General features: G+C 36.4%; 4 protein-coding genes and 1 long non-coding RNA gene across 9 annotated transcripts; 4 read left to right on the forward strand and 1 right to left on the reverse strand.

Moving 5' to 3' along the window:
* Nucleotides 1–18043: 18043 nt before the first annotated feature.
* Nucleotides 18044–19103, forward strand: LOC111455894 (ribosome-inactivating protein luffaculin 1-like). The gene has a single exon (XM_023097538.1). The coding sequence runs from the start codon at nucleotides 18051–18053 to the stop codon at nucleotides 18906–18908; it is 858 nt and encodes a 285-aa protein (XP_022953306.1). The 5' UTR covers nucleotides 18044–18050; the 3' UTR covers nucleotides 18909–19103.
* A 15178-nt stretch (nucleotides 19104–34281) lies between these two features.
* On the reverse strand, nucleotides 34282–36036 carry LOC111456341. Its single transcript, XM_023098165.1, has one exon. It carries the CDS (start codon nucleotides 36034–36036, stop codon nucleotides 34282–34284), a length of 1755 nt encoding a protein of 584 aa, XP_022953933.1.
* A 6895-nt stretch (nucleotides 36037–42931) lies between these two features.
* LOC111456458 lies at nucleotides 42932–46383 on the forward strand. Of its 4 annotated transcripts, none has more exons than XM_023098320.1 (5): nucleotides 42932–43021; nucleotides 43471–44435; nucleotides 44540–44803; nucleotides 44931–45022; nucleotides 45306–46383. In XM_023098320.1, exons 2-5 carry the CDS (start codon nucleotides 43506–43508, stop codon nucleotides 46183–46185), a joined length of 2166 nt encoding a protein of 721 aa, XP_022954088.1. In that variant the 5' UTR covers nucleotides 42932–43021; nucleotides 43471–43505; the 3' UTR covers nucleotides 46186–46383. The 4 variants fall into 4 exon arrangements, with proteins under 4 accessions (XP_022954088.1, XP_022954087.1, XP_022954089.1 ...); XM_023098319.1 differs by lacking the exon at nucleotides 42932–43021 and adding an exon at nucleotides 43035–43275; XM_023098321.1 differs by lacking the exon at nucleotides 42932–43021 and adding an exon at nucleotides 43035–43244.
* A 1069-nt stretch (nucleotides 46384–47452) lies between these two features.
* LOC111456063 (flowering time control protein FPA-like) lies at nucleotides 47453–60166 on the forward strand. 2 transcript variants are annotated; one of them, XM_023097789.1, is made up of 6 exons: nucleotides 47453–47991; nucleotides 52266–52511; nucleotides 52717–52809; nucleotides 53422–54437; nucleotides 55298–56703; nucleotides 59853–60166. In XM_023097789.1, the coding sequence occupies exons 1-5, from the start codon at nucleotides 47461–47463 to the stop codon at nucleotides 56682–56684; spliced, it is 3273 nt and encodes a 1090-aa protein (XP_022953557.1). In that variant the 5' UTR covers nucleotides 47453–47460; the 3' UTR covers nucleotides 56685–56703; nucleotides 59853–60166. The 2 variants fall into 2 exon arrangements, with proteins under 2 accessions (XP_022953557.1, XP_022953558.1); XM_023097790.1 differs by lacking the exon at nucleotides 59853–60166 and having other exon boundaries at nucleotides 47455–47667; nucleotides 47745–47991; nucleotides 55298–58605.
* LOC111456064 lies at nucleotides 47998–51651 on the forward strand. Its single transcript, XR_002712691.1, has 2 exons — nucleotides 47998–49532; nucleotides 49660–51651. It is a non-coding gene; the product is annotated as an uncharacterized LOC111456064 (long non-coding RNA).
* Nucleotides 60167–61175: the final 1009 nt, after the last annotated feature.

Here is a 61175-nt window from a genome sequence, read left to right on the forward strand (position 1 = left end):
GTACTTCAAGGCCACGACGGCTTGTACCGACGACAAGAAGGTGACCGTAGCCGCGATGTATCTCATAGACGACGCCAAACTGTGGTGGCGTACGAAGGTGCAAGACATCGAGGATGGATTGTGCACCATCGACTCATGGGAGGACCTCAAGAGAGAGTTGAGGGAACAATTCCTCCCCGAAAACGCAGGACATATAGTCATGGAGAAAATAGTAGCCCTGAAACACACTGGAAACATACGGGACTATGTCAGACAGTTCTCAACCCTGATGCTAGATATCAGGGGCACAACAGAGAAGGACAAGGTGTTCTTCTTTATAAATGGGCTACAGCCATGGGCCAAAATAAGATACATGAGAACAGGGTTCAACCCCTAGCTGCTGCAATGGCCTGCGCCGAGAGACTCGTAGACTGTGGGAACGAAGCAGGATCCCAAAGAAGAATGACACCGGCCCCAAATAATGGGGGCAAAACATACAGGCCACCAGGTCATCGAAATGAAAGCCCCAACAGACCGAGCGGATGGACGGATAGACCTTCTCAGAACAACCAAGCGGGGACATCTCGAGGGCCTTACCATCAAAAGAACCACCCGACGACGCCTTTGCAATGCATACTATGTAAAGTCTCCCACAAGGTATCCTACTGTCCTCATCGGGCCTCTCTGACTGCGCTCCAAGTGTCCATTCAAGAGAGCAATGAGGCAAGGGTCGAGACTATGCTAGACAAGAAAGAAGATCACGACAACCCCCGAATGGGCGCACTCAAATTCTTGTCAGCCCTTCAACGGAAAGTCGAACCGAAGGAGATAATAGAGAAAGGGCTCATGTTCGTAGAAGCAACCATAAATTCTCGACCGAGCAAGAGCACTCTGATAGACTCTGGAGCAACCCACAACTTCATTGCCGATCAAGAAGCCCGAAGATTGGGACTCACTATAGAAAAGGACCCGGAGAAGATGAAAGCTGTCAACTCCGAGGCCTTGCCTATTGTGGGAGTTTCCAAAGGAGTCCCCTTCAAAATAGGGGATTGGACTGGAGAGCTAGACCTTGTCGTGGTTCGCATGGACGACTTCGATGTGGTACTTGGGATGGAGTTCCTCTTAGAACACAAGGTCATCCCAATGTCATTGGCAAAATGCTTGGTGATCACCGATCGCAACCCCACAGTAATACCTGCAAGCATCAAACAACCAGGTAATCTTCGAATGATCTCGGCCATACAGCTGAAAAGGGGACTCGCACGAGAGGAACCTACATTCATGGCCATACCACTGATAGAAGAAGCAACCACCGAAGAGACTGTCCCCGAGGAAATCAAGGAAGTACTAGACAGCTATACCGATATAATGCCAGAGAGTCTACCCCAAACACTACCACCTCGTCGAGGCATTGACCATGAAATCGAACTCCTCCCCGGGGTTAAACCGCCAGCGAAGAACGCATACCGGATGGCTCCGCCCGAGCTAGCCGAATTGAGAAAACAATTGGACGAGTTGCTGAAGGCGGGATTCATTCGCCCGGCAAAGGCACCTTATGGAGCCCCCGTACTATTCCAGAAGAAGAAGGACGGGACGTTGCGTCTGTGCATAGACTATAGAGCCTTAAACAAGGTGACGGTACGCAACAAATATCCTCTGCCAATAATATCCGACTTGTTTGACCAACTTCACGGGGCCAAGTACTTCACGAAGTTGGACTTACGATCAGGATATTATCAAGTACGTATTGCCGAAGGGGACGAACCCAAGACGACGTGTGTAACAAGATATGGGGCCTTTGAATTTCTAGTAATGCCCTTTGGCTTGACAAACGCCCCAGCTACGTTCTGTACGTTGATGAACCAGGTTTTCTACGAATACCTGGATCAATTCGTCATAGTGTACCTCGACGACATCGTTGTTTACAGCACAACCCTCGAGGAACACAAAGTGCACTTGAAGCTAGTGTTTGACAAGCTCCGGTAGAACCAGCTGTATGTGAAGAAGGAGAAATGTGCATTCGCACAAATATGCATCAATTTCCTTGGACATGTCGTCAGATGTGGACAAATTAGTATGGATAGCGACAAGATAAAAGCTATCCAAGAATGGAAAGTTCCTACTTCCGTATCTGAATTGCGGTCCTTCTTAGGACTAGCCAACTATTATAGGCGGTTCGTCGAAGAGTTTTCACGACGAGCCGCCCCATTGACAGAGCTGTTGAAGAAAGATCACCCTTGGTCGTGGTCGAATGATTGTCAAATGGCCTTTGAAAATCTGAAAACAACCATGACGAGGGGTCCTATCCTCAGGTTGGTAGATGTCACAAAGCCATTTGAAGTAGAAACCGATGCTTCTGACTTTGCTCTAGGTGGGGTCCTTATTCAAGAAGGTCACCCCATCGCTTACGAAAGTCGAAAACTCAACGATGCCGAACGAAGATACACTGTCTCCGAGAAAGTAATGCTGGCTGTAGTCCACTGCCTTCGAGTCTGGAGACAGTATCTCTTAGGATCACAGTTCGTAGTGAAGACGGATAACAGCGCCACTTGCCACTTCTTTGATCAACCAAAATTAACAGCAAAACAAGCCCGGTGGCAGGAGTCGTTGGCCGAATTCAACTTCAAGTTCGAACACAAAGCAGGAAAGAGTAATCAAGCAGCCGACGCGCTGAGTCGGAAGGGCGAACATGCGGCCCTGTGCATGCTAGCCCATATTCACTCAAGTAAGATCGATGGATCGATGCGCGACATCATCAAGGAGCATTTACACAAAGACCCATCAGCCAAAGCTGTCGTCGAACTAGCTAAGGCTGGAAAAACACGACAGTTTTGGGTTGAGGGGGACCTCCTGATAACCAAAGGAAACAGATTGTACGTCCCAAGAACGGGGGAACTGAGGAAAAAGCTCATTCAGGAATGTCATGATACCTTATGGGCCGGACACCCTGGGTGGCAAAGAACATACGTCCTAATAAAGAAGGGGTACTTCTGGCCAAACATGCGAGACGACATCATGCAATACACCAAGACGTGCCTCATCTGCCAACAGGACAAGGTCGAGAAAGCCAAGGTCTCTAGACTCTTGGAAACTCTACCTGTCCCAACAAGACCCTGGGAAAATGTATCTCTGGACTTCATAACACACCTCCCAAAGGTCGGGGAATATGACGCCATCTTGGTTATCGTAGACCGGTTCTCAAAATATGCGACATTCATCCCCACTCCCAAATTATGCTCGGCAGAACTCACAGCCCAACTGTTTTTCAAACACGTTGTAAAGCTATGGGGCATTCCGTCGAGCATCATCAGTGATAGGGATGGCAGATTCATTGGGACATTCTGGACTGAGTTATTCGCGTTCTTGGGAACAACCTTAAACATCTCCTCGAGTTATCACCCTCAAACCGATGGACAGACAGAACGGTTCAATTGCTTGCTCGAAGAATACTTACGTCACTTCGTCGACGCTCGCCAAAAGAACTAGATACAATTGTTAGATGTCGCCCAATTTTGCTTCAATTGTCAAACAAGCTCGTTTACAGGGAAGAGTCCCTTCGAAATTGTAAGTGGACGACAACCGGCCTTACCCCATATTATTGATCATCCTTATGCAGGAAAAAACCCTCAAGCTCACAACTTTACAAGAGAATGGAAGCAGACGACAGATATAGCCCGGGCATATTTAGAGAAGGCTTCCAAGCATATGAAGAAATGGGCGGACAAGAAGCGTCGCCCCCTTCAATTCCGAGCAGGAGATCAGGTCTTTATCAAGCTGAGACCAGAACAGATCAGATTTCGTAGCCGAAAGGACCAGAGACTAGTTCGTAAATATGAAGACCCGGTTGAAGTCCTTAAAAAGATCGGGGCTACCTCCAACCGAGTTGCACTACCCGCATGGATGAAAATCCACCCCGTCATTCACGTGAGCAACTTGAAGCCCTATCACCCTGATCCAGACGACGACCAACGAAATGCAACCACAAGACCGAACATCGATCTGAAGCAAAAAGAAACAAAGGAAGTGGAAGAGATCCTAGCCGACAGGGTTAGGAAGATAGGAAGACCTGTACGGACGATTCGTGAATTCCTTGTCAAATGGAAGAATCTTCCTACAGAGGAAACAAGTTGGGAACGCGTCGAAGATCTGAACTCCGCCGCCACCCACATCGCAAGGTATGAAAATAGTCGGTTGACAGGGACGTCAACCAATTAGGTGGGGGAGGATGTCACGGTCATGCTCGTCCAGGGCCTGTTGCCCATGGCCGCATGCCCATGACAAGCCAAACCCATGTCATGTCTTTTCATTCTAGTGTTTTCCTTTTGTAATTCTAGGGCGTATGACGCCTCAAAAATATCATGTCTAGGCCTGCCAGAACTAAAATAGCCCAAAATGTACTATAGGGGGATATGACTAGTTGTCAACTTCTCCCTACCCAAGGTTATATATGCTAAGTCGTTGTTATCTTTATCTTGCTTGCTTATATAACGTCTTTTTCCAAAATCTCTCTTTCTAAAATCTCTCTCTCTCCTCGTTTTCTAAAACCTTCTTTTAAAACCGAGGCTAGAGGCTCGACCGTACGTCGCTTGGCCGTAGGCGACGCAAGAACAAATTGGCTTAAGCTCACTTGTCGTTGGAAAGTGAGTGCCGCACAATCGCTAGTCCGCTGCCTTCGAAAGCGCGATTGTGTCATGTAGCTCATATGATAGAGAGCTTGCTTCACATGCGAGAGGGGTAGTTGTATTTAATTTCGTAAAACTTTAGGCTAGTATACGGCATTGTTGTTTTATTTCTACTTATGTCTATTTTACTTTTTCCATTGTAGTGTTTTAAGACCTTTTTTTCTTAAATATGAAAGTCCATGACATTGTTTTATGAAAACGTTTTAAATTAATATTTCCACACAATATGCTACGTTAGGCATGGGATAGCAATTTTAGATTAGTAGAAAACTAGGGTCAATACAGTTGGTATCAGAGCTAGACACCAAATGGTGTGCCAACAAGGACGCTGAGCCCCGGAGGAGGTGGACACTAGGTGGTGTGGAAATCTCAAGAAGGACAATAGAGCCTACTCTAGTATTCAGGTCTAGTTGGAATTTGTTCGGATTTATGCACTTGAACCTCGTAATTAATAATTTTTTTCTACATCTGTTAAGACTTTTTTTTCTTCGATTTTGATAGTAATCCTATTTTTACTCGAATAGGACCTACTAGAGAAGTTTGAGAAATTTTGGAGCTTCTAACACATGGTAAAACAAATTCAGGATGACACACATCATTCAAGTAAGTAACTACATGGATTCTAGAAAGTAATACTTGTAGGGATCGCTTGGACATATATAAATCCTAATAAAACCAAACTCTAGATGGATAGATTTGGTATGACCTGAGGCTATAATGGTTGGATAAGCAAGACAATAGTCACACTTGTTAATGACATGACTGGTCTATTCCTCCTATGATGTGGTAGACTATTTTTCAAATACTTGCACATAATCGTGCTAAAACAGAGGATGAAATATCTACCCTTCGGGTGCTTGTCGGATAATATCACCTCGTCGAGCATGTGTGACTATATGCATGATTGACTGTGCATTAGCTCCAGGTGATTGAATGTGTGATTCTCCCTATCAAGAATAGGTAGTAGAAACAATTTAAAACTAGGATGAGAGTGTCAGTTTGGCTACACTGTGACATGACTCTAGTAGTTCGAGTGCAATAGAATCGTGAGAGACGATAAGAGGATGAGGCAGCTAGTGCTCTTAACTAATCCAGACAATGGGAGTCAAAACATAGAAACATGTGGGTACTTATCTCGTAATTAATTATTTAATTTTTAATAAAAAATATTATTTTGTTTATAATTTAATATTTATCAATTATATGAAAAAACGAAGGTTATTAATGTAATCTTCAACGGTTGACATAAGGATCATTTTCATATATAACCTAAAGGGTTTATAGTATATGGATAAAGTTGGATGTGGCTCAACAAATCTTGGCTCAACCGAATATGTGTTCAAGTTCGATTCGAGAACAATTTCTTGATGTAACAAAAAAACAACCAACCGTATTATTGTCAACTAGAGAAGCAAAGTATGGAACAGCTCAAGAAAGTACATGATTCAAACAAGCTATTTACCGCGGCTCATGTTCAAATTTTGCTTTGGTTTTTGAACCTTACACTTGGATATGAGCTAACTTCTTTTTGTGTTATTTTAATTTGATTGATTATTGGCCTCTTTTTATGATGGATTTGTGACGCAACTTTTGTAGAACACAAAAACCATTCATTATTTATTTTTCTAACCCAAATCGAAACAAACAAAATAAAATTGATAGCTTTTTAAAATCCAAAATAGGACTTATCGGACATGCCTGATTTTTATGGCGATTCTTGGTTCACCAATGAATTTATGTGATGTCAGAAAAGCTGTTTTGCAATTGGACTAATTGGGGAAGAGAGGAGATATCTTAAGAAGGTGGGAGTATTCTGACCGTTTCTAAACCTAAACCTGTGTTATTATTATTGTCGTTTTCTTAGGTTGTTATATTTACCAATCATGTGACTTTGTAGAACTTCCAAGCGGAGTTGAGTGTGTAGACTAGAAGTTAACAACTCAAAAGTATCTGCTCTCCTTAAACTATCCACATGTCCAAACATGAGGAATCACACAAGTGCATTAGTCAACACTACGCATCAAAAGTGTTGAAAAATAATTATTTGGGTACCTCAAGTTAAATTATTAATTGTCTATACATAGTAACAAAAACTAATATAGAAGGAATAAAATACGTTTTCAATAATTGTATGCGAGAACGGCATAAATTTATACACTGTTTAGATTATTTATTTATGTGTTTAGTAGAATACTAGGTAAGAATAGAATTCAAGATAAGCATGTATAAAGCAACTCAGAAAGTTAGATCATGGCAATTTCCAAGATTCAAACAAAATAGTATCTCTAAACTTAGGAAATGGAAGCCCAAAACTCATAAATTTGACAAGTCTGTTAAATCTGCATGGAAAATAGGAAAAAATGCATGGTAGAAGTGCAAATAAGATGAGAAATAAAAAACCAAGTGTCAAACTCCTCAAACTAGGTTGAGACCAAAACATAATGCTATGCAACATGATTGTGCGTTTGGAGAACTACAATAAAATTTGGTACGATATAAAATTATTAGTGAAAAATTGAATACATGTACATTAAGAAGAGATTTGTTATGACCTAATTTTCAAGACTTCAAAATTACGATTGTGACTAAAAAGAAGAAAGCAAAAGCAATTAAAAAGAAATTAAAAGAGACTTAAAATAAAAGATCAAAATATCGTCTAATTAAGAGAAAAGTATTAGAAGTTTAATTTTTAAATATTCCAAAAGGGTTTCAATTATAAAAAGAATTACAAAAAGACTCCAAAACAACTGAAAATGGACTGACGCTTCGAAACGACCCCTTCTGACTGCACAGCTCTCGAACGCTCCTCCACCTCGACCGAAATCTGTGAATACCTGAAAAAGATAGGAAAACAGGGATGAGTATAAAAATTATACTTAATAAATCATCTGCTTGTAGTCTCTCATCGCATCCGAGGCTTAACAGATTCTCACGGACTTCTCATTAGCTCTAGGACGTATGATCAGGAACCCCTTGTTCCCCCACGAAGCTATGGCATCGTTCATACACTTGCAGCCTAAGGTACTCCTAAGGTGGTTCGTATATGTGATGGTCTGTTAGGCTTCTAAGGGAAAGGTTAGGTCTGTACTTAGTGACTTGCACTTTATCCACAAATCCATAGACTTATCATAAATGTGGGTCACGAAAATTAACTAAGTGTGCACGGAACTATCATCTAGCATCATCATATTCATGCAAAGTAAACATATATGCTCAGCGAGGCAATAACATCTATTAAGCTCCCGGAGTGTAGAGTTCACAAATTATCATCCTCCTTTCGACATGAATTAAACATCTACATAGATAGCGAAAGCTTAAAACATAATTGAAACACTAAGATAATTCTCATAATACTTCACATATTACATTCATACTCAAAACAATCAAATTACCTACATTCAATCATGAAAAGCTACCATCTAAGGTAAATACACTAGCATGCATGCATTTCAAGCGATCCCTACAAGTATTGCTTCCTAAAAATACGTATGGTGACTTACTTGATTGACGTGTGCCCTTCCGTTAAGCGTTAATACACAGGGTGTCCAAAAATATTGATTTTCCTCGATGAGGTCCTAAATCACATAAAAATATTATTAGAATTGAAATCAGGATGAAAATCGGGCAAACAGAACTTGAACGGGTCAAAAAATGCCATACACGTGCCTGCCACACACTGTTCCACACGTGAGTGCCACAGAGCAGATTTATGCAGTCGCGGGTCACAGACCGGGTGTCAGGCGGCGTTTCGGGTTGGAGTCTGCTGCCTTGCTTGGTTGCGGGTCGGTACACGGGTTTGTGGGTCAGGTCAGTCATGTGTAATGAAAAGGACAAAGCTGCATTGCTTCACGTGGCGTACGAATCCACCCAAACTCGACGTGTGTCCCTCTCTGGTCGAAACGTAATTCTCCTATCGCCGGCGGACACGTGGCTCATCGAAAAAACTCTCTTCTCTCCTGGCAGAATGCGAAATTCGATTTTCAATTAGATTTCTTTCCATTTTCTCTTTTTCATATCTTTTGATCCAGAATCCAAATCGATATAGTTTTTTCGGCAAAATTATAGATCGTGGTTCAAACTACATCTAGATATTTGATGAATTATACTTCAATACAAATCGAAATATGAGCATTCAAAATAGGTCGTTCACCTCGTTACAGTTCTTGGAAATAGCCCTCAGAATACCGATATTAGTCATGTTTTTCAACCAAGTTTCTTCACCGATCTTGTAGAGTAATCCCCCTAGATGAACATATTAAAATATTAGATCACGAGTCACAAAAGATGGTCTCGAATTTGAAGAATACCCAAGAAATGGAAGAAATGGGACTCCAATCTCTTGAACCTCACTATTCCTCGAAGAAAGGGGTCAACGCAACTAGATCGAGGCTGAGGGCGGTGAGTACTCCGGCGACTCTTTCTTTCTTCTCTCTTCTACTTCTCTCAATTTTCTCTCTCACTTTTCTTTCTTTTACATGATTCTGTCAAGACCACTCAAGAACCCCATGATGGGGAGAGGGGCAAAATGACTCGGTCATCACTACTCACTCGATCATGCCATCAAGAACCGACGCTCGTGTCGCTCATCCTATCGAGATATCTCAAACATTCATCCATCCGAATTCTATCAAGGCATTGGCCCTCTAGTGCCCATGTCATGTTATTTACAGATATCGTACCAGTTAGCGGGTGCATATATCAACCTCTGTCATGGGGTTGAGGTTCAATACTGGAATACCCGTGCCACCCAGTGTGGTCCTTGAAAAACCTATTTCAAAGAAAATTGCCCAAGACACTCATCTCGACATGCTCACCCTCACACATAGACGTGAGCCATGGCTCCCCCTATAGTATATTTTGAGCCATTTTCAATACTTCACACATAGACATGATTTTGGCGAATGGTCATACGATATCATGGAGCGTCCGTCCGAGGTTCAATTGACACCAAATTTGGCAAGCATTCATAATGGACGGACTTAACTCCACAACTGCATGCCCAAATTCCTTCTAGATCTCTAACTTTCGAGGTTAAGGCCCGAGACCCTACCCGACCCTTCAACAAGCTTATCTTTTCCACTCTTGTCTATTCGATATCTCTATATTGCTTATGCCTCGACTGGTTTCAATGTCCATTGCACCATCCTCCTTGGTAGCATCATAATACTCATCTAAACCCTCGTGTGGCTAGATGGACGCCACTTGAGAATGGTCGCTTCTCTTGTCGCAACCTGAATACCACAACCAACTATTTTCATAATTAGGCCGTGACACTAGTCAACCACGTAAAAGTGACTTTAGCCTTCGGAAAGTAAGGTCGACCTTTGCCTTGGGCAACCCTGCACATTTGTCATTGACCCAAGTTACATCTTCACTTAGGCCGAAATGAGCCCAAGGTATAATGAAACTTGGCCCAAATCGTTGGTCACATCAACTTGGGTTTATTAATAGTAGGCACAAGTTTCATTATTTTAGATATATATGGAAAGGAATTATTACTTTAGGAGCATTGTATTGTATACTATATTATATTTTTAGGACTTTCCAAATATTTTAGAGTTTAATTTGGAAATTTATAAGGCTTTCCAAATTTTCGTTATGGAACAATAAATAAAAAGAAGCCCGAAGTGCATCTCTCCCACCACGTGCTAACATTTGGGAGTGTTCTTTTTGTAGCTATAGAGACCCCAATTCAAATGGAGATGCAAAGGGATGAGGCTTTTGAGTTATTAAAGCGACTTTCGGGAGAAAATGAAATTGAAACTCAAAGTGGCTCTGCCTCTAAAGCATTGGATGTATCAAACAAGAGAAACTTTGAAGCGTTGCTTAAGCGTCATAGGCTTCAGTTAGACCTATTTACGCTATCTGATTTGAATGCAATAAAAAAGGAACTGGATTGAATTGTTTCGTCTTCAAAATCAATAATCCTTAATCAAAGCTAACTTGAAGGCACAACTTGCTCAACTAAAGCATGACATAATTTGCGAAAATCATACCGAGTGATAAATGTTTTAGTGATGTTCTTATTCCTCATTATGTTTCCAAACATTTATGTATTTCATCATGCTTCCATGTTTCTTATTTCTTTCTTTATATTTTTAGGGGTCTTTATTTAATATATTTTCACTTTCGTCTATCCATTAGGGTAAAGAAATCGAACTAATTGGGTTCTTGATTATTTTACTTTTTATATTATAACTGGTTCAAAATCGAACATTAAGTATAACACTGAATCATAAGATGTGGTGTTCATGCATCGTTGAGTGGTGAGAAGATCGAAAAAAATCTCACTAGCAATTTTCTATCTTCGATAAAAAAAAAAAAAAAAAATTATCCAAATAAACGTATTCCAAACCTCAAATTGTTCGAGGAAAAATGTTCAGAGAAAAAATTGAAGAGAATGGAAGAGAACCTCTAGGTGCTTTTCCATCATTGTTTTCTCTTGTTTTTATGTGCATTCTCTAATTGATGGTTTGTTAAAATATCTTAACGAATGTTATCACTCTAGTGCTCAAGTTTTTTACTCTTTGGACTCAAAATTGTTGGTTTTTTCCTTATAATTCACGTTCTCGTGTAATTACAAAGGCTCATAGTCTATCTATTAAGTGAATATGGCTGGTCATATAGTTGTGGAGTATAGATATGTGGAACATATTATACAATGCAAGAAGGGATGTAGGTAGAGCCAATTAATATGTCATCGATTCAATTCAATCTAAAATTTCAAGAGCCCCAATGAAACATGTATATAACTTACCTCTATGCCCAAACCTCATCCTTCATCCGTTACCTTCCGGAATACTTTCTCGCCTACTTCAAATTTTAGGTTTCGGCGCATTACATTGACATAACTTCTTTAAGGATCATACTCATACTCATTCTTGGTTTGGATTTAGGGCATATGAAGTGGAATCTAACATGGGTTTTTTTGGTTATTCTCTTTCGTTTATTCTCTAATTGATAGCAGTTGTAACACCATCGCTTGAGGATTCATGCCGCTATGGATGACATCGACATGAATGGTGAGCATAACCGAGGCTTGAATGAGAAGGTGATCATTGGAGGAAACAGTGTCCGGACACATGTAAGTTGTAACGCCCCAAAATAGGTTGAGGATTAGAAAAGGAGAAAAATTGTAATTTTTAATCATATTATATTTTTTTATTAATTATGGGAAATGAATTTTAAGGTATCCAAGAAAGAAAAAGTGTCCAAATTAAGGGGAAGAATTTTTGCAAAAAAAAAAAATAATATTAGAATATTTGAGGTAAACTATTGGAAAAATATTGGAAAAATAACCAGTAAGTCTGATGGGCGCTACACCTCAATTCACCCCGACTTCCATTGAGATCCTTGGAGTGTAATGAAGTTTTTTGAAATAGACCTCGAAGGAGACAAGTTTCAGGTGGTTGAGGTAAACTTCGGTCGCGTCTTCTTCTATCCTTAGGAAGAAGACGATGACATGACTCACTTGACCAAACTTCAGCTTTTTCTCAAAATCAACCTCCCTACTGATTAATTCTTATAGAAATATCCATGGTTCTTGAACGCAAACACAAGAGACCTACCCAAAATAACTAGTGGGCAAAATTGACCTTGTCTTGGAAACGCGCTTGAATATGTAAGTAGCCATCTCAAACTTTTCTCAAATGATACTAATATGGATCACTTGATATTGACATAAAAAAAATAATATTACTCACACATGAAAAGATGAGGTCATGAACAACATTTTAAGGACCTAAAATTGGGAATAATAGCCATAAAACCGAGTAATCTATAAAATTGACCTACTTAATGACATTCATTGTACATGAAATTCTAAATTATAACCTAATATCATAGAATAAGGATACATGTTGAATTTAAAGGTCACACGAGGATATTTAGGGCATAAACCAATGTAAAAGATAAAATGACCATCTGTTACTATATTCTATATCAAAGTTTAATGGTTTAAAGGGACCACAAATAGGTTAAAACTTTACATTTGGCCTATTTATAAGGTTATAAATGATTTATGCATGGTTTCAAGGTTATTAAGGCATGTTTAAGGTATAAACCAAGGATAAGGAAATGAGAAGAGGGGGAAGTTAAGCCCCCATTTCATGGACCCATTTAAGATCTTGGAGCGTATAGGACCCATGGCGTATAGGCTAGCTCTACCATTGGCACTCGTGGCGGTTCATAATATGTTCCATGTGTCCATGCTCAGAAGGTACACCATTGATCCATCACAAGTGATTGACTTTGAGCTACTACCTCTGCAAGAAGACTTGAGCAACGAGGAGTGCCCCACAAGAATCCTAGCAAGATGTGTGAAGACTCTACGAGATAGAGAAATCAGTCTGGTGAAAGTGCAGTGGGGTAACCATCGACCCGAACGAGCGACTTGGGAGAGAGAGGGCGAAGTGAGGGCCCGATACCTAAAATTGTTCCGGGAACTAAGAACTTTCGCTGTTCTTAAAGGGGGGAATGATTTGTAATACCTGTTAGACGAACAGGACTCTCCACAATGGTATGATATTGTCCACTTTGAGCATAAGTTCTCATGGCTTTGCTTTGGGCTTCCCCAAAAGGCCTCATACCAATGGAGTTAGTATTCCTCACTTATAAACCCATGATCATTTCCTAAATTAGCCGATGTGGGACTTCCATCATCCAACGCCTCCCCTCGAACAAAGTGCGCCTCCCTTTAATTGAGGCTCGACTCCTTTGGAGTCTTAGTCATTTTTTACTGCCTTCGAGGAGGGGCTTGGCTCCTTTTCTTTAAGAGTTCTTTGTTCGATATTTGAGGATTTGAGGATTTACCAATCTATTGGCACGACTAAGTTTAGGGCATGGCTCTGATACCATGTTAGACGAACACGACTCTCCACAATGGTATGATATTGTCCACTTTGAGCATAAGTTCTCATGACTTTGCTTTGGGCTTCTCCAAAAGGCCTCATACCAATGGAGTTAGTATTCCTCACTTATAAACCCATACCAAAACCTGAGGATAACGGGTGGGAGAAATGGAGGTTTGGGCTCTAGAAGGATTTGGTGTTGCTCATATTTTACAAGAGATGCTTACTTATAAATCTGATCATATTAGAGCTCGGCAAGAAGTACTTGGTACTACGATCATTGGAGGAACAATACCTAAACCTGAGGATACTCCAGAATCTTTTCAATTGCTCGTTCGAGAATTACGATCTTTGGCTTTGGAACTGAATCATTTCCTTGTATCTGAGAAAAACTTCCAGATTAATAGGAAAAGGAAGCTTAATCAAAATGAATCAGAAAATTTTTTCTATGATCGATCGGTATAAACATCAACAACTCCGAATTGGATTAGTTTCTCCTCGACAAATAAGTGCTTGGGCCAATAAAACCCTACCTAATGGCGAGATAGTTGGAGAGGTAACAAAACCCTATACTTTTCATTACAAAACCAATAAACCTGAAAAAGATGGATTATTTTGTGAAAGAATTTTCGGGCCTATAAAAAGCGGGATTTGTGCTTGTGGAAATTATCGAGTAATCGGAAATAAAAAAGAAGATTCGAAATTTTGTGAACAATGCGGAGTCGAATTGAGTGGTTAAAAGCAATAAAGGAAAACAAATATAAATATATATAAATATATATATATATATATATATACACATAGATATATAGATATATAGATATATCGATACATAGATACATAGATATATAGATATATAGATATATAGATATATCGATACATAGATACATAGATATATAGATATATAGATATAGATACATAGATACATAGATATATAGATATAGATAGATAGATATAAAGTGTGGCAGGTGCCACCGTACACTATCGCCAATGATGAGTCATAAGCCATAGGTGACGAAAGACAGCTCAAGTCCAGCCATTTGAGAGTGGAAGAAGGAGATTTAAGGAGACGTGAGTCCCAGCTTAAAGTGTACTTTGTTAGAGGGGAGGATTGTTGAGGATTATTGGGAGTGAGTCCCACATGGGTTAATTTAGTGGATCTACCTGCTTGAAGAATCTGACTCAAACCCACATTTCGTTAGAGGTTTCACACCTAAGATTTGCAAGCGTCCACAGTTGATTTGGGGGAAAAGTGTTAGCACTCCTAATGTTTGACTTGAAGCTTAAGGTCAGGGGAGATGAAGGTTGGAAGAGGTGAATATAGATAACATAAGGTACGTGACCATACTAATTATAACGGAAAAGTATCATGATGCACACGACATACGTAAATGCATGAACTCCCCATATCATTGCATAAGCTTATGATGTAAGTCATACTCAATTCATTCATGACATAACGAACCTATGAGAAATGCAAACATAATTCTTGTCATATCTTTCATCATTAACATACATGACTTCCTCATGTCTCATAGGAATGAAGTGAACATGTTAACATAGTTTACATGACATGATATAGGGAGGTTTGTACATCGTATATCATTGATATTATAGCATAGTTCCATGACAGGGAATTTATAACATGTCATAGCATAATATAACATAACATCACATAGCACATACTAACGGGCTTAATACATCGTACAAGTCGTCCAACTAAGTCAACAATGAAGTCACTATACTTATTTGAGGTCGCTAAACTTGTTTATATAGACCAGAGTCACTATACTTTTCTTAAAGCTAGCCTAAGGGATTCGAGGACAGACAGTCAGGACATATTAATGACTTAATTCAGCAAATGACCATCAATTGATTATCAAACTTAGTTCCAAAAATTTTAACAGCTTAAACAATTATCATATTGACCTCAATACTTCCAATAATCTCAAACGACCTTGGCTAGTCTTGGCTTAACACAGAGATGGGATGGACACGCTGGCCGAATGTGGAGTGGACTGGACACGTGGGTTGCTTGGCTTTACTCGCACATGGACCCGCGGTTCAGACAAGCTGTTTGCCGCGGCTCATGTTCAAATTTTGCTTTGGTTTTTGAACCAAAGACTTAGAAATGAGCCTAACTTCTTTTTGTCTTATTTTGATTGATTATTGGCCTCTTTTTATGATGGATTTGCGACGTAAATTTTGTAGAACACAAAAACCATTTATTATTTATTTTTCTAACCCAAATCGAAACAAACAAAATAAAATTGATGGCTTTTTAAAATCCAAAATAGGACTTATCGAACCTGTCTTATTCTTATGGCAATTCTTCGTTCACGGATGGATTTACGTGATGTCAGAAACGGTGGGAGCATTCTAACGGTTTCTAAACCTGTGTTATTATTATTGTAGTTTTCTTGGTTTTTACATTTACCAATTATGTGACTTTGTAGATTTTCCAAGCGGAGTTGAGTGTGTAGACGAGAAGTTAACAACTCGATAGGATCTTCTCTCCTTAAACATGTCCAAAGATGAGAAATCACACCGTGCATTAGTCAAGACTAGGCATCAAACCGACCATGCTTTATGACCACCAAGGTTCTTAGATCAAAATCCATGTTATGTCTTTTGCTCAAGTTTTAGAGTTCGGTAATCTTTTATGAGTTATGGACACAATCAAGAGCCTACAAGTAGACTACTCACTTAATTTTGTACTCACTCTACTTTTTATATATTTTTCCAGGTAATAACTAGATGTTGGTCAAGTATGGGAGCGAATCTAAGGTAGGTACCATAGAGAACCAACCCCAATAACCTTTACCAGTTATGGTAATTTTGTCTCAGTCTAGTTTTTGTATTACGTTCTCTTTATATGTTTACGCTCAGACTTGTATATCTATGTTTACGATGTTTTGGTTAGTGTTTTGCAAGTAGCTATAGTTAAAGGGAGATTTTTTTTTTTTTGTTTGTTTGTTTGTTAATGTTAAGTACGTATGCACACATGTGATTCTATTCTATGGTTTATATGATTGTGATGTATCATAAAGCATGTTTTAACTTTGGTTACAGGTATTCGTATAGTGGTGGACCTTGTATTGCTTGATTATGTACGGAGAATCAACGCATGATTTTAGACCCTTATAGATGGTCCATAATTTTTGAAAACTACTCATCAACAATATGAGGTGGGTGGTGAGTATCTCCATGTGCCAGTCAGAATCGAGCTAGACAATTTTGATACAGGGTAGGTCATGAACAAATGACCATATTTTAAAAGTAAAATCAGCCCCGTGATTTTGGTCTCAATGACCATTTGGAAAGATATAAATAGAGAGTTTTTGGGATCAAAATAGCAAGAAAAATGAACCTTGAAAGTGTATATACCAAAATGATCCAAGCTAAGAAAGTGTATAGCTCAATGATATTATTTCAAACTTAAATTTAAGTATTCCAGAGAATTAGTTCAAAATTAAAGAGTTAGTGTATAGCCAAAATATCAAAGTACTGGGAAAGCTATATCATTGTTGTGTTATGTTCTTGGAGTTGTTGGAGGTAGCAAAACAAATTTGCCATCCGTGACTCCAATTTGTCTTCAAATGGTAATATTCTTTTTCTTTTTCTTTTTCTACGAACAGTACTAAATAATTAACATGGTTAACTCTCGATTATCATCCACTCAAAATTTGTAAATATGCAAGAATAAATGAAGCTAATGGAAGTAGTTTGAATAATGAAGCTTGATTCTTCTTTAATGTAGTCTTAATTAACAATTCACTCCAACCGATATGGGATCTAACAATTCATCTCCCTCCGGTGCGTAGCATTCTCGCTCGCACTTGTTTTCTTTTCTAATCGATGTGGGACCCACCAATCCACTCATTCGGAGTCTAGCGTTCTTGCTGGCACACCGCCTCGTGTCCACCCCCTTTGGGGGCTTTAGCCTCGATGTGGGACCTCCCAATCCACTCTTTTCAAGGCCTAGCGTCCTTGTTGACACCTCGCCTCATGTCCACCCCTGTTAGCAACTTAGCCTCCTCGCTAGTACATCACCCGGTGTCTGGCTATGATATCATTTGTAACAGCCCAAACCCACCGCTAATGGGAAACTAGCTGCATGTAACAAACTAAGCCCACCGTTAGTAGAATTGTTCGTTTTGGCCTATTACGAATCGTCGCCAACCTCACGATTTTAGAACATGTTTGCTAGGGAGAGGTTTTCATATCCTTATAAGAAATATTTTGTTCCCCTCTCCAATCGATGTGGGATCTCACAATTCACTTCCCTTGAGAGTCGCGTCCTTGTTGACCGCCTGCTGTCTCTGGCTTTGATACCAATTGTAACCGCTCAAACTCACTACTAGTAGATATTATTCTCTTAGATCTGTTATGTATCATCATCAGCCTCACGATTTTAAAACGGGTTTGCTAATTACACGTTTCCACATCCTTATAAGGAATGTTTCGTTCCTCTCTCCAACCGACGTGGGATCTCACGCTGCATTCCAAACTCTCTATAAATAAAATACCGAATATTGAGATGTCCATCCAAAACAATCGAATCGAAAGGATGAATAGCGTGTCGGTGTTTTGTTTGGTAATTCTGGCCATCTTCCATGGAAGTTCAAGTTGTGTTGCGGGTGACGTGAGCTTCAACCTGTTGGGTTCGAATTCCAAATCCTATAGCAACTTCATCGAAGCCCTGAGGAGTGCTCTTCCATCCAAGGACAAAGTATACAATATATCACTATTGCTTGGCTCGGCAACAGGCGCAAGTCGCTACACACAAGTGAAACTCTCCAATTATGACGGGAAAGCCATCACGGTGGCAATAGATGTAACAAACGTTTACATCATGGGGTATCTGGTGAACTCAACTTCCTACTTCTTCAACGAATCTGATGCCCAATTGGCTTCCAAATATGTATTCAAAGACAGCACCCGTATTACACTTCCATACTCCGGCAATTATGAAAAGCTTCAAAATGCGGCAGGCAAAAAAAGGGAAAAAATTCCCCTTGGATTCCCAGCTTTGGACAATGCAATTACCACCTTGTTTCATTACGACTCCACGGCTGCTGCTGCGGCATTTATCGTGGTGATTCAGTGCACGGCTGAGGCTTCAAGATACAGATACATCGAGGCCCAAATGATTAAGAGAATTTCCAAAGACGATGTCCCAAGTCTGGCGATTATCAGTTTAGAAAACAGCTGGTCTGCTCTCTCCAAACAAATTCAATTGGCTCAAACAAATAAAGGAGTTTTTAAAGCTCCGGTTTTGATTACAGACGATCAAGGCCAACGAGTTGAAATAACCAATGTCAGTTCCAAGGTTGTAGCCAAAAACATCCAGTTGCTACTAAACTCAAAAAATATTGCAGATTTGAGCTACAATTAGAAGAAGGCAGCGTTGAACATTATGATAATTAAGGTTAGGACTCCACCTTCAAGAGTGTCTTGTTGTTTGTATTTTCTGAGTTTAATCCTGTTGTGGAAATAAAAGCATGTTCATGTCCTTTAACTGCGTGAATGCTACGTGTTTGTGTTTTATTTCTTTCTATAATAAAGTATTTTGGAGTCTTTAAATCTTAAACATCAACGAAAGAAGAACTAAATTCTCCTCGATGTTGTAAGAGTTTACAATAATGTGCTATCTTCACCTAGCATGTTGACCTTAACAACTTTTTTTAACTTTATATTTCATAATACTCGGGCTCAAATGGGAGATCACTCAACTTATATTTCATAAAATCAAATTCCTGTCTTCCAAATATGATAATATCTGGCGATTGCATTTTAGTCCAAACATAACATGATTTGAAAATTCTAGCTTCTAACTTTCTTCGAACTATGTGACAATCTATTTCAATGTGCTCATACATTCATGAAAAATTAGATTGGCTGCTGTATGCAATATTGTTTGATTCTCACAATACAACAATGCTGGTTTGGACAGAGGAACTTTCAAGTTTTGAAGAAGGTTTGTCAACCAAATTAATTTTAAACAAGTATTTGTCATAGCTCGATACTCGACTTCTGCTGATGATCTAGACACATTGGTTTGCTCTTTAGACTTACAAGAAATTATTGAATTTTTCATGAAAATGTTGTACCGAGAAATAGATTATCTGGTACTTCGACAACCACCCCAAAAACACAATATGCTATTAAGCTTAAGTTGTTTTCAAATGGTAATAGGAATTCTTGAACAAGAGTACCTTTGATGAATCTAAGAACTCGAATAGCTGCCTCCCAAATGTGGTTTTCTTGGTTCATGCATAAATTGACTAAGCATACGAACTGAACACACTATGTCACGCCTAGTAACAATTAAACATATTAATCTGTCAATTAACTATTTGTATTTGTTTGGATCATTCAACTTCTCTCCTCCTATTAAAGAAAGATTCAGATTTTGAAATTTTTTTTGGACATGTTCCTATAAGACTTGTGTCTCGAAGAATGTCTGAATCATATTTCCTTTCAAACATAAAAATTCCTTTTCTAGATCGAGAGAATCCAATGCTGAAGAAATATTTCAAATTCCTTACATCTTTCATAAAAAATTTCTCGAGTAAACGAGTCTTGAGATATTAAATTTGTTTGAGATCATTGCCTTCCAACAAAAATATCATCGATATAGATAGATAATAATTGAAAGTTGGATTTTAAAAAATATCTCATGGGGGCTTTTCCCATTTCTATGTGCATTTCATTTTCTTTTCTCATTCCTCTTTCTTCACACATTTTACTTTCCCAGTTCTCTTTACATTCTTTTTTATTAGGTAGGGCAACCGTAGAAATTTCATTCAAATTGTTTCCTTTGTTCTCATTCAGATTGATTTAATCTTATGTTTATTGGTTTTAAATTTTTTTTTTTTCTAAACTTTTGTGAATTCAAGTGGTAGGTCAATTCAAATATGATTCTTTTCCATTGAATCGTGAAATTGATGAAGTAAAATTTTCATTCGAGGGTCATTTCCTTCTTCTTTGTTGAATTGTTTTTGTTTAGAAGAAATGGGAGATTTTGTGCTTTCAATTTAGTAAAATTTTGAGTCTAAGGGGTTGAAGAAAAATGGGCAGAAGATCGTGCGCCAACCACCGAAGTCAGTCAACATAGTGAGACAAGAAAAGTTGGGTGCCTAGTTTATACAAGGTAGCTCTATATCCTATTTATTTAAATCCAAGAGTTAACTACTTAAATCCAAAAGTCAATTATATGTGTTTATGTTATGTATGAATCAAGTGGAGAATGTAAAACTTGATTAAAGGTAATTGAATGAGGTAAATAAGACTAGTGTATCTCCAAAAGTAATAAAATAAGGGCTAAGTTCTGGTCAAATTCGTAATTTAACCACTTTGGTCCCTTTGTAGACCTTTGATAAGATATAGGTAACTACTTCAGATTTTCATTTAACATTTTGTTCTTTCTAAATTTCTTTAGCAATTTAGTGTTATAGATATCCTATTTCATTATGAATCACGTTCAGCGGCAGTAACTTATCTATTTTATTCTTCACCCTAGAGTATGGGTGGACCTCTCAACTTGTCTTACATTAAGAAAATTATATAACAACACTAAAATTTTCCCTTACAAAAATTCTTGGTTACGATCTTTGTGGGAAGGTAGATTGAAATAATATAGCAAAATTGAGGATCCCCATGGCTGACCTTTAGTGACATTAATACATGTTATACATGTTATCCACTTTTGTGTAGGAAGACTACTTTGAAAAATTTGGTCGAAACACAAATGGTTAAATGAAGAGATGTTGTCGAGGTTCTAAATACTTTAGTTTTTCATGACACTCCACCTGGTATGTAATGGTGATTTGGCCTATTTTAGAAGATCTTTGATTAAAACTGTTAGCTAGCTCTATAGTGAGTACCTTACTTGTGCCTTTAATTAATTAATTAATTGATGTTTTGATGAGTATTTTGTCCAAAGTGTAAGGTTGGGAATAACGATTTCAATGTCTTTTTTAGTTCACTCAAACTAGAGATAAATTTTTACCTCTCAATCGGACTCCCATTCATTAGATAGAGAAGATCGCCAAGATTTCGTGATCCGCTACCGAACTTATTCCTTCCAATTCAACGGGCATTCTCAACATTATGCCTTAGAGAAGATCGCCAAGATTTCGTGATCCGCTGCCGAACTTATTCCTTCCAATTCAACGGGCATTCTCAACATTATGCCTTGAAGAGGACTCGAACCTCCATGCTCTTTAGCACGAGATTTTGAGTCTCGCGTGTCTACCATTTCACCACCAAGGCATCTTGAAAGTGAATCATATTCCATGAATATGATATCTATCTAGTGTGATGTATGGAATATATGACAACGGTGGAGTGTTAGAGTATTTCTATTGCTCGGTCATGTCATATAGGTCTGAGTCGGACATCCAATTGCTTCGATTTGAATTATCCGGAGGATACCTTACTATTATATCAAAAAGAGCGGCAAAATTGACATCATAGACCCATCGAAGTATGACATTTATTTTGGTAGAGTAATAAAAGGTAGAGTTTTTAATTATATTTATAAACAAATTTCTATTAATTTTAAATTAAATTAAAAGAGAAGTATTTAAATTATAAAATTGTTTCAATTACATTTATAAAAGTTTTCCTTGGAAAGAAATTATAATGATTTCATTTATATTTTATATTTACGAAGGAAAAGAAAATAATTATAATGATTTCATTTATATTTTATATTTACGAAGGAAAATTATTTGAATTATAAAATTATTTCAATTACATTTATAAGAATTTCAATTAGATTTATAAAACTTTTTCATTTGCTTGTAAATGGTTGCTCTTGTGAACATTTTTTATTATATTATTACATTTAAATATTATATATATATAATAAAAATGAATTTAAAAGAGTTTTTAATATTTATTTAAAATAATATATATATATATATATATATATATATATATATATATATATATAAATGAAACATGTGGTCTATAATTTTTTACGATAAATTTAAAAATAAATAAATATTATGTGGTCCATGTTTCAGTTCACGTTCTAGTGGTCCGTATCAATTTCTATTTTTACAACTTCAACATTATTTAAACTCATCAACTCTTCATATTTTGTATAACACAACACAACACACAGAACATAGAACACAATATACAATACACAATACACAACTTCTATAGTTTACTCGATAACTTTAAAAAAAAAAAAGTCATAGTTGCTCTCTCCAAAGAGCAACCCAATTTTAATTTTATTTCTTGTTTATCTTATTCTTGAGAGAGATGTCTATTGTATATTACTCCAAAGAGTTGTAGTGTGTTTCTATAAGATTTCAAACAACTGTACCAGTTTGATCCTGAGCCGTGGAAAGGATTGAGTTTGCTCTTGAACTCGTAAAAGGAGCGGTGTAACGGTTGGGCTTTGATCCGAGGAAAGAGTTAGAAAGATTTATTCAAATTTTCAAGAGGAAGTTGGGGAGTGGAGTAGGTCAAGTTTGACTGAACTGCTGTAAAACTAGTGTGTTATATTCTCTAACCCTTTTTCTATTTAAATGAGGTTGAGTTTTATTATTGCATGGAATTAAGTTATTGTTATTAGAAAAAATTTGGTTGAGTTTTATTATTGCATGGAATTAAGTTATTGTTATTAGAAAAAATTAATCATTATATTGTTCAAATCCTATTCACCCCTCTAGGGTTGCCATATCGATCCAACTATTAGTATCAGAGCAGGTTGCTCTTATTGATTTTTTTTTATATAAACTTTATTTTTAGAGCTTATGGCAAATCTACGTTAAAAACGTTTTTGTAAATGACCATCAACTTCATCAACTTCTAGACCTCCTTATTTTGATGGAACAAATTATATGTAGTTAAAAACGTTTTTGTGAATGACCATCAACTTCATCAACTTCTAGACCTCCTTATTTTGATGGAACAAATTATATGTATTGGATAGCTAGAATGAAAATTTATTTGCAATCAATTGATTATGAATTATGGTTGAATGTCAGTAAAGTTTCTTAAATTTCAATAAAAATTGTTAATAATATCTGAACATGATATAAAAAAAATGTTCTTTTAATATAGTACTATAAATTATTTTTATTGTGCCCTCTCTAATGATGAATTTAATAGAGTATCTATGTTTTGTTTCCAAATTTTGAGAGGGAACAAATCAAATTAAAGAAATAAAAATTAGCAAGTTAGCACATACTAAAATGTATGCAAATGAATTCTAAGGGATGAAAAAGCAAATTTTTGCTTTATGGCTTAGGGTAACAAAGAGGATGAAGAAGACAAGGTAATTTTTGATGAAGTCATGACTAAGGGGCATCTTCATCATGACTTAGGGTAGCAAAGAGGATGAAGAAGATAAGGTAATTCTTGAATCTCATTCTTATGATGAATTATTTAAAGTTTTTGAAGCGATGCAACTTGATTTAAAAAAATTTGGTTCGAAGTATGTTATGCTTCAAAAATCGTCTTCTTCATCCTCTTTGCTATCTTGAGCCATGACTTCATCCTCTTTGTCATTATGAGCCATAATGTATGTTACTTTTTCATCACTTAGAGATTCATTTACATACATTTTATTATGAGCTAACATGCTGTGTTTCTTTAACTTTTCTTGTGAGTTACTTCCCTAGTTTTCCAAATAAAGATAATTTATAGCACTAGCAAAGAACATTTTTTTTTATATCATGTTCATCCAATTCATTAGAGCAAAGAACATTTTTTTTTTATATCATGTTCATCAAATTTATTTTCTGATTTAAGCTCCTCAATGTTATTAACAATTTTTATTGGAATGCAAGGAACTTTACTCACATTCAACTATAATTCATAATCAATTGATTGCAAATAAATTTTCATTCTAGATTGTCAATACATATAATTTGAGATTGCCAATAGGTATAATTTGTTTCATCAAAATAAGGAGGTCTAGAAGTTGATGGTTCTTCACAAAAACCGTTTTTAACACGTAGATTTGCCATAAGCTCTAAAAATACAGTTTATATAAAAAAAATCAATAAGAGCAACTTGCTTTGATACCAATTGTTGGATCGTTATGGCAATCCTAGAGGGGTGAATAGGGTTTCAACACATGAAACAACTATCTTTTCAAAAGTGTAGATATAAATTTGTTCTAGTTGTCCCAAACAAAAGTATCTGATGTCTTTGGTGCATTATGAAGATGAAATTCCGCTCTTCTCCTTACAATTTTTAGTTGATTTCATATAATTTGATTGTTTCATAATTCTCTGTGTTTCATAATTCTCTGTGGTTCATGGTACAACGTTTGTTCTTTTACTTTTCCTTTTAAATGCATCTTAGAACGAAGTAGATTATTTTGGTCCGTGGATTGTTGATCTGGTTTATGAACTCTTTGTTCTCGTCAAGGGTGGTGTAATGGTAATGTGAATATATTTTAGATTTATATCGTTACTAATAATGTACATTTGATGTAGGTGTGTGACTAAAGATAAGGCCATGACCTACACATATTGGTACAAATGCTATACTTTTTTATATTTTTATTAAAAAAAAAACAAGTATTTATATATAAAATTAAGATGGCTGGTTATATATAGAAAATTAAAGATGATAGAAGACTTGCACTATAAAGACGTGATAGCGGCCCCCAAGGCGTTCACATCATTACAAATAGTGGATAATAATTTATTTGTATCATTTCAATAACTTCTATAATAATTTATCTTGTATCATTTCAATAACTTTTTTTTGTTTTAGGAAATGTTTGAATACTATTATTGTAATAAAATTTCAATTATGAATGGAAGTCAAACATTTAATGTGTTACTCTATTCCAGGTGTGTTTATTTAGTTGAAAATGAGTATTTAAATTACATTTTATTAAAATATAATTACTAAAAGATATTTAAATAATAAAATAAATTTATACAATGAAAAATAAATGCTTATCAATAATTATAAAGGAATAAATAATAAGCATAAGATTAAAGCTATAAATACTATATTGTAGTATTAAAAAAAATTATTACAAGCGATGGCATAATATTTTAGTTATATTATATATATTATAGCTTTAATAAAATGCTATAAAATATTTTTATAGCAAAGTATATAAGCTATAGTTTCATATTTTATTATAGCTTCTATTATAGATTTGAAAAAACGCTATAAAAAGTCTATGATAGCATTTCTCGTAAGCTATGGTATCCATTATTTCTTATTATAGTGAGCCTGCATTTTGTATAATGGTAGAATATGGAGAACCAATTGCGAGAAGCCTGTCTTAACCCATAAAGAGACTTATGTAGCCGACATACTGTATTCTCTCCCTGTCGGCGAAGACCGGTGGTAGACATGTAGACTTCCTCATCTAGATTACCACGGAGAAAGGCATTTTAAAAATTCAACTGATGAGTGAACCATTTTCGAGTAGCAACAATAGTGAGTAAGCAACAAAGTGTAGTAAGTTTCGTTGTAGAAGAAAATGTCTCTTTATATATAATCAATACCTTCAACCTGAGTGTATCCTTTTACTACCAACCGAGCTTTATAACGTTCAACAGAACCATCAGAGTTATATTTAATCTTGTACACCCTACTACAGCCAATAGCTTTATGGCCAGGTGGTATATGAACGCGAAACCAAGTATGATTACATTCCAAAGTTGCAATTTTAGCATTCATAGTCTGCTGTCATAATGAGTCACCAACTACCTCATCATAGGTTCTAGGTTATGTCTAGGTTGTAATAAGAGCTAGAAAAGCACGTTGAGTAGGAGAAAAATGGGAGAATGAAAGGTAATAATGAAGAGGATATCTAGTGTGGGTGCTGAGACTTGAGCTAGAGGTTAAATGATTGGCTGCATAAGATATCTCATAATCATTATGCCAAGCTGGAGGCTGTTTGGTACGAGTAGAACGTCGGAATGGAACTAATGTATCAGGTGGGATAGTATTAGAATTAGTGGGTGAATCTAGAGAAGGAACGTTAGGTGAAGGAGATGACAAAATAGAAGGAAAATGAATGTTTAAGTAAGATGGATCATAGAGTGGTAAGATGGGAGTTGGAGGAGCTAATATCAAAGTTTGTGAAGCGAATGAAAAAAGAAAATCATCTTAACAAAATTTAACATCAAGGCTAATAAAGAATTTGTGAGATTGTATGTCATACAACACGTAGCCTTTGTGACCAATAGGATATCCAACGAAAATACAAAGAATTGTCCAAGATTCAAATTTTTGTTTAGAATGCACTACAGCTTCATAACGTTTATAGCAAAAAAACTTTAAGATGATGAAATGTAGGTTGTTGTTTGTAAAGAGGTTCAAAGGTGTCTTGTTAAATAACAATGGTGATGGTGTTCTATTTATAAGATAAACTAGTGTTCTATATATAAGATAAATAGCAGGAAATGAACTCTCACCAAAAATTAAATGGAACCGGTGACTAAAAGAGAAGAGACCTAGCTACAATTAGAATATGACGATGCTTACGTTCTACGATTCCATTTTGTTGTGGAGTATAGACACAAGTGCCCTAAAATTCAATGCCCCAAGAAGTAAAAAATGGTTGCAAAGATAGAAACTCAGCCTCATTGTCTAATCGTACTATCTTGATAGTAACTTGAAATTGGGTTTGAACAAATTTAACAAAGTTTATGTACTTCTGATTTATGTTGCATAAGAAAAACTCAAGTACATCGAGTAAAATAATCAATAATAATGAGGAAAAAATGCAAACTAGAATGGGTAGGAATTTTATTAGGTCTCCAAACATCGCAATGTAACAAATCAAAGGCAGAATGTGTTGTTATTGAGCTTCTTGGAAAAGACAACTGAGTTTGTTTTACTAATTGGCAAATACTACAGTTATGAGAAAAAATAACATTATTAAGATGCAATTGATCAGCTAGAAATTTAAAACGAGAAAATGAAGGATGATCTAGGTGTAGATGCCACAAATCAGATGACTGAGATACTTGATGAGCAGAATATTTGATTAGAGATGAAATGTGATATATACCTCCGAATTGTATACCCGAGCCAATCATCTTCCCCATAGCCAAGCCAACACAAGAATCAAGATAGAAGGTGACACAACATTTCAAATCATTGATAAGTTTGCTGATGGATATCAGATTTAAATTGAATGAAGGCACACATAGAACCTTGTTAATTAAGGTCATGATTAAAGGAAACATTGACAGTATGTGACACATGTGTTGTCCCTCCATTAGTTAAATTTATTGTAGACATGATTGCAGCATTTGGTTCAATCATACCAGAAGGTGTGGATATTATATGATATGTACTTTCACTATCGAGAATCCATGAATTAGAACTAGTAGAGTTAATGGATACTGCAAATATTGGAAACAAATCTGTAACATTGATGTAACTGTCAGAATTATCACAAGAACGATGATTGAGTGCAATTAAGACTTGTGCTATATGTTGTAATTGATCCTAAGAAAAATTTAGAATGGAATTAAGTGACTATTCTTCTGTATTCAGGTGAGAAGCATTGGTCATATTTACAGATGATCGATATCCAGGATTGATGCATTAATTGACTTGTACTGTCTTTTTAGAATTATTTTTCAGTCGACATCGATCTCCTATATATCCTCTTTTATCAATATATTTACAGTAAAATTTAAGGGTTCGACACTGATCAATTGTATGACCAGTTCTATTGCAATGTTCACATGATTTGCCATAATGCTTTGAGCTTCGTGAAATATGCTGACAGTGTCATGGTTCCTTGTGACATCATTTTTATCGACTTTTGTACTTGAAAGACTACTGCAGCATTCTTTTGTGAGAATTGATCGTGAAGATCGACCCACGCTTGATGAGCTGTCTTAGAGTGAATAATATCTTCAGCAATATCTGCTTCAACTGAATGAGCTAACCAAGATAATATCATACTGTTACGCTAATTCTAGAGTTCAAATTCTTTTGAATTTGCATCTTGAGATGGTTCTTCAATTGTCCCATCAATAAAGTCAATTTTCTTTTTGGCAATAAAAGCCTGCAGGTAAATTTTCTCATTTAATTTAATTTGATTGAAACAAGTGAATATTCTAGCAGATAGAGTGATGAATGTAAAAGGATTGTTAAATCAACCTTCGAAGTTTTGAAGCTGGATTTGGCTGATTCTGCCATAAAATAAATTTTGATATTTAAGAACACCAATATAGGTACTTTGATACCATGTTAAAAATGAGAAACCTAGAAAGTATAATCTTAATGTTCACAAGCCATACAAGTTGACAACTAATTCCTAAAAATTAGAGAAAATATACTACTAACAAAATCTTGAAAATAAGATAAAATATACAAAATATACTACCAATACATTGTTAAAAATAAGTGAAAAATTCTAACCAATTACACTTGTATAAATATATTCAATAATTAACTTTATATCTTACATCAAATTTCATAATATATTTGAAATTCAATATTATCTATTGAAAAATCTAGGATTTTTAGGGTAATTTTCAATAATAGGTTGATAAAGAGGGTCATGTTAGTAACTTAGAAAGGTCTAAATATATGAATAAGAGAATTACGTAATAATCTAAAGGGTCTATAGTATATGGATAAGATTGGGTGTCTTACTTTGGTAACACGATATGGTCAACTTTGTAATTGTTACAAATGATTTGATATGATCGAATTGTTTGTGTGGAGACATGTGAGTGGGATATCCTATACAATGAATTTGTATAAGATTGGACAAGAACTATTTAATCTCTTTTTATAAATTTGTTAATTGAGAAGATTAATATTTCACAGGGTAATTATATGCGGCTTAATTTTAATCTTGAGTGAGTTATGAACTACTGTCCTTTGATTTACATGGGTTAGGATGACTCTTGTAGCTGATGTAATATGTTTGAAATTTTTGGGACTTGACCAAATAGAGAGCTAGGAATATAATATCACGAGATGAAATTTACTTCTTTCAATATAAGGAAAGTAGGTGAGTTTTTCTCTTAATTGTTGATTTCGGAACTTGAACAGTGAGGCCCCACCCTCTCAAAAAAGGTGAGAAGCATGTTATGAATTTCATATTGCATTATAAGGATGATTTTCATAAGGACACAACCCTAATTAATATTAATGATGACGAAAGGAAGAAGACTAATGCATGTATATTACTGATAGTAATATAAGGATAGAATTAGGGTTAGGTCATAAAGATGTTTTTAATGACGAGAAATCGTAGGGACCTCGTGCATTTCTGTGTGTACATAAACATTAGGATACTTTCTCTTTTACGATGATGAGTACGGATGTATACACTACGATGATGAGTTAGTATATGTTTTTGCCCATTTATAACCAAGAGTATCTACCTAGATTCAAAGTTAGACCTCTAATGTCGGTATATCTTTTTTAAAAGAATAATCTTAATCGATCTCCAACCTATGGAATTTTCAATCAATGTTTAAATATTTTATACTTCAATGTACACTAAGATTCAATCCTCCATGTTTTCTTGGAAATTTTTAATTAAAATCACATATTTACAAGAACACTTATAACCATTTTTAAAATGAGATTATAATTATATTAATCAAAGGGAAAAAAAAGTTTAAATCTAATATTATATTAAATTATGAATAAATAAATAAAAAAATTAAGTGGGCCAAAAGTAATTTAGAACCCAACCATTTAGGACCAATATCAACCTTGAAATGGACACATGAAAATCAAGAAAATGAACACTTTATCTCTTTTGTCAGATTGGTAGTCAAAAGTGAGCTAAGAGCGAAGATTTATCGAAATAGACAAAGGGATGAATATCAAAAGAGTATGGAATGAGTATCATCGCCAATATGTTCTACACAATAATGTGCTGCTTCATGACAAACAAAATGTCAACAAAAAAACAATTATTGGAGTACACGTGATTGATTTTATGGTTGTACTGTACCCCCATCTCGATCTATCCAAAAAAAAAATTATATATGAATACGACATGACAAAAAATCGTCTTCGAAAATTCAGATGTCTGCAATCACAATATTATCATCAAGTACATCAACTAAAGTTATTTATCAATATTCCGTTAGCGTGTTTTTTAATACATTAAAGATAAAATTTAAAATTTCAATAATTGAGTTCATGGGCATGTACCCCACATTGAGTATCATTATATTGTAACTATATTATTCATTTTGAAGCAAGTTTTTCAATGGATTTATCAACCGCTCGGACAAAGTTAGATTGTTATCGAGGACGATATTGAGATTAAGTGAAGGAGAGTGTCACAATCCATGAAGCGATTGTTTCATATAAAGTCCGAGAGTTCGATGACTAGTTCAAACGGAGGAAAATGTCATACTATATTATAAAGAGAATAGGTTGTAACCCTTACGAATACCGAAAGCGAAAACCCACGAGAGATTCTCTTAGATTTGTAAAGATAACGATAGCTTCGTCATCCTTTCTGATTTTAAATTTAATATTGGAGAAGGGAAAATATTTGTGGATGATATTTCTTTATTTGCTGGCAAAAATCTCAACACATATTTTTAGCAATTCTATATTTAATTTATTTGAAGCTGTTGAAGCATGCAACTAATTGTCTTCTCTGCTTATAATTATTTATTTGAAGTTTAGAAAGAGAAAAAAAAAATCAAACTTGTCCGTTTTTCCTTTTCAAATTTTAAAAACCATCAAGTTTGGAGGTCAAATACATGAAATTGATTAAACCTTCTGTCTAATTGAAATAAGAAAACAAGTCATCTTGTAGCACGTGTAACGTTGGAATGGTTGAATCAGGTAGTTAAGATTTCCGAGCTCTCGTGTGGCAATAGATATTGATTTCAATAAAGAGCCTATGCCATAAATCATGACCTAGGCTCTAGACTCGTCTCTACATACAATAGTAACTTTTTAAGGCCATAACACATGCATAAGATGGACAGTACAGGATTTTGGATGCATATTGCTTGGCAAGGGCACTACTGGATTTGACCAATGTCATCGTGCTACTGAGGTACTAGAGAAAATAGGGTGCTATCAAACTCGGAAGACTATTTATGTTGTCGTGGAGCTTTATTAGGTTCTTAGAGTTTCTAGGGAGTTTAAATATCATTTCACATTTTTAGAACGCTAAGGATTTGCTCCTCAGGGATAATCTAATTTTTGGGAGCTCTAAGGTCTTCACCATTAATCTCTGTTCACGATCCTAAGGGGCTCGGTTGACAACGTGAAACTGCCCAAACTCTAGCACCCTAAACCTGGCTTGGTAGACTGATGTGTGCTTTGTTAGGGAGATAATCTTGTCAATCACCTAAACACATTATTCATAAACTAAATATTCATGCAAGCTCATTGGGAAAATAACATCCATCAATCAACGGGAGAACAAATCACAATATCTCATCCTTCTTTCTACTAAATCAGAAAGCATTAAAATCAACATGCATCTTAATTATCATCCTAAGAGTATTTCGGTAATTTTTTATAACATGCATTGCATTCTCATCAAAATTTTCTCTTATAAAGTTCTAAACATGCATATTCTAACTATTTAAGGCAAAATATGCTCGCATGCTAGCACGCCCTATCGATCCTTATAAGTATTTCTTAAAAAAGGTTTGAGTGGCTTATTACTTGAGTGATGTGTGGCTTCCCGAGCTTGTTCTTCTCCTTGCTAGGAGCTCCAATTTTTTTGAATTTTCTTTAGTAGGTTCTAATTCAAGTTAAATTAAGGTCAGCTCGAAAATCAAGTCACTACACGTTGGGTGTAAAATTTATTAAAAAAATTATAAAAACTACCCATCTATCATCATGGCACCTTAGGTTAGAGTGGCTTCCTCGACTAGGTGCAATTTTTCATGAACAGGAGTAAGATTGTAACGCCCACTCATCCAAAAGTATGGTGATCTCAATTTTTGGGCATGTATGCAATACTCGCTCTCAGTCATCATTTAATCTGATGGTCAGAAATTCTCATTGTCCCTAACTTAGCACACAGTGCAACAGTCAAAAATTCGGCGAGAATTAATAATCTAAAAATACTCATATATAGCATATAACATAATCAACTTATAAGCATAACCCAAGTCATGAAATAAGCGAGTAACTTGTTCAACGGTCTCCATATACTACTTGCTTAGTCTTGTAGTTTACTCTTAGTAGAGTAATATTACCATAATTTCTCTAAATTGGATCGAACATTTCACAATTTTCAAAGTAAGTATAGATTAATCTTGATAGAACAAGTTGACAAGGAGAGGAACAGGAGATAGCTCACCCGCACCCTCACGTGCCCAAACAACCAATCCCACGTGTTTCCGCCCTCATCTAACCCTTCTCTTTGTAATCACCATCTCCATTTCTTTTCTTTTATTTTATTCATCTCCAACCACGTCCTTTCCCTTGTCACCCCATGGCAGCAAGGGGCTGTCGTTTTATAAAATATAATATATATATTTATTTATTTATTTATGTACTTATTTATTATTATTATTATTCATTTGTTTATATACAAAAAAACTTTATGATATTTACTTTTCCGATTTTTACATATACAATAAGTTAGAAAGTCCATCAAGTATGATCAGAAAATTGACACATTATTTGCATTTGTTTAGGCTAAGATGTACCTATATATACAAATGATATAGATATGTTATAGATATAACTAATACAAAGTAAATTGTAGATGTATTATGATGATTATGACATGTTACAATAACGTATGACTTATGATATATGATTTATGATGATGCGTATGAGTTATATGATGACGTTTGATGATGTTTTATGATGATTATGACATGTTACAATAACGTTATATGATGATGACGATGCATGATGATACGATGATGTACATGATGTTATTTTCTTAATACGATGTTATTTTCCATATTAAGTTGAGAAGCATGTTGTGAATTTCATAGTGCATTACGACGATAATTATGCCTAGGACACAACCCTATTACGACGATAATTATGCCTAGGACACAACCCTAGATAACATTAATAATAATGATAAGATGGAAAGTTAATGCATCTAAGTAAGTAATATAAGGATGAAACTAGGGTTGTATCATAAAAATGTTTTAAAGACGAGAAACTATAGGGACCTCATGCATTTCTGTATGTACATAAGCATCAGGATACTTCTCCTTTTATGATGATGAGTACAGACGTGTATGCTACGATGATGATAGTGATCATGCCGAGTATGAAACTCAAGGGTCTGCTGACCTCCCAGACGTCGCTACAGACAACTAGCTCGACTATGATGGGTCCAGGAGTGCGAATCGCCCAGGAGATTCACACTCACATATGCAGGTCGTGTGTATGGAAGTACTGCACATTCAATTTAGTCCAAACTAGAGGCTACCCCTAGGATGTTTTTAATGATAGGTCTCTAGAACATTATTGGATGCGTTTGCATTTTTACGACCTCTATAATGGGGTCACTTACTGAGCATTCCTTGAAATACTCAGGTCTTATGCTTCATTTTTCAGGTAAAAACAAGGCGTCCATGTACGATTGACATTAACGACAATATCGCAATCAGAGACCATGACATGTGTATAGGCTAGCATGCTGGCTTCGCTTTTTGAAACATTTATTGATTTCCAAACTGAAAAGGTAAAAAGAAACACTCATCCACTTACCTTTTATTGTTTGCCCCTTGGATTTCCTTCCTCCAACTCAAACACTTCCCCCACAAACACATATGATCCGAACCAATACAAAATTAACACACCAAACCCCACAACAGCTTACACAAACATCAAAGTGGAAACTTTTCAGTCTCAAATTTATAGTCATAAGTGGTGACACCTCTGAATATCCCATCCTCCAAACGATGGCTCACCTGCCTTCCATCCTTTAGAGTGTCCTTTTGAGTGTACGAAAAGGGCACATCACAGCAAGCCTGAGTTACCACTGCACTGAATTTCACTTTTGACATCGGAGGTATGGTTATGGTTTCAGCTGTCTCTACAAATGACTTCTCCTCCTCCTTCGTTCCCTCACTGCTGCCCTTAGAAACCTCCATTGAAAGCTCAAACTTCAATTTCCCCACCGTTGGAATCTTCGCTGACACCTTCGTGGAAATCCCAAATGTCGACGACACAGATGAACTCCAACTGGTTTCCACCTTCTTCTCGTACCTGAATTTCATAACTACCTTGTCAGCAACCTCCGTGTTGTTAATGGCTACCCCTTTTGACACGGTGAGTATCTTCTTCCCGTAAACCCTCGCATCATTAACACGATACTCCACATCTTCAATGCTTCTAGCAACAACAATCTCCACCACTTCCAAACGTGCAGTGTCTGTAATGGTCACAACGGCAGCATTGAGGCAATTGGTCTTTCCTTCCGTCGTGAGTCTCTTGCAGAAATGGTTGTTGCCTTTGTTGCGAAGTGCCACGATGTTGCTGTCCACTTTGACAGGCCAAAACAGAGCATTGGGGTTGTCCTGTCCTGGGTTTGTCGATTCACACCATATCCAATTCGGGTCTCGAACCCAATACTTACCGGAATTAACATGTTTGATATGAACATACCCATCTTGTTGGGATATGATCTCAAACACGACCGATGAATCCTCCACGTTAGAAGCAGAGAATTTGAGGTATTTTCCAGAGGGTTCGAGATATTCGCCGTTGTTACCCTTGAAAGCTACGTATTTTGGGAGTATGAATATGGAGTCCCAATCCATGGCGGTTAAGAGAACAAGATTGTCGTCAATGGTGGATATGTCTTCAACTCTTGCTGCTAGACAATCGTTGTAGGGTGAAGGGTCTGATTCGGCCAGACATAGAAAGGTATTGAGTTGAACATGTCGGATGTAGTGTTGTTTTTTGTCCGGCAGGAAAATGGGTTCGAACAGAGTGCAGGACCATTTTGATTGGTCTTCTTCTTCTTCGTTGGCAATGGCTGCAATGTAGTTGGAATCCTCTGACAAACGAACCCAGAATTTGTTGTTGTAACAGCATCTTATATGAACCAATCCTGGCTCTGTTTGGGATGCGCGAATTGCAAATTTTGAATATGGGCCGACAATGTTTTTGCCGGAGAATCGGAGAAGCCCGTCGGTGTCTTCGCTTTCACTAATGTAGCGAAGGTATTTGTTGTTACGTGTGGATTTGAGGGAGAAATTCTTGGGGATTGCCTTTGCAATGGCTTCGTCGTCGTCGTCGGAATCCTCGGAATCGTCTCCCACTCCTCTGTTTTCATCGTTCATTAACTTCTTCTCTGCTTCATCTATATCGTTGTCGTCGTAATCTTCCTTAAGTTGGTCGAAACCTTGTTTTGGGTTATTTTCATTCTTGTCAAATACTTCTTCTCCAAAGTCCTCAGTTTTCTCGCCGATGTTTTCGATGGCCTTTCCGGTAGCCTCGACGACAGTGCCTACGCCACCGACGATTGGGGCCTTCTCGGCGACGTCCCCCACGGTTTCGACCAGCTTCCCGGCTCCTTTCATAACTCCCCCGAGAGTGTCCGTCCCAGCTTTCCCTAGTCCTCTCAAAAGATTCATCTTTTTTTGCTTCTTTTTTCCCAATGGTATGGTATGGTGATTATTGGTGCAATTGAACCTCCATGGAAGAGGGTCTTTATAGGGTAATCAGAATGAACAATAATTGTATGGAACAATTCATCACAAGTTAAGGGGATGTTTATAATCACGACTCTCCGTAATGATATGACATTGTCCACTTTGAATATAAACTTAAGTAGCTTTGCTTCGAGTTTCTTAAAATGACTCGTATCAATAGAAATGTATTCTTTACTTATACACTCATGATCATTCCCTAAATTAGCGGCAACTCCATCCAACCATCCTCAACAATAATTAGTGATGGGCAAGTAATAATGCATCAATTATTACTCTCCAAATTCGTCACGTGTAGAAACGTTAACATCTTTCCGGGACCTCTCACCCATTCATAAAATTTAAAAAAAAAATGACAAAACAACGCAGCTGGCTACTTCAATAATTGTAGATTTCATTTTGGCATTTTTTTATTTTTATACATATAATAAAAGTAAGGATTGAAAACTCTTTTTAATATTAAGAAAATTAAGCAAACCAAAAGCTGCTTATAGTATTGCCACGTCGTGAAAAAATCCGATTTTGGGAGTATTCACGTGGGAATGATAGTTTGCGAGAAACAAAATAATAGTTCTCGACTCGAGGAAGATCGAGAGGTATGAATTTTAAGTTTCCATTCTCAACTTTAATCTTGATTCAGGAGAAATTCTAATAAGTTGTTCTATAGAAGATGTTACATGACTTTTGTGAAGGAATCTCGGAGTTAACATGTCAAAAGATATAGTTCTCATCAATTTTAAGAATGGTGAGTTGATTACATTTATTTTTGAGTTCGATCGAGTTACAAAGTAGTAAAATTCAAAGAAAATAGAAATTTTTTATAAAAAAATGAGGAGGAATTTAGAATTTGAAAACGGTAAGAACACACGTTTGAAGGAAAAGAGACATAAATCGAGCGTTAGAGGAGGATACACATCATCCATCAAAGAGAGAAACACGTCTTGTAACGATACAGAATTAAAAATAAAAACGAAAACGTCGGAGGAACCCGAGAATTTCTGTGAGCACCAAAATTCTCGTTCCAACACCTCTTACCACGCTCTCTCGACCCCCACAGATCTCCAAATGACCCATCATCCTTAAAGCCATGCTCTAGAGACCCTGCAACGAAGAAAAACAGAGAAAACGAGGGGAAAAGAGAGAGAGATCCAAAAAAACAAAGCTTCGGCGACGTTATATCCACGAAACCGACGTCTAAACCACCAAGTTTTGCCACGAAAGGGATCACTGAGGAGTGTACACACATAAGGGTGTAAGTTTCCTCACCTTATTCATGTTGTTCGTCGTCATTAAGGAGAACGTTTTTTTAGAAATTAGAACCTTACAGATCTATTGTTTTAGGCGTTTATAATGGCCAAAAACAAAAGTCTAAACGACGTTTCGGGAAGAGAGAGAAAGTTCGACTGAAAAATCATGTGAATCTGGTGGAGAAGACAAAGTCCGTGGAATTCGGGTCGAGTCAAATCCAAACCAATATCCAATGAATGTATAACGCGTAACCCAAAATCCATTCGGCCCACCAATGGAGTTGTATTATTTCATAATGAAAATAGAAAAATGTTAGGACCTCATGCATTATTGTGCGCTCATGCATCAAGGGATACCCTTTATTCTTCACGATAGTTTGGACGCGTACGTTACGAGGCAGGGGAATGATCATTATGTTTATCATAATGTCATTGTGACGGTTGTTATTCCTAATGGGTGTCCGCCGTCAATAGCTAAGAGAAAATGCTCGCCCGACCAGAAAGGGGTACAGGAGGCGTGAAAACCGACTAATGGATCCATATTCGCACGCGTGAATTGTGTAGGAAAATTAAGTACACATCTAAATCGTTCGTTAGGATAGCCACCGTAAGAAAATAGACTGACATGATAGGTCCCATTTCATGAAATTGTGTGTATTTGCATTTAACACCTAAAGTGGATCACTCACGTAGTATTTCTTAAAATACTCAAGTTCCGGGTAAAAGCAAGACATTCTTGTACTACTGACAATTGCATCACACCATGGCACATACATAATGTAGATGCATTTATTTTCCTAGACTAAAATAATATATTTTTAATATAAATGTTTATTTATTTTATTTAATTTTTCATTGTATTGTTTTAAATATGTTTTTGAACACACAAGTCGATGGCAGTGTTTTAAGATGAATTTTATATTTTATAAAGAAGTTTAAATGCTAATTTTTGCATAGAAATGATTTACACTATGATGACGGTAGTGGCTCTAGGTAAGTAGAAATCTAGGGTCGTTACAGGATACTTTCCTATTATGATTAGTACGGACAAGTACACTATGATATTATATACACCATGATATTATGTGCCCTCTTCCCATCCGAATTTTTCCGGCAGCATGAGTGTATGCTACCTGAAGGCTAGGTCCCTGGGGTACATATATGAGCCCGACTGGGGTCTCATGCGAGTGTGTGTGGGATGTGTGTAGAGGAGTATTGCATATCCAATTTGGGCCCAGAGTGGAAAGTGAGACCAAGGTCACAATAATGATAAAATGATAGGTCGCAATCATGATTATATATGATTACATTTTTCTAACCCCAATAGTCACGTTAGTAACTGAATATTTGTTAAAATACTCAAGCCACGTGCTACTCTTATTTTCAAGGCAAAGGTTAGACACGTTACATGGATGATGGGGTTGTTGTGAAGCCCATGAAATCGAAGTTAAAATAATTGCATTTTTGTTTATGGTGTAGCCACTTAGGTTAGGTCAAAATGTTTTCATTAATTTGTTTATGTTTACTGTTCTTTTAAATGAATTCCGTAAACGTTCAAGTCTATGACATCATTTATGAAATGTCTTAAATGAACTTTTTCCATGCATATACTAGCGTCTCTATTTTATTATGAAAAATATGGTCATTACAGTTCGTGCATGCGTGAATCATGCATAGAGTAAGACTCGGACCGTGAAAAAGAAAGGAATAAGACAATGTAAGTTGCATGGAATTTTCCCTTATTAGTAGAATTCACAATGAGTTAAAATCCAAAGTGGAGAATACACAAACTGAAAGTTGTTCAATGTCCAACAAGCCCAATAATTTAGAACAACCCTAGTGTGGATTATCTCGAGCCCACCCAACCATACCCAAGCCCCAATTGGGCCCTGACAAACCCAAAGCATGGACCAATGCCCTAGGTTGTGGTCACCTTCCATGTGTGCTCAATCTCTGTACGATCGGGTTATCTGCTTGTCTCAAAATACTTCTAAGAGTAAAAATTATCTTTATAGACCAATCCTCACGCACATACTTGCTAGAAAAATTTTTGAAAGATCACACGACGAAAGAATGCTCTGCGTATAATTGAAGTCTTAAAAGAAAGGTGTAACTTGTTAGTATAAGTAGCGATTATTAATTGATTTATTTATTTATTTATTTTTTATTAGTAAGTAATGATTTTTGAAATAATAATTTTATTACCAAAAAATAAATTTATAATAATGTTTATAAAAAGAAATATATATTTATAAATATTTTGGAAAATAGAGATATCATTTATTATTATAATTAATAGTTGCATAAATAAAAACGTGGGGTAATTGTGCAAGAAGAAACGTGAAGGACACGCCAACTCAGCCAAACATGTTTGAGGTTAAAAAAGTAAAAAAATAAATAAAAATATTGTAAAATTCATAGGATGATTTGGATATATATTTTAAAGAAGTACGAGTCCACTAGCAATGATTCGAAATCCATCTGCACAAGACATTCGAGAGTTTTGAGTCCTCTCCGGTCTCGCGGTTTTTTCACTCGTTCGGGAGCTGATCATCCAACCTGCCTATTTCCTCACTCCGTAACCTGTCGGTAAAGCTGCTGAGCTCCGGAGATGGGGGAAGAGGCGTGAGTACACCATTCTTCTTCAGCCGTAAACAAGCATTATATGAATGAATTTCGGATTGGGGGCATACGAGGATTACTACAAGGACCACTAGAAATAGCTAAGGAATTGATCAGAGTATATATAACCTTTTTTGTGGGAACCGTCACCCGATTTCACTTCTCTACCAATTCTCCTCGCCCTATTCATGCCCTACAGATTGTTCTACTTCGGATATTATGTTAACAACTACGAGGTTCAACCGTGAAAAGAAGAAGAGTTTAGTAGGGTCCACCAATAGATGTGGCAAGATATGATGATGAGCTTTGTGGCCTTACTCAAAAATCAACAATTAAAGAAGTGAAATTTGGCCCCTTTGGGTGTTTTTTTTTAGTGAATAAAAACAATAGAAAGTCACCCTTTTTGCTTCTTACTCGACACCCCTCGGTTTATGTAGAGCGTTTTATTTAAAAAACCAAAGGTAGCACGTAACATGAGTATTGTAAGAAATACTTGATAAATTAATCTTACGGTTGGAGTCAAGTAATGCAAACATACACATATATGATGGGACATATCTTTTAAAACAACATAACATGATCTTGCACTCTTTTCTGTAGGGGAAGGGTTGGGTGTATGGTACTTCCCCACACACGGTTCGTGCACGCGCACATGAACTCACCAGGCAAGCCACATACGTACCCTCTAGTTCTGGCTTCGTTGAACTAAACGCACTAACATGTCGTCGGACACCATAGAGGGAAAGACCATCATGATATCACGACAAACATAAATATAGAAGGCAACCCTAATCCTCGGCCCAACCATCCAAGCTTTTAATGAAGCAAGGATCTTTGAATCAAATCAAAGAAATTAACACCTCCTCGTACAAAATTTGGATTAACCAAGAAATAAAACTAGAATTAGATTACCTATTACGATCACAAATCTACCAACAAGATTTGGAATCTTATTCTAAATTTAGTCACCCATAATAGAACTTGATTAAGGCCTGATTGAATGGCTCGGACTCAGAAATGACAAAGATGATGCTCGTATTTCTAAGGGGAACGTCTCAACTTCAGACATTCATCACAAATTTAATTCCCCTCTTTGTGGTTGTGATTTAATTTCGATCCTCTCTTTGTGGGTATTTATACCCCACACAAGAAATCAGTGGTCATGATTTAATTCCGATCCCATTATATCTCCATAAAAGATAGAAGTCAATTTAACTATTACAAACTTTATGAAATTAAAAAAATAATAATAAATAAACTTTTATAACAACTCATGAAATTGATGATTGCAACTTCATCAACTATTTCAACAGTGCAAATATTCACTTCTGAAGCTCCAAATGGTTCTTCCTCGATCGAATAAACTTGTAACACATGGAATGATAATTGAACCGAGTCTATCCAATTTTGTAGATGAAGAATGAATGTTTGTTGAATATTCTTGGCTTTAGATCGTGTAATAGGTCCAGTTGGAACATTTAAAACACCGTGATCCTTATCAAATACCAACATGATATCTATAGAAAGTACGCATCCGTACTAACATAACATAATGCGGAAGTATCTCGATGCACATAACATACATAAATGCATGATGTCCTCTATAATTTAAAATGATAACATATAATAGGAATCATTTCGTTCTTCCTTTTCATCCATGTCATAGTACACATACGAGCCATGTATGCATAGTAATTATCATGACTTTCATCTTGCATCATCATATAATCTATAATATGGCTTCACATGGCAAGACATAACATTACATACATAGTATTTCATTTCAACATATCATAACATAATAGAACATTACGTACATACATAACATGACATCATACGTCATCACATAGCATAACATAACATTATGATGCATACATCATACAATTCTTTTGACACCAATAGTAAAGTCACTTATTCGTTCCGGGTGCGTGGGAATGCCTAACTATTTTATTCTATTTTTTTATTACTATGGGTAACCTTTAATGTTAAGCATAAGAAAAATAATTAATTGAGAGGTAACAATTCCTTGTCAAGCGTTTAGGTAACCATACTTTAGTGACACTTAAAAAATGATTCAAATGTTTACAACCTAACCGAGAAAATAAAAATTAAGTATGCAAATGTTTTTAAATAACTCTTTTTCAATATCGAAACTATATAACGTTCTAAAATGTCGAGATTCTATTTTTGAGAAAAAATGTCGGTGAAAATATACATAAAATTTCAAGATCAATAACTATTTTTTTAAAAAAATATAAATATTACAAATTATAAAAGTATTTAAATTATCAAAGATAATGGATAGAAAAAAAAAAATCCTTTGATGTAAATTTAAATTTTATATTTAATGGTACCCTAAACTTTTAATTTTATATCGCGTGATTCATGAAAACAAAAAAATTAAGAGATTTATTAATTCAAGTCTAGACACTTATTAAACTTTAAAAATTAAAAAATATTAAAACACTAATTTCTTTTGTTAATTTTTTTTTAAAAAAATACTTTTTGTATAATTTTTGTATAATTTATTTATTGTACACTCAAAATACTTCTACAAAATGTCAAATTATTACCAACGATTGGTTGTCACTAAAGCTTATTATCCAATAAAAAAAAGATAATGGGAGAATATTTTAGTCATATTATGGAAATTTGTTAAAAGCACAAAAAAAAAAAAAAAAAAAAAAACGTTCTTCTAACATTTGGATTTAAGTGTTTCACTAATTTCTTTTTTTTTTAATCAATTTTTATATCAATCTAATGAAAATTATTTTCGTAAAAAAATAGCATCATGATACATTATATATTATCTACTTGATTATAGTCGAATCGATTAAAGTTAACCATCGACATTTGATGGATCTAAGCTACATTGAAACGGACACTAACGGGGTGTTGAGAGACCAACTTTGCTTTAGAGATGAGACACCAAATTAATGAAAAAAAAAAAAAAAAAAAAAAAAATCCCCATTAGAAATTGAAGGGAAGAACCAGTGGGTGAAGTTAAAATTTGTGAAGAACTTGTATGTTGTATGTGTATGGTGGGTGTCAGACACTGACAGCTTCTCTACTTAATCATGTCTTACTTTTCTGTTTTCTCTGAGATTTTCCATTTCATTTTTCACCATCCCTACATCCCATGTTCTTTGTCTCAATCCCTTAAAAAAAGGGTTTAAATTTCACCAGAAATTCCCAATTTTTTTCCTTTTCTTTTCACATGGTGTTTTTGTTTCTGCCTTTTTGTGTAAACTGCCAAATGGGTTTGTAAGTGTAAGTCGTTTTCTCATCTGGGTTTGTGAGTTTTCCTGTTCTATTCATTCCATTTCTGAGAGGCATTTTTTTGGGTTCTCTGGTTTTTCTTCTAATTTGATATAAGCTTTGTGTTCATCTTATTTGCTGGAGATTTGTTTGTTTCAATTTATTTTTGGTAATGATTTTAATTTCTATCTTAAGGGTATCCATCATTTTCGTTTTGATTTGAGATTTCTAGGGTTTTTAGAGTGATGCCTTCTGAAGGTATCAACAATGGCGAATCTCGTTCCTGGAGTGCTTCTCAAACTGCTACAGCACATGAACACAGATGTGAAGGTTGCTGGAGAACACAGGTCGGCGCTGTTGCAAGTTGTGAGCATAGTGCCGGCATTGGCCGGCGGCGATCTCTCTCCGAATCAAGGTTTTTATCTCAAAGTCTCTGATTCTTCTCATGCCACATATGTGTCACTCCCTGATGAACATGGTGAACTGATTCTTAGTGATAATATTCAATTGGGTCAGTTTATTCATATCGAACGCCTTGAGGCTGCTTCCCCTGTCCCCATTCTTCATGGTGTTCGACCTGTGCCTGGTCGACATCCTTGTGTGGGTACCCCTGAAGATATTGTTGCTACTCATTCTCCTGGGTTTCTTAACAATAATCCTGATCTGAAACCTATGGATAAATTGAAACCAACCCCAAAAGTTGGCATTGGCGTTAGTGGGGAGAAGGAGAAATCTGTGGCTGAGAGGCTCAATGGCAATGCCAAGGAGGATAAAATTGAGAAAAGAGCCTCACTCTTGTGTAGATCCAAGTCTCAGTTGTCGTCGAAATTGACAGTGAATATAGATGTGAAGAAGAAGCCTTTGCGGTCGATGCCTTCATCTCCGACGAGCTGTTATTCGTTACCTTCTTCATTTGAGAAGTTTTCGAACAGCATTAAGCAGCAGGGGAAGGTTAAGCCATTGGCTAATGTAACAACCAAGGTAGGAGCGGTCGAAAAGAACTCGATTCGTTCAGCTAGTCCTGTTGCCAAGAAGATGGGAATGGGACATCAGATCCAACATTTAGTTCAGGGCATTGAGGTTGGAGCCAAGGGTCTGAGGAAGAGTTGGGAAGGGAACAACATGGAGACGAAAAGAAGAGACAATTCGATATTAAGAGCTAGCAAACTTGATGCCAAGCCCGAAGCTCGGGTTACTGTAAGTTTTAGTATACCCAATACGATCGTTGTTTCATATTTGATTTGATGAGCTTAAAAGATCCAGCCAAGTCCATTGACTTAACTTACTTATATTTTTCACAGACTCCTAGAAGAAGTACATTGAGTGACAAGGTAGCAGCAAAGTCATCTAAAGATGATTCTTCAAAGAAGAATGCTGCCAATGGAGCTCTAGATAATGAGGATAGGTCGAATAGGAAAAAATGTTCGAATGGAAAGAAATCATCTTCAAGCGATGCAGTCGGGTTCCCCGGGAACTTGGTGAAGGTTCCTCTTAGTCATAGAAGATTGACTGAAGGGAGTGTTTCATGGGGTTCACTTCCATCATCTCTTGCCAAGCTTGGAAAGGTATGGAATATCTGATGTTTTGATAGCCAAAGATGAGCTCTTTTTAGTGGTAATCAATGAAGTGTTAATGTATGTCTTCTTTTTGACTTGCTTTCTTCCCATTGTTCTTCTGTGTCTGCTACAATAGGAAGTGATGAGGCACAGAGATGCTGCACAAACAGCAGCAATAGAGGCTATGCAAGAAGCATCGGCGGCAGAGAGCTTACTACGATGTTTAAGGTATGAAAGCTTACTCGGTGCTTCACTTGTAGCTGTCTTTGCTTTGTAGTTCTTTTGTGAGATTGCACCTCGGTTGAGGAGGAGAATGAAACACCTTTTATAAGGGTGTGGAAACCTCTCCCTAGCAGACGTGTTTTAAACACGTTGTGAGAAAGCCCGTAAAGGAAAGTCTAAAGAGGACAATATCTGCTTGCATCTTCGGTCAAAAAGCTTTTTAGAGCTAATGAGAGGACAGAAAAGATTTGAAACATTGTTCTGTTGCCTTATGTTGTTTGTTTTGCAGTATATTTTCAGAGTTAAATTCTACTGCGAAGGAGGACAACCCACAGCCTGCGGTAGAACAGTTTCTGACCCTTCATGCTAGCCTAACCAATGCTCACATGGTAGCTGAATCACTTTCAAAAACTACTCCATCTGGTTCGACCAATGAGACCGAAGAAACCGCTTCGGAAGAACCAATGAAGGTCACATTAATGGCAAGAAGACAGGCATCTGCTTGGGTTCAGGCTGCTTTAGCCACCAATCTTTCATCGTTTGCAGTTTACAGCCGTGATCCACCCTCGACTCTAAACCCGACCTTACATCTATCCCAAAACCAAAAGAATACATCTGCAAATCATCCTATAGTGGTTTTAGATAACTCATCTAAGAATAGCTCGTCGAAATCCCAAGGGAAGATCCGCCAGATGATAAGCGCTAAACCCGTTGGATCAGGAAATCCAAGTCGAACAAAGGAAGGAGCAACGACACTCGGTCAGAAGGTGCAGCCTCAACCTCCAGCAGAATGGATAAGAGGAAACGGGGTTGACGAAGCAGTCGAGTTGGGTGAGACGTTACGAGTGCAATCCCAGGACTGGTTCTTGAGATTCATGGAAAGGTTCTTGGATGCAGGTGTGGACACTGCAGCCTTGTCGGATAATGGACAAGTAGCAGGAATATTGACTCAGCTGAAGAGTGTAAACGACTGGTTAGATGGAATAGCTTGTTGTAGCAAGGATGAAGAAGACACAGCTCACATTCAAACCGAGACGATCGACAGGCTGAGGAAGAAGATCTACGAGTATCTTCTGATGCACGTCGAGTCTGCAGCCGCTGCACTGGGCGGGGGATCCCAGCCAGTGCCACAGCAGATCGAGGCAACCGAAACAAAAGCAAGAAGGTGAGTGTTGTTTGAATCATGTACATAGCAGAAGCTAAGTGGCTATTTGTCTTCTCATCTTCTTAATTTATGTGATTTGATTACTGAGAGTATACGGATCTGGGTTTGTTCAGTTCAGGATTATACATACATTCAATTGTACATTCAGTTGTTAAGTGAGAGTGCATATTGTTGATGTTCTTGAATAAGCATATCATTTGTTCCACGGCCTTTGAACTTTTCATTTCGAGCTTTTCCTTAAGATTTTTGAAACGTGTCGGTTAGAGAGAGGTTTCTATACTCTTGTAAAGAATGCTTCATTTCACTCTTCACCAGATGTGAGATTTCACAATGCACCCCTTTCAGGGCTCAACGTCCTTTGGCACTAGTTCCTCATTCCAATTGATGTGGTATCACACAGTCTCCCATTCGAGGCCTAACGTTCTTGCTAACACTTGTTCCTCCCTCCAATCACTGTGGGATCTCACAATCCACCGTCTTTGGCGCCTAGCATTCTTGTTGATACTCGTTACTCTCTCCAATCGATGTAAGATCTCACAATTCATCCCCTTCAGGCCTAACGTCTTCGTTGGCCCTTGTTCCTCTCTCCAATTGATGTATCTCACAATCCACCATTCGGGTCCTAACGTCCTCACTGACACTCGTTTCTACCACCAATCAATGTGGGATCTCACAATCCACCCATTTTGAGGCGCAGCGTTCTTGTTGACACTCGTTACTCTCTCCAATCAATGTAGGAACTCACAATCCATCCCCTTCAAGCCTCAACGTCCTCGTGGGATCTCACAATCCACCCCTTTTGGGGTGCAGCGTCCTTGCTGACACTCGTTAGTCTCTCCAATCGATGTAGGAACTCACAAAACTCATCCCCTTCGGGCCTAGCATCTTCGTTGACACTTGTTTCTCTCTTCAATCAATTTAGAAACCCACAATCTACCCATTCGGGGCCAGCGTCCTAGTTGACATTCGTTCCTCTCTCTAATTGATGTGGGATCTCGGTTCCAAATCATGTATATTAAGATTACTAACATACCCTTCCAATATTTTTAACTAATTAAAAAAATAAGGAATAAAAATTTTAAATTTTTTTTATGATTATTTTATTTGATAGCATTTTTTAATTTAACAATTATTCATTATTAATAAATGTGTCTTTTATAAAGGGAAATAAATAAATAAATAGACAAAATAAGAGAGAGAAAAAATCTTCAAAATTACATTTTAAACCCTTCATTTCATCATTGAACTAAAAGGTTGTAAGCAAAGTAGCCCGTCTAATATGGTAATTTTGTCATCTTGTTTTACAACCAAACCGTTCCCCCAAATTTCATTTCCGAATCCCTATTTCCCTCTGCAAAACCTAACCCTATCTTCAATACAAGAATTCTTTCTCAACCTCAACCTCAACCTCAATCCTCTCTCTCGTCGACACATTTCCTTTGCACTAATTCATTCGCTCTGCAAACTCGGTGACCAAAGCCCAAAGGTGAATTTAGTCTCTGTTTCTTCGTTTTTGATTACAATGCCGCTTCCTCCCAAACTGAGCCGACCACTACTGCACAGGGACTCGGACGTTGCGGAGATGTCTTCCAACAGCTTATGGGTCGGAAACTTGTCCATGGATGTCACCGATGCGGATCTCATGAATTTGTTTGCGCAGTTTGGTGCGCTTGATAGTGTTACTTCCTATTCCTCCAGGAGCTTCGCTTTCATCTACTTCAAGCATATGGAGGATGCCCAAGCGGCTAAGGATGCTCTTCAGGGTTATTTTCTGCGTGGGAGTTCTATCAAGATCGAGTTTGCGAGACCGGTTTGTTTTTGTTCTGATCTCTGTGTTGTGTTGGGTTTTATTGGATTGGCGTATCTGTATAACATGACTGACGTGCCATTATTTACTCGCTTTGTTTTGCAATTTCTTGATTTTGATTTTGCTCTTCATTTGGACCCTTCCCGTTTGATAATGCGACAACCGTCGAGATAGGCGTAATCTTCCTATGATGAAGGTTTTCCCTTTTTTTGATGTTCAATATCGAATATAACAAACCCAACACCGACATTCATGGCATAAATAACGATCAAATACGCATGTTTGAAAGAATCTTAATAATTGGGAGAACATATTAATAATTGGTATAGCTCAGGAGGATCATACGATATAAACCTTTCAACCTGATAGCATTCGGTTACATTAAAACCTTTCAACCTGATAGCATTCGGCTACATTAAAACCTTTCAACCTGATAGCATTTGGCTACATTAAAACTATGCATAATTTAATCATCAAAACGATATAAACCTTGCAATTATATCCAACCTCGGGAAAATCTGAATTTCTTGCTTAAGTTGTGGTACTAAAATTACAAATTCTTCAAAAGTATTATATGATTCCATTGCTATTAAATGTTTAGAAGTAATGAGATTGGGGTGGGTGGGTGTGTTCTCTGGTGGTCTTTGTATATCCTTCCCTCTTAATTAAACATATTATTGGTACTATCTAGAGAAGAAATAGGCTTAATTTTTTATGCTTAGCTTTTTCTTTGGTTTACAATAAGAATTTTCAGAAGGTCAACTCATATGTTATATGGAAGATGGTATCAGTGTAAAGATCAGGAAGTGCTAGAAATCAGTCTAGTAATGTTATATATTGGAGCAAATATTCGAGCTCGTATGTAGTGTTTATTAAGCGTGAAACGGATTGAAGAGCGAGCGCTCAATTGCATCTTGGGGAAAAGAAGATACGATGGCTCCAACGAGGTTAAGCACACAGTGAAACAAATATGAACACATATATACATGGTATTGAAACTAATATGAAGCTTTTGCCTGAGAGATTAAGAAGGAACTTTTTAAGGCAATCAAAAACAAGTTTCTAAGTATAATAGGATTTTCAATAACCAAAGATCCAATAAGTTACAAAAGTAAACTACAAAACGATGTTGCAAACCTACAAGTTAAAACTCATGACCACTAAATAGGTCATTATCTCAATTTTCCTCATCATTAAACTTCTTCCTCTTTAGCATAATTTCTTTTTTTTCTTTTTTTTTTTTTTTGGACAAGATATGTATAGAGAAGCATATTTCCATGTTTCTCCACAAGTATTGGAAGGGGGAGAGAGCTTTGAGAAGGTTAAAGGAAGGATATGAACAAACAGTTTCTTGTTCAACTTTTTCTTCTTTTTATTATGCTATTTGCAGCATTAGTTCATTAATAAACATTGCCCTTAAGCATCATGTAAGAGACCACAAGGATGGGTCAAATTATTCTCTTTATTTAGTTGTTGCCAATTCTACTAGTTGATGGATAATGATGAGAAGAATTTCAAGATTCAAGAAGTACCAAATTTATTAGGTTTAAGGACTTATTAGAATAGTAAGGGTTATGTATCTAATTGTGCTAAAATAGAAATTAGTCTTGGTGTCTTAGCTCTGCTAACTGTCTGCCTAAAAAGACATTTGACATGTTCCTACTTTGAGAGGAGTTCATTTGTGCAAGTGTTTTTAATTCGGAACACTTGAGTAGATAAGCCACTCCTGTTTGGTAATGTTTTCTGGGCATGCTAAGCCTTCAAGCTTGATATTTATGCAAATAGTTTCCTCTTAATATCATTCATTGAACAGCACTTTGACCTTGACCTACTGGCTGAAAATATAAACGAAATCTCCATTGTTTTGATGATCCCAGGATGAGACATTAGTGAAATTCTGGACTCTGTCTCCCTTAACAAAATGAAATAAAATAAAGATTCAAGAATGACACCTACGATTACTCGTGTTTTTCAATTTTGAGAAATTTTAAACCTTGAAGACAAAAATACCATGAGGAAGCACTAAAGAAGACATCTTATATTTCATTAAAAAATAAAAAATAAAAAAATAAGAAGAAGAAGAAGAAGGAAGAACACATTTTAAGGGCTAGGGGTAGAGAGAACCCTTCCCCCAAACAAAAGAACTGACGCCAATTTCTAATAATTTAAGCAAGGCTATCGGTACCACCAAAAATCTTTGTGGTTTGAACTCTTCCAAGAAGCCAAGTGTTATATACTATAGATAAAGGAATCTCCCAAGCTCCTCCTAACTTCAAATAGTCTAAGATTTTGTTCCTTTCATGTTGTTCATATAGTAGATTTAACAGTGCAGCCCTATAGGATATTTGTTTTTTTCCCCCTAAAACAAGTTCCCATCAAAGCCTCGAGCAACATTTTTCCAACCTTTTTGATGAGGCATATTGGGAGACCAAAGTATGAAGTACCTCTTTAATTTATTACTAATGACTATTTTGTTTGGTTTGTGTGTGGTGGCAAATTTTTGATCAATAGATAATACTCCAGTAGGTTGTGTTGAAAACGTCATGTGATGCTTGTTTAGGGACCATGTTGGGAAAAGAGTATGACTGTACCCGTCTCTTTGGGCTAAATTTTTTTCTCAATGCTCTCATCTTTATGATATTGATTAAAAAAGAGTAGTGTTTGCATTTTGGATCGGTGGCATTTCTAGTCTACCCTCTTGGTAAATACCTTCTTTTGATTTTCCCAATAAAGTAGAAAAAGGAAGAATGTTTATGAGAGATTGTAATCTTTATTCTTTTCAATTTTCATATTTCTTTTGGAAAGCCACACTTGTTTTTGCAAAGTTTTCTTGTGTAAAGACTACTCTCATATATGTATGTTATTCTGTACATATGTTGATGGATTATTCATGATTAATAAACTTGCTTTGATTTACAAGTTATATTACATTATAAATTGGGAGTGTGACTATTTCCCTTTGGGATTGCTAAGCCATTGGTGAAGTTTACCATGCTTATACAATCTTTTTCTAATTGTATTTTCCTTGGACTTCTAACCATTGTGACTTTTGCTGCTTGTATCCTTTATATTTACGTATGATTTAACAGCCATATTTAGCCTAGCGATTGTAAGGAAAACTTGTTAACTCAGATCTTTGGTCAGGCTGTGCCAGTCCTTTTTCTAAAACATCAGCATCCTGTGGTTTCCACGTCTTTTGATAAAAATGTAGGATGTATGGTAGTTTCATTAGGTTAGTCAATATGTGAAAACACATTTTTGAATACGCTATTAGACAAAACTTCTTTAGGTCTGTTGGGATGCAATACTGTTTTTATTTTTTAAGAAGTTTTGATGTTGAATAGATGTTGGGTAGTTTCTAATGAATCCTTCTTGTTTGTATACCTTGTCTAAAGGAATACATTTTTTTTTTCAAAATAAGAAAATTGATTATAAACAATTATTTTTATTATTAAGTTCAATTAATCACTCCTCAGGATGGACTGTGTGGTATCTGGCTGTACTTAACTGATGCTGAAATTAATACTGCCAAATTGTTGGTCTAATTGTACTTTGCCCACTGATAACGTTTACCATCAATTTGAGGATGAACCATGTCATCAAGCCTATTGGATATAGGCTTTTCTGAGGATAATTGCTGTATACTATGTCTTATACAAAAAAGAAAAAAAGGAAAAAAGAAAAAAAGAAAAAAGAAAAAAGAAATAAAGAAATAAAAAAAATAATTTTTTTGTGTTGTTAAGGCATGTTAGTTGGGGTTTTTGTGAACCGTTTGAAGATTGTAAATCTTCTTATTAAAATTTTATGAATTTGAACTAAATATTTTGTTTGTGAAACAAAGTTTAAAGTCTTTAGAAAATAGTTCATACACAGCATGTTTGTGTGCGAGAAGTGATCATTACACTCTCCTTTATCGATTATCCAGTTGGAGAAGGAATATATCTGATTCGATGTTGAAAAAAAGCATCAATGTTGCAACAGCTACTATATGCTTCAGGATTGAATTGCCTTGAAATGTACCTATTGGACACATCATATGAGGCTAATGGGCCGGTCTAGTAGTTCCATGAATCACGTATATTCTTGGTGGTTCTATCAATTCAATTTCTCATCTTCAACTTTGTGTTGTATTACCTTTGGTTGCTTAAAATTAATCTGAAAAATTCTTTTATTTATTCTTTAATGTTATGCATTCATGCATGTCATTGAGACGCATCCATGCATTAGGTTTCTAGTGATTAGTTCTAGAAACTGGAATTGACAATTTTTGTTTTCAGGCCAAACCTTGTAGGAATTTGTGGGTGGGTGGTATTAGCCCAGCTGTTTCAAGGGAGCAACTCGAAGAGGAATTTTCCAAATTTGGTAAAATTGATGAATTTAAGTTTTTGCGAGATAGGAATACAGCATTTATTGAGTATGTTCGATTGGAAGATGCATCACAAGCTTTGAGAATTATGAATGGAAAACGCATTGGTGGAGACCAGATTCGAGTTGATTTTCTTCGGTCACAGCCAATGAGAAGAGTAAGCATGTTCAGAATCTCAATGAACATCAATGTGTTCGATTAAATATGTTTACAGCATTTACAACTAGTTAATTACTTTTTGTATTGACCTTACCCTTGGTTTTTTACTAAACCTTTTGAGAATTTTTTTTTTATTCATTTTGAAATTAGTTCATGTGACCTCTTCCTTCTCTCGCTAATGTAATTAATCTGAATATCTTTAGGATCAGTGGCCTGACACCAGAGATGGGCATGGACAGCTTCAGGGTAGAAATGTGGGGATGGGAGATTTCCAATCTGGTTATAAAAGACCACTGGTGAGTCTTATTGACATGTGGCCTTATGTAATCATTGATGTTTTACCATTACGTATAGTTGGTAATACTTTACAAATACAAATATGTGGAAGCTTTTACGTACCTGTGCACATTGTTTGTGATAAAGTAACTACAAATGTACCTGGGTCCTGATGTTATTTTCTAAGTTTTGTTCTTAAGATATGATAAAAGACTAATTCTACATCGGATAATCTTTCTCTCACTTTTAAAAGCTTCTCATGGATCAAGATCATCAATACAATGAAATTGATCTTTGATTGACCATCTTAAGAACCATCACATATGGGATATTCTTCTCACTCCTACAGATGGAAATGAGGTAGCCATTTTGTTAGCCACCCATGCTTGTTGAGCGATCCATTTAGAAGTTTGGTTAGAATCATATCCATCATGGGTCCACCGTTCTCCACCCTCTCTCCCACGTGATGCCTGTGGATTTTCTGATTTTTGCTTCATTTTGTTCTTGTATTCTTCCTCAAAAGGAAAAAAAAAAAAAAAAAAAGGGAAAACGAAAAAGAAAAAAGCTCACTTTATGAATTATAGTTAGTTTATTGTTATCATAGCAATATAACCATTTGATAATCGTTGCAGCATGCTCAATCTTCAGAGTTGCGTAGAGATGGACCTCCCAGTAAGGTTTTGTGGATTGGTTATCCTCCATCTGTTCAAATTGATGAGCAAATGCTCCACAATGCGATGATTTTATTTGGTGAGATAGACAGAATTACAAGTTTCCATTCTAGGCATTTTGCATTTGTAGAATTTAGAAGTGTTGATGAAGCACGGCGTGCGAAGGAGGGTCTACAAGGACGGCTTTTTAATGATCCTCGGATTACTATTATGTTTTCAAACAGTGATCCGGCACCTGTGAAAGAGAACCTTGGCTTTTATCCTGGTGGTAAAGAGACTAGGCCTGATATGTTTTTCAATGAGCATCAAATCCGTCCTCCACAAATGGACTTGTTGGGACATCCTCACCCAATGGTGCAAAATAAGTTTCCTGGACCACTGCCATCTAGTGGCATTCTTGGACAAAATACGGCAGTAAGACCACCGCCCTTTGGTCCTCCACAGGGTATCTCAGGCCCCCCAGAATTTAATGACTTGGTGACATCTCATAGTTTTCAGGATGCAAATTCAAAAAATATGATTGGTTCAAATTGGAGAAGGCAATCTCCTCCGACACCAGGGATACTTTCTTCTCCAGCTACTGGTATTCGTCCACCTCCACCGGTCAGGTCCACTCCAAGTACGTGGGATGCTTTGGATGTAAATCAATTCCATAGGGATTCTAAACGTTCAAGGATAGATGGTCCAACATCCTTAGATGATGCTGCTTTTCCTCCAAGAAAAATGGATAACCGGAGCATGGGTTTTGATCAGCAATATGGGGTTCGTCCAATAAGTGATGGAGGTTCTTCTCTTCCATATGCCAATGCTCCAGCAAAGACTCCTGCTATACCTATAGTTGCAAGGGCTCCAGTTAGTGGTCGTGGCCAGAGCCATGCTGAAAATGATTTTGTATGGCGTGGAATAATTGCCAAGGGAGGAACGCCTGTTTGTCATGCTCGTTGTGTTCCAATAGGCGAAGGAATAGGAAGTGAGCTGTAAGTATCAATTTTCTTCCTGATATTTTTTAAATAAAACTTTCGTATTAATATTAGCTTCTCACTTCCGTTGGATGATTCTCATGCCATGTAGTTGATTAATTCATGCGGTATCTGGGAACAAAATGTTTTGGTGCACACCGCTTGTATAAATATTTTTGAATGCTGTCTATTTAAAGTATCTTTTATCTTTTATCTTTTATTTTATTTTATTTTTATATATAGAGAAACTGTATTTGTACAAAAAAAATGGGGCCTACGTACATGGGATTAATAGAAATTATAAAAGAACTCAAGGACGTAGTTGTACAACCTACAAAAACAAGTCATCTTCAAGTAAGCTCGTGGTCAATTGAAATTATAGAAAAGAGCCCCAATTGTTGATAATAGGAAACAAAGGATAATCACAAAAAAGATTTTATGAGCCAAGTCCTGAAGGAACCTTAAATTCTCCCGTTTCTTTCTAATTATAAATTCCACACAAAAACAGGGAGTCTACCTTGCCAAAGTGTTATATGATCCTTACTGGAAATGGAGATCCATACAAGTTTCCTAAATCATGGAGATTATTCCGATAGCGTGCTTAAACCAAGACCCTATCCTAGAAGCTAAATGGAAACTCCACATTCTTGGGTCCTTTAGAGTTTAAACCAAGAAATCTGAAAATAATTATTAAATGAATTAGCAGATGTTTGCTGCATAGCTTTGTTATGAACGGAACATTGTTATAAAAGCTAGTTTGGATGTGAACTTGAAGATTCCAACTAAAGATCAATTTCTAGTTGGTACAGGTGATGGTGTTTGGAATCTTATATTCTCACTAACCATCTATTTTGATGTTTTTGTCTACTATTTGGCAGTCCTGAAGTAGTCAATTGTTCAGCAAGAACTGGGCTGGATCAGCTCACTAAACATTATGCTGAGGCCACTGGATTCGACATCGTCTTTTTCTTGCCAGATAGCGAGGATGATTTTGCATCCTATACCGAATTCCTGCGTTATCTAGGTGCAAAAGATCGTGCAGGTGTTGCTAAGTTTGATGATGGAACTACAATGTTTTTGGTTCCTCCTTCAGAGTTTTTGAGAAAAGTCTTGAAAGTTTCTGGTCCAGAACGGCTTTATGGTCTTGTTCTCAAATTTCCTCAGGTGTCTATTAGTGAACCTACTCACCAACAATCATATCTGCCCATGCCTACATCTGACTATGGTGAGAGACAGCTGGTTTTGTCTTCACAAACTGAATATGGGTCAGTGCCTTCAAAGCAGGAGCAACTTCCGATGGATTATAATAGGGTTTTGCATGATGAAATTAAGGAGCCCCCAAAAACACTTCTGCCAGCAAGTGAGCCATCAGCAGTTCAGCCCTTGCCTCAAGAATATGTTGCTAATAATAATACGGCTGCAATCTCACAAGCTGGGTTAACATTAACACCCGAGCTTATTGCTACCTTGGTTTCGTTACTGCCTGGTAAGTCACAGTCATCTAGTTTAGAAAGTGCCAAACAACCGGCAGCCTCACCACAACCTCCAGTTACTCCTGTTGTTTCTAATAAAGGGGCTACATCTGAGGGATGGATGGTTGGTCATCAATCTTCTGATCAAACCGGTCAGCCATTTCAGCAAATGGGAAATCATTATAATCCTCAGAGTCACAGCCTTTCTCAATTTCAACCTTATCCACCTCTCCCTCAGACACCTAACCAGCTTGCACCACAGGCCACGGGAACCACTCAAATCCAAGAAGCTGCTGTCAGTCTGCCACAGCAGCAGCAGCAGCAGCAGCAGCAGTTACCTATTCCTTACAGGCCTTTATCTACGTATTCTGCCCCTCCTGAAAATGCACAAGCTTCTGGTCTGCCCTTGGTCAATCCTCAGTATCATCATGATAATTCGCAAATTAGCCAGAGAGGTTATGGGTCGGTCAATGGAGTTGACACATCTGGCTATGGTGCACCAGTTATGCAGCAATCAGCAAATACTGTGACCTTATCTAATCAAGGTCAGGGTTCTATGACACAGTCACAACCTATTACTCAATTAGCATCTGATAGGGTGAATTCCGAGCCTCCTTATCAGATGCAGCATTTGCAATCTGCAAACCTTGGCACTGGCACTGGGAGCAGTGATGCTGAGGCAGGCAAGGACCAGAGATATCGATCTACACTCCAATTTGCTGCCAATTTACTCCTCCAGATTCAGCAGCAGCAGCAGCAGAAGCAAGCAGGCTGGGGTTCAGGAAATCAATAATGAGCTGCCCCTTGCTTAGGTAATCCCTCATACTTTACTTTTATTCTTTGATGGCCTAGCTCTTTTAGTAGATATTTGCATGAGCTCTGATTGGTTTATGATTTTCTATTTAAATGCAAGTTTCTGTTGTTGGCTGAAATAGAGTATGTTTTAATTCGTATGACTTCGGGTTCTTTAGCATCTTTTATTATAGCTGGTATATGATACATGATCCACTGCTTTAACTTTGTGTGTAGGTTGTTTAAAAGTTGTGCTAGTGTTTAGGATTTTAATTAGGTGTTATTGTTGTCATTCTGAAGTTGCTGACTAAAGAGTTTAGAATGACATTGCTGATTGAAGAGTTTCGTGCATGATCTAATTATCTTCATCGAGGTCATTTCTTCCTCCTAGGCATTTGTTTAGGAATTTTGGGGGTATCTAACTTCTCTCATTTTGTGCTTTTCAATATAGACTTAGGTGTGGAACTTTTTATGGAACAAAATAAAACTAGTCAGTAGGTGACGGGAGTGATAAGAAAGCTCTCCAAGTTCTCCTTCTAGATACAAGAAATAGCTAAATCCTGAATTTGGAACAAATTCCAAGATGTACAAGTTCCTACCACCACCTAGGAAATTGACTTATGTAATCATAAAAACTTTTAGATTTTAGTTTCCATGCTTCTGGAAATTTCATTCAGCAAGTAGTAGGGAGATTGATTGATGGTTTGTTCATTGTTGCTCTATGGTTTTTGGAGGTCATTTTTGGATGTGTGTTTCCTTATTTTCTTATACATATTTAAAATTTTAAAATCTAATCTGGATTTCGTGAACTGATTTTAGAAATTAGCAAATAAACCCACAATGTTGTTACTAAAAGTACTTGGGCCCCATTTGATAACCATTTGGTTTTTCAAAATTGAGCTTAAAAATTCTGCCTTCATGTATTGATTTCTTGGGTTTGTTATCTACTTTTGTATTTTTAAAATCCAAGCCAAATTTTGAAAAAAAAGAAAAAAGAAAAAAGTACTTAAAAACATGTCTTTTTTTTTTTTTTTTTTTTTTTTGGAATTTAGCTAATGGTTCAATATTTTCTTAGGAAAGATGAAAACCGAATTTTTAAAAATCAAATGGTTTTCAAACGAGGCTTTAGTTTTGAGTTTATAAACATTACTTCTGTCTAGGAGTTTCTTTGTTTAGTTATCTACATTTTAAAGATGTTTTAAAAATCTATTCCAAGTTTTGAAAGCTAAAAAAATTACTTTTTATTTTTGTTTTTGGAATTTGGCTTAGAATTTAAATCTTTTCTTAGGAAAGATAAAAATCATGTAAAGAGATGTATGACAAAAAAAACTATAATTTAAAAAAAATCTAAGAGTTAAGCAGATGGGCTTAGTTTCTTTAAAAGCAGAGAAATGACATAGAAAGTGGTTAATGAAACGAGCTCTGGTCAACTGGGTTGGTTGAGTTAAATCAGATGTCAACGGATTGAAGCTGGTGGCAATGACATAATCTTTAGATTCAGTGTGATAATTGAAGTTTAGGAACCGGTAGATGGTTAAGTAATTTGATTTCATAGAAGTCCATTCCGTTGTGCATATAATGAATCATAATATCACAACCGCCTCCTCTTATTCTTTGGGATATATGTTATTAATTCTCTCTTGAAGGCATCTTGATTAGTATCATGCATTCATATCTTTATTGGCCATGTCTGACACGCTTAGTTTTACTTATTTGTGGCCTATTAGCTATTTTGCTGTGAAAACTTTTGCCTAGTTTGTTAGCATCTGTAAAACTTTATGTAAGCAGGATTTTGTTTGGAGGGTAGTAAAATGTTTAGTCTTGTACAATACTTTTAATGTGTAGCTGACATTCTTTTCCATTACCTTTATGAACTATGATCCAAAATGCATACAAATGAAACAAAAAAGTATTTAAATACCAATTTTTGAAGGATACATGTTACTTTATATCTTAATCGAGAAGCTCAATATTAGAAGTTATAAAGTTCCAATTTTCGTTCCACCCTTAATACCATTACACGTTGGCCCAATGGTCGTTCAGATGTAAGCTTAGTTTCTTTGCGGTTATGGTACAAACCATAGTGACACCTACGTTTGATTTCGAAATATCTTGAGTTTCTTGATACTAAATATTATAGGTTGAAACGAAGATTGATCGAAGTTCACGAAAATTTTTATCATTATTTTATAAGTCTTGGTGTATATATATATTCATCACTCTTAGATTGAATCAACTCAACCAGGAGCACTATTTTGATCTCTTGTAGAATCTTTAGCTTGACAGCCTTACCTGAGTAAACCAACCTCCATTACTCTATATATCCTAGAAGGCAACAGGACTTCCTTTCACAATGATTTACGTAACATGAATTAAAAAATATCGATGCGAATTTTCAGAATTTCGACTGCTAGTTCGTGAGAGTTCCGTGTAAGCATAAGATCTTCTTTGTTCACAGTTGGCTAGTTTTGACAATGCTATCTCGTTGTTCTGACTTGTTGATTTACATTAAACAAAAAAACAAAAGAGTTGATAAAATTTGTGTTAGCTAGCCTGCAAGTCTTCGTTTGCAATTGTTCCATTGTATTGTGCAGGGGGCAACCGTTTTTCTTTTATGAGGTAAGGTTTTAATGCATCAATTAGCTGTGGTAATTGCGTACGAATTTTATGGAGATATCTTTTGCGCCCATCGTTATTAGCTGTTTCTTTTTCTCCTCTGTTTTTTATGCTGAAAAAAGTGAGATTTTGTGAACATTTTGGAGATCTTGTTTTGCTTCTGAGCAGACTTGGTTCTACCTGGAAGGGAGAAAGAAATAAATCCCTTGAAAACTAGGAAACATGGACTTTCTCTGTTTAGAATAGTGTTCGTTGTATACGGTGCACACTTTGAATGTTTCGAACATTCAAAGTTGAGACGAGTATTAAACCGGGTTAATGTATAGCAAGTGTTGAACTATCTTTCGGGCCTAACTACTCTGCTCTTGAATCTCGAAAAACATAGCATTTAGGAAGTAAATTTTCGATATTATAAAAAGGGTATTGTATCGACCTTTAATTTAGGTAGGCATGTGCCTGTTTGTAGTGATGACACTGTGATTCTTTTACCTAGCAAAGTTGAAATGGTTCAAATGTTTTTTTTTCCCCTAAAATGAAGCGAAAATGCATGTAGGTAAATTGCGAGGGTGAAACAGAAACAAGTTTAGTTATGGAATTCGTTTCAGAAGAAGTCGATGGCTGGACACACGCGCTCGTTCTTGCACACCTTCGATTTCTCCTTTCAAACTAATGTACGTACGTGTCGCATCGTGCCTTTCTCATTTGCCCGTTCATCAACACCTCGTGCGATTGTATTATCAATTTTTGGAATTTAAGTTTTCTACAATCTATGTAGCATAGTTTAGTAGTTTTTACAAACATTACTCTTAAAACTTCCACAATTAATTTTGGTTATTGCTGAAGATGGCCTGAAAACCCACTTTCTAAGTTGTTATTTCATGCTTCGCCTACGCCACCAACCATACCATTAGTGTCTACTTTATTTTTTTTTAATTTTATGGAAATATGAGTTTTTCTTGGTTACCTAGTTTGGAAGTTAAATGATGGGTGTAGTTTGTGAATTTTAGTTATTAAAAATTTAGTCTATTTAGTTCAAAATTGGTAATAATTTAACTCATAAATTTAATGTATAACAATTTAGTTTTTAACTTGACACCAGTCGTTGATTCTTGTTGCTTTAGAACTGAAACGGTTCTAATTGCAGTTTGAGCAGTACTTTTTTTCGAATTAAAATTCTCATGGCCTATACTTTCGATCGACCCATTTCTTCTTTCTTTTGAATATTTTTCTTAATTACGATTTACTTTGAAGGTTTGTCTCCACATTTTGGTGAAGTTATTGGTTTGGAGTATGTTTACTTCTACAAATAACCTAATAGAGTAGTTGACCTAATTCTAGTAGTTACACAATACGAAGGTGACATGAGGGAGCAACCCTCATGCTTGTTGACTCGAGCACGATCAACAAGTTAGTTGATAACTTCTTAATCGCACCCACATAGTGATCGTAGGGCACTATTAAGCGCATCCACATCCTACTAAGTGTGTACGTGCCATAGTAGTTCTCACCACTAGTAGTGAATCTATTATAGAAGATTGTCTAACAATCCTGACGTACAAACATATGACATACAAGAAACATAATATAATACAAGTCTTCCTTATATCATATGATTTACTTAATTGCATGCTATAGCATGAATCATATGAACTATACTAACACCAATATGTTAAACATAAAACTAGCACTTTACTATAGTTGATACACTTAACTAGTCCAACCAAGTTATTTAAGTTCAACTTCTAACATGGTTAAGCCATGGGAGAATAATAAAACATGACATTCATGTATTACAAATAAGAATAGACTAAACCAAACCGCTATTTATACGTATCGTTATTATGTTTTTACACAAAAAAAAAAAAAAAAAAAAAAA

The sequence above is a fragment of the Cucurbita moschata genome, unplaced genomic scaffold, assembly GCF_002738365.1.
Source record: "Cucurbita moschata cultivar Rifu unplaced genomic scaffold, Cmos_1.0 Cmo_Scf00018, whole genome shotgun sequence".
NCBI lineage: Eukaryota > Viridiplantae > Streptophyta > Magnoliopsida > Cucurbitales > Cucurbitaceae > Cucurbita > Cucurbita moschata.

Excerpts from the sequence above, each read along its gene's own strand:
- LOC111455894 (XM_023097538.1), top strand. The coding sequence starts at position 18,051 with ATGTCCATCCAAAACAATCGAATCGAAAGGATGAATAGCGTGTCGGTG.
- LOC111456341 (XM_023098165.1), bottom strand. The coding sequence starts at position 36,036 with ATGAATCTTTTGAGAGGACTAGGGAAAGCTGGGACGGACACTCTCGGG.
- LOC111456458 (XM_023098320.1), top strand. The coding sequence starts at position 43,506 with ATGGCGAATCTCGTTCCTGGAGTGCTTCTCAAACTGCTACAGCACATG. Across the intron at positions 44,804-44,930 it reads CTCTTGCCAAGCTTGGAAAG|GAAGTGATGAGGCACAGAGA; the intron begins GTATGGAATATC and ends CTGCTACAATAG. Across the intron at positions 45,023-45,305 it reads AGCTTACTACGATGTTTAAG|TATATTTTCAGAGTTAAATT; the intron begins GTATGAAAGCTT and ends TTTGTTTTGCAG.
- LOC111456063 (XM_023097789.1), top strand. The coding sequence starts at position 47,461 with ATGGTAATTTTGTCATCTTGTTTTACAACCAAACCGTTCCCCCAAATT. Across the intron at positions 52,810-53,421 it reads CTGGTTATAAAAGACCACTG|CATGCTCAATCTTCAGAGTT; the intron begins GTGAGTCTTATT and ends TAATCGTTGCAG. Across the intron at positions 54,438-55,297 it reads GAAGGAATAGGAAGTGAGCT|TCCTGAAGTAGTCAATTGTT; the intron begins GTAAGTATCAAT and ends ACTATTTGGCAG.